Source organism: Lycium barbarum, chromosome 5 (assembly GCF_019175385.1).
Source record: "Lycium barbarum isolate Lr01 chromosome 5, ASM1917538v2, whole genome shotgun sequence".
NCBI lineage: Eukaryota > Viridiplantae > Streptophyta > Magnoliopsida > Solanales > Solanaceae > Lycium > Lycium barbarum.
The window spans coordinates 38,498,639-38,570,727 of record NC_083341.1 but is presented as its reverse complement, the minus strand read 5'-3'; the positions used below and the strand labels follow the sequence as shown (position 1 = coordinate 38,570,727).

General features: G+C 38.9%; 1 long non-coding RNA gene across 1 annotated transcript; it reads right to left on the bottom strand.

The window, feature by feature from the left end:
- Nucleotides 1-52,841: 52,841 nt before the first annotated feature.
- LOC132642444 (uncharacterized) lies at nucleotides 52,842-57,920 on the bottom strand. Its single transcript, XR_009583163.1, has 4 exons — nucleotides 57,035-57,920; nucleotides 56,120-56,172; nucleotides 55,193-55,281; nucleotides 52,842-53,177 (listed from the first exon to the last, which is right to left on the bottom strand). It is a non-coding gene; the product is annotated as an uncharacterized LOC132642444 (long non-coding RNA).
- Nucleotides 57,921-72,089: the final 14,169 nt, after the last annotated feature.

Here is a 72,089-nt window from a genome sequence, read left to right as displayed (position 1 = left end):
TGAGCTCCAGCAGTTAGCTAGTTTGGGAGTTCAAGTATTGGACTCAGGTAGCAGGGGAACTACCATTTAGAATTCAGCAGACTCGTCACTAGTAGTGGAAGTGAAGGAGCGACAATACGAAGACCCCATGCTAATGCATTACTGAGATACACTCCCTCAAAAGGAGAAGTCATCATTTGAGATTGAAGGAGACGGAGTTCTCTGATGCCGAGGTAGATTATGTGTTCCTGATGTGGTAGGGTTACGCCACCAAATATTGAGAGAAGCTCATTGTTCCCGTTATTCTGTCCACCCTGGAGCGACGAAAATGTACCATGATCTTAAATCTATATATTGGTGGAATGGGATGAAGAAAGATATAGCGGAATTTATAGCTCAATGTCCTAACTGTCAACAAGTGAAAATCGAGCACCAAAAGTCGGGCGGATTGTTGCAAGCTGTAGAAATTCCAACTTGGAAGTGGGAAGTGGTTAATATGTATTTCATTACAGGCTTACCCCGTTCTCGACGTAGACATGATTCTATATGGGTGATTGTGGATAGACTCACAAGTCAGCTCATTTCTTACCAGTCAAAACGACATATATGGCGGAAGATTATGGAAAGCTTTATGTTAAAGAAATAGTGCGACTCCATGGTGTCCCAAGATCTATTATCTCAGATAGAGGAACTCAGTTTACAACTAATTTTTGGAAGTCCTCAAAGAGGGTTTGGGGACTCAAGTGAGCCTTAGCACGACATTTCATCCGCAGACTGATGGATAAGCTGAACGTACCATTCAGACTCTTGAGGATATGCTACGGGCATGTATGATAGATTTTGGAGGTAATTGGGATGATCACTTACCCCTTATTGAAATTTCTTATAACAATAGTTATCATTCTAGCATCCAAATGACACCATATGAGGTTTATATGGGCGGAAGTGTAGATCCCCAATTGGGTGGCTCGAAGTAGGAGAGACTAAATTGATAGGGCTAGACTTGGTCCAGCAAGCCATAGAAAAAGTTAAGCTCATACAAGATCGGTTATTAGCAGCCCAAAGTCGTCAAAAGTCCTATGCGGATAATCGTCGAAGGAATTTAGAGTTTCAAGTGAAAGATTGGGTATTCTTAAAAGTGTCACCAATGAAGGGTGTAATGAGATTTGGCAAAAAGGGGAAACTTAGTCCCCGATACATTGGGCCTTATGAGATTATGCGTAAGGTAGGCAAAGTGGCCTATGAATTAGATCTACCTCCTGATTTGGAGTCAGTTCACCTAGTTTTTTATGTTTCGATGCTTCGTAAATGTGTTGGAGATCCTACTAGGATCGTGCCAGTAAATGATGTACAAGTGAAAGAAAAGTTAACTTATGAAGAGGTACCCATTGCCATATTAGATAGGCAAGTACAGAGGCTCAGAAACAAAGAAGTGGCCTCAGTTAAGGTTTTGTGGAGAAACAATAACCGAGAAGAGATGACATGCGAAGCGGAATAAAATATGAAATCTAAGTACCCGCATTTATTTCAGCCACTAGAAGAAATCCAAGACGAGACATCAAGATCATAAGGTATGTATATTTTCTTTTCATGCATTGGGTCATGTGTGACCAAACTCTATTGCCATTATGTTGTGGCCCTGTGAAGTGTTGTTATTTTGGGCTGTTGTGACAGGATGGTAGTGCCATATTACAGGGGAAACTCTAGCGAAATTTTTATAGAATCCTCGAGAATTTAACATTCGAGTACGAATGTTCTTAAGGGGGGAAGAATGTTACACCTCGAAAAATTTTCCGTTGACGCACAGTGAATAGACTAACGAAGAGCACGACTATAATGTATTTCAATAAGTAAGAAATGACATTTGATGACCCTAGTTAAGATTTCAAAGACATTCGGAGTAAGAGGAAGAAGTTTGCCAAGAGAGGGCAAGGCATATGATGTGTATCGGAAAGGATTTACGAGTAACAAGTTAACGATGATTTAATGATGCTTTGGAGAAGAGTTATGACGTCCTTTAGATTGTTAATGAGGTGATAAACAAGTGCTAAGAAGGTCCCTAAGGATTGGAGATCAAATGAAGTGACAAGAAAAAAATCAGTGAAGAGATGAGTTATACGGTCGATTATACGGTGCGTAAAATGTTATACGGACCATTATACGGTCCGCAGGATTGTCACAGTGAAGTCCCTCACTGGTAAGATTATACGGTCACTTCTACGAACCGTATAAAGTTATACGGCCCGTATAATTGTCAGAGAGGCGAGATGTTGAAGAGGTCATTTTACGGTCACTTATACGGATCGTATAAAATTATACGGCCCGTATAATGTGCCGTATAATGAGCACAGAATCGAGTGGAAAAGGGGAAAATTTTGTGGTAACTTATATGGACCGTATAAGTTTATACGGACCGTATAAGTGTCCGTATAATTTTCCCGACATATCAGATTTCACGCTATTAAAAAGGGACCAAGTCATTATTTCATTTCATTTTTCATCCAACACCTCAAGAACTCTCTAGAAACCCTCTCCACTCTTCATCTACAAGAACACAAGAGAAATTTATGATCAACTTCATCAAACTAAGCAAACCAAGTGTAAGAAACTCATTAAAGATCATCCAAGCCAAGAAATTTCTGTTATATCCCGCATTTTTCGCATTCGGATAATTTAAGGTAATTGCGGGAGATTAAGAGCAGTGGATTAGGAAACCCATGATACGGAATGAGGACTCATGTAAAGACCGAGGAGTTCGATTATAACGAAGATAGGGTGAAAGATAAAGAATGGGCATGAAGGAAAGGACAACTATAAAAGGGACCCTCCCGAAGTATTATGATACCCTATGAGGTCAGTTGAACATTCGATGATGAATGTTCTAAAGGGGGGGGGGGGGAGGATGTTATAGCCCGTATTTTGTACGTTCGGATGTTTCGGGGTGGTCGTGCTAAGTTAAGGGCAAAACCATTTTCCAAAATTATTTTAATGTGCAAGTTGTTTATGAATATTATTTATGAACATTATTAGTATGGAAATATTGAGAAAGGCAAAGGGTAAAAAGGGAAATTCGCAAGATGGCTCATAGAAATGTGGAGGAAGCCTAAGGGCAAATTTGGAATTTGGAAAAATTAAATTTTCATGAAGTGCAAAACAAAACAAAAAAAAATGGTCTTGGAATTAAAGGGGCCATTTGGGCCGTCCAATTGGAGTGGGCTTAGGCCCACCTAGAAGTTAATGGAAAAAATAAAAAGATGACTAAGTCATCTTTAGAAATTTCAAGAACCTTAAAGAACAAAAGAGAAGGAGAAAAAAACCAAAGGCCATTCGGCCATGTCCAAACCAACAAGGACCTTGGATTTTTTTTATCAAAAATTATTTTCTTCTAGCTAAACAATCCATTGAAGGGTCCTTAGCAAAGTGAAGTGATCATTGGAGCAAGAAAAACACATATTCTTACAAGTTACAAATCTTAGCCAAGTGAGAAGTTAAGGGAAAAAGGTGAGGTTTATCCTTTTCTTATATGTTATGGATGATTATGTATGTTGTAGTATGTAAAAGTGAATGAAATTCATGAAAATATGGATGTTGTGTTGTGGCCGTGTGGGTGGTGGTGTTGTGTAGGAATGATGAAATGATTTTACTTAGTATTTTAATTGTTGTGGTGGTAGATTCTATGATGTAAACAAGGATTTAATGGTTGGAAATGAAGTTGTAATCGTTTGTGGATTATGGAAGAAGTTAATGTGATATTAGTATGGTTTCTTATGGTTATAAGAATGAATGATAATGCTAAAGTATAGATTATTGATGTAGTCTATGAATTTGGAAGAAAGGAAATGTGTTGTAATTGTTCTTGTTGAATTTGGAAGAATTCGGGTAGTGTATGTGTTGGTTGGGCCGTTTGAAATGTTGTACGGGTTGTTGAAGTGTTCTTGAATATTGTTGAATGGTTTCGGATTAGTATTTGAATATGTGAACAATTATGAATTGAACATAAAGGAAATGTTATTGAATTATGTAAAAGGAGCTACTAATGTTGGAATGTATTTTGAAACAATTGTTGAAGTTGGAGATATGATTGTTGGTATTATTGTTGATAATTTGGCCGAGTTGAATTCTCTGGTTTGTTGTTGTTAAATTGGCCGAGCTAGATTCTCGGGGATGTTGTATTTTCAGGGGAGATGCTGCCGAAATTTCGGTAGAATATAAGTGAATTCATTTGAAAGACTAAGACAAGTATATGTCGATGAATCTAATGATTATGTCAATTCTCTTGAATATAGATTAGCAAGTTTGGACAAATAAGCGTAGCTAGTTGGTCGTGGGATAGGTATGTAAGGCTTACCCTTTCTTTCTTTTGGCATGTCCTAGAGCTAAGTAAGGTATGACATGACACGCACCTTGGGGTAATTCTACTCATTGATTCCGAGCTTGGTTACGATGCTTCATTTCTTTTGTCTTAAGCATGTTTCGTATGGTTGAGTCTATTGTATGATTAATAAATGAATAAGATAATTCATATGGTTTTGATATGTTTCCGAGACCGTCTATGACTCTGATTCACTTCTGATATAAGTATGTCTGATATGATCGAGCTTATTATATGATTGAACAACGGGATGAGCATAAAGAGTTTTTGTTTCTAAAAGAGTTCTATGAGTCTTAATGTCCTTAACTTTCACAAAAGATCTAAAAGAGTATGTAAGGCATGAATAATGATATAATAAGGAGATAAGGAACATGAGATAAAGAGATAACCTACACATGTGAGTGCCTCTAAAGGCAGATACCATGTATGCTAACTTTTACTTTTAAAACAACTTCATAGCACACACACACACACACACACACACACACACACACACACACACAGATATATATATATATATATATATATATATATATATATATATATATAAGTAAGCTGTCTGAGTCATATATCATCACTAGCCCGCGTCCGGGATAGTCATCTCACGCCGTCCATTAGTGGTGACTGCCTGACCAATTAGGCTCGATGTAACTATCATCATCCATAAGCTGCCCATTTACGCCCAGCGTAGTGGTGTCTGCCCGGCTAACTAGGCCCGGTATAATCGTATATAAAAATAAACATGCATGTGAGCCCAATTAAAGCTATAATCATATCAGAGTGACGTAAGGTCGGTGACCTCCGATTACCTTATGGAATAATCATCATCACTACATCTCACCATGAAGGAACAAGTAACATAAGGTGAGAGCATAGCAATGAGTGAAATCAAGAAAATCATAGGATAAACTCAATTATCTTATAACATCTTTGCAACCATAAGCTTTGGAACTTCTAGCATTAAAATCGCCATCATCATAATTATCATAGAAAACATCTCATCGCTTTTCTCATAAGAATTTCTTAAGAATCTTTAACTCTCAACTTTTGGAATGTAAGAAGGTCATAGGAGTATGTAGGAAATCGTAATATAGGAGTCATTCCTTTGAAAGAAAGATGACTAGCCTTAACATACCTTTGCGTCTCCTTAACAACTGAACGTTCTCCTTCCAAGCTCACGACTTTACATCTAGGGAATTTCGCACTAAAATTAGATAATTGAAGATACGCTTATGTTTAAGCTAAAGCCACCAAAAGCTAACGAATATTGGCAGTATTTCCTTTGTTTCAACAACTCTCTCTCCATAAATTAAAAAATTCCCAACATCAATAGCAACACCCATAATACCATAACCAATGTACTTCTTCAAGTTAAACATTGTTCAATCCTCAAAACTCCTTTTCAAAGTAATCCAAACCATAGCTACAACATAATTTTTACACCCCGTACTTTCAGAGAAGCACTTATTAAATTTGAGCATAAGTATGTCGAGCTATGGCTAAGTAAAACAACTTTGGATGATGAGCAACGAAGCATTATTAAGTATATTGTATGAGTAAAGGATGAATTACGATCTCGTAAGTCGTAACCGGGACAACCTTGGAACCAAAGGACATGATTATTATCAAGTGCGATTAATGATAAATATCATGTATGGAGAGTTTCAGAAGGTTCCGGGACCAAGCAAATCGAAGAAAATAAGTTTGTCGAAAATTCGAAAATTAGTAGAATTTTTGACAGAAGTTTGGGTCAAATTTGGAGCCGTATTTTTCCTAGTATATTAGGAGTTTTAAGGTGTTTCAATAAGCCTAAAATGAAGTTCGTCGAGTCTAGTTTCCAACTCAACAAACCGCTCGTCGATACAACATCGGAGTAGAGAATTATGGACGTTATAAGTTAGACTAACAAAGCAGAAACGCATGCTACAGTAACCGAGCTGCTATAGTACCTGCTACAGTACCCGAACCGACTTTAGAACCTTATAAAAGGGGTTTTACCCCTCATTTTTCATCCAAAAACCTCTCAAAATATCCCAAACTCTCAAGAAAATTCCCCAACTTCCGTCCATAGAATTTTAGCGCAAATTAAGTGAAATCTCCAGATTTAAGTCCGAACAGCGTATAGTTGTGATTATAAAATTGCATAGCGACGAGTTTTGGCTCGGGGGGAAAATGAAGATATCACAATATCAATGGGAGTAAGGTATGAATCTCTTCTTATTAATGTTAGTGTCGGTTTATTTACGGATATAAAGTTGTTAAATAGTCGTATAACGAGTTGGTTAGTTGTGGGACTTGGAAAACATCGTGTGGGATGTTTATGGAACGTGATGGTGTTGGAAATTATGTTGTTGATGTTGGTATTTTTATTGTTTTTGTTGGTTGCTAGATTGTGATTTCGGACTTGGCATATAAACAGGGGAGATGATGCCCGAATTTTGGCAGATTGTAAAAGTATTTTAATTAAAGGCTTGCGACAAGTGTATGATGGTGCGCCTAACAAAAGTATGAATGGTCTTATATGTAGATTACCAGACTACGAATGATCATAACTAGATTGCAAGACAGCAGGTAGGTTGGAAAGTCGGAAAGTAAGCTTCCAGGTATGTTAAGGCTAAACCTTTCTTTGTTAAGGCATGATTCCTTTGTTGTGAACCTATATATGACATCTCCAATAACCTTGTTTCGAAAAGTACCAAAGCTTACAGTTCCCAATGTTCTTGTGATATCTTTGAGCTTGTTTCATGGCTATTGATGTTATTCATTGATGTTGATCTCATCTTATGACTTTTTTCCTTCAATGTGAGATGTGTTCATGATGAAGATTCCATAACAATAATCTAATGAGTTTAGGAACAGGTTCTTAAGGAATGTTTTATAGGACATGAATATAATGCTAGTAGAGGATCTCTAATGAGGTACTTAATGTTCGAAGAGAGGTTCATGTTGTATCTTAGGATTTGGTTATAGTCTACTCAAGTGGGAAGAAGTACTAATGGCCTGAGTTGTGCTTATAAGTATTATGTGATTATGTAGACCCTACGAGTTAAGTGATGATCACGGGAAGTGTATAGAGATTACTTGTAGAAGTTTAGTTATGCTGTTGATTATAATTACCACTGGTCTACAACCAGTCGGGCAGATGTTACCACCGTGCTACGGCTGATTGGGCAGATATGTGGTTACCACTATGCTACGGCCGGTTAGGCAGTTACCACTGATCAGTCGGGCGATTGTGCTCTACCGTGGGGCGATAATCGGACGGGCAGTTATTACCATCGAGCTTCGGCCGGTCGGGCAGTTACCACTGATCAATTGGGCAGTTTGCACTAGGATAGTAAGTAAGTTAGAGATACAGTATTGTCCATAGATGCAGTTAAAAATACGAGAGTATTAAGAGATATGCGTACTAGATTCTCATCGGTAAGTCAGAAGTGCCAGGTTGATTCTTATCCTTTTTCTTTGCAGCATATGTTGATTATATTACATTTCTGCCTTACATACTCGGTACATTATTCGTACTGACATCCCTTCTTGTGGACGCTGTGTTCATGCCCGCAGGTGTAGGCAAACGGGATGAGGATCTACCGCAGTAGGCTGCTTTCAGGTACCAGTTTTGATTGGTGGCCTCCATTTCTTCCTGTAGCATTGCCGAGCCTGTGTCTCTCTATGGATATACACATAACGTATGTTAAGGGTATGTCAGGGGCCCTGTCCTGACTTGTATACTTCAGTCATGTTCATAGAGGCTTTGCAGACAGTTCATGTGTACAACTTAGTTATATTATGTCGGTTGTTATGTTGGTGTCATGGGTCCATTGCACATATATTTATTCATGATATTATGTTCATATTTAGCCGTTAGCCGTATTTTTACCATTCGAGACATGAAGGATGCAAGTTATAAGTTGGTTCGCTCGGTTCCCGTACGGTGCCGGGTGCCAGTCACGCCTTACCAAGGGTGGCGTGTGACAATAATACCATATTTATCTGCATATAATACTTCCTCAACATCATTAGTATCATCCACAACACAATTATACTCATGGCACACCAAAACCTATGACTCAATTCAAGTTACTATTCTGGAATATCATTACATCCATGTTTAAGCTTCATATTCTACTTTCTTCTCACATCCAAGCCATTCAACCACTCAAATACTCTTAATAACATGAAATAGATGTGATACTCACCTTTGATCACATAAGGATGAACTTTGTTTGCATATGCTTCACTCGAGAGAAACCCCAACTTCAATACCAAAAGATTTCTTGACTTCTACAAACCCTAGAGGGCCTCTCCACACTTAATTATCTTAATTCTTGGTAATTAATGTTTGATCCCCCTTGGGTTTATGTTAATATGACATGAGTAATGTTCTAAAGCTTTCAAGAGTTATGGAGAATGTGGGAAATGAGAAATACAAACTTGGGTCGTCTATTTATAAGTTGAGAAAAATCTGACCCGATTTAGTTATACGGACACTTATATGGTCTGTATAAGTAACCGTATAATACTACCAGGGACTGACCTTCTCTGGAACTGTTTTACGGACCCTTATACGGACCGTATAAGTGGTTGTATAACCCACTTTTTCCCGAACTTCTCTCGTTAATTCATTTGACCTCCAATACTTATGAAACATTCTTGGCACTTATATAATACTTCATTAACCATCCAAGGGGATTTATATCTCTTCTTTAAAGTGATGCTAAGCAAGGCTTAACTCAAACGATGTGAAATTCTCCCAAACAAGACTCTACCTTCACTTTCTTCGACGAGCTTTCTTCCTTTGCCTCAAATGTCTTCGGAATCTTAATTAGAATTATTGAATATACTTTCCCACCTTTAGGGACTTCATGTACATCCTAGACTCACGTTAGTCCATCTACAGCACAACGACATAAAATGTTTGAGGTGTAACATTCTCCCCCCTTAGGAGCATTCGTCCTCGAATGTTAGGTTCTTGGGGATTCTACGAAAATTTTACCAGAGTTTCCTCTGTAATATGGCATTACCATCCTGTCACAGAAACCCAAAATATATTGCCTCATAGGGCTACAACAACAACAACAGAAAGCATGGCCACCCACTGTCACACCCTAATCTTGATAGGGCATGACGGGCACCCGACTCTCATCAAAGTCGAGCGAACCCTTAAACATTCGCTCTATCCAAAACCTGTCATTTCAAAAACTTTTAAAAACATGAAACTTTTTCACATAGAGATCATTATCTTTATAATGATTATGAAAACTTTCAACCAATTAAGTACTTTAAACCAATTGAAATCGTGTAACATACATACTCTTTTAATATCTACAAATGATTAGCACTTCTCGTCGCCGTATCCACAGGACACTGTCTGCAAAGTCTCTAACATATACAAAACACCATGACATAAGTACTTTGACCCGGCAACACTCCGAACTGAGATGGAGCTCGCCAATCCAGCTGGTAGCATGGGAACATCCTATAGCCGATGTCTTCCACTCATCTGTATACACCTGCGTGGCATGAAACGCAGCCCCCGAAGAAAGGGGGTCAGTACGGAATATGTACTGAATATGTAAGGCATTACTGAATCATAAACAAGGAAAGGCATAACAGTAAACCAGTTTAAAAGCAACTCGGGAGTAACCTGGAACAACATTTTAATCCGTGCCATGTAGTACCTTACACAAATTCTAGCATACACAATGTGAATATAGTATCACAATAGTCCCTTCGGACAGCCGCTTTCGGCATAGTAACAATGATGGCCCCTTCGGGCATGCCGCTTCCGGCATAATAATATTGATGGCCCCTTCGGGCATGCCGCTTCCGGTATAATAATAATGTTGGCCCCTTCGGGCATGCCACTTCCGACATAATAATAATGATGGCCCCTTCGGGCATGCCGCTTCCGGCATAATAATAATGTTGGCCCCTTCGGGCATGCCGCTTCCGGCATAATAATAATGTTGGCCCCTTCGGGCATGCCGCTTCCGGCATAATAATAAAGTTGGCCCCTTCGGGCATGCCGCTTTCGGCATAATACTAATGATGGCCCCCTCGGGCATGCCGCTTCCGGCATAATAATAATGTTGGTGTCAACACAACTTAATCCACAAATATCAATACAAAGAAATAGTGCTATGGAGTGTAAACATAAATCGTAAATGAAACGAAATAGTAGAATCTCGCACCCCTTTCGGAGTGGTTTTGAAAATCAACTTTATGTTTCCTTTGGTACAAAACTGATTTTCTCGGAATCATTAGTAAACCATAAACACGTTTCAAGTCAATCCGAGGTAGCATAAGAAAGTTATGGACATTATTCATTATAGAAACCTCCATGAACGTTTCCAAAACAATCTGAGTTAGCATATGAAAGTTAGGAACATTATTCATTATAGAAACCTCTACGAACATTTCCCAAACAATTCGAGACCGTCTACGAAATTTAGGGACATTACTACTTACGGAACTCTTTTTAAAAAAACAAGAACTCTTTATGATTTGCTTGTTATTCAATCGTACAGTAGGCTCGACTATACTAAGTATACTCATATCAGGAAGTAAATAAGAATCATTAACAAGCTCGGAATCAAGAATAGAGTTACCCCAAGATACGTATCATAACTTACATAGCTCTAGGACATGCCAAAAGAAAGAAAAGGTAAGCCTTACATACCTGTTCCACGTCCTATTAGCTACGCTTATTTGTCCAAGCTCACTAGTCTACATTCAAGAGAATTGACACAATCATTAGACTCATCGTCATATACTTGTTTTAGTCCTTCAAATGAATTCATTTATAATCTACCGAAATTTCGACAGCATTTCCCCTGTAAATACAACCATCCCCGAGAATCTAACTCAGCCAAATTATCAATCAACAATCCCAAGAATCATGCCATCAACATCAACAATCGATTCAAGACACATTCTAACGTTAGTAACTTTCTTCTACATAATTCGACAACATCCCATTTACATTCAAATCGACAATATATAGCCAAGCTAGCAATAGTGATCTCACATTCAAGTGTTATTCCGGAATCCTTCTTACATGATTCAAGAACACTTCAAACAATTCACACAATATTCAAAACAACCCAACCAACATACCACTTCACCCAAAACCTTCCAAATTCAACAAGAACGATAACAACACATTTCTTTCTTCTAAATTCATGAACTACACCAACAATCTACACATTAACAACATTATTTTCCATAATACAAGAAGTGGTATTAATGTCGCATTAGCTTCTAAAACAACTCTCCAACCATTACAACTTCAACTAGAATTATTAAACTTTCATTTTCATCATAGAATCCATAACAACAACAACCAAAATACTAGATAAAATTAGTTCGTCTTTCCTACACAACACAACATATACACGGCCAAGCACCCACCTACACGGCTCAACCCCAACACACAAAGTTTCATGATTTTCATTCATTTCTACATACTACAACATACCCAAACAATCCATAACATATAAAAAGAAGATTAAACCTTACCTTTTCCACTTATCTTCTTGCTTGGCTAAGGTTGCTCTTTGCAAGAATGAATGGTTTACTTGCCCCAACAACTACCCCACGTTAAAGAGGACCTTCCAATTGGTTGAATTGCTAGAAGAAAATATTTTTTTGATCAAGATTTTTGGACCTCAATTTTTCTATACCATGGCCGAATAGGTCTCCTTCTTTTTCTTCTCCAAGTTTCTTGAATTTTCTAAGTGATAAGATGATAAATATGATCACTTAGTCATATTTTATTTACACATATTAAGCATCCATGTGGGCCAAGGCCCACACGACATCACACGGCCACTTGGCCCATTTTGTTCAAGAATTATAAGTTTCCATAATTCACTTTCAACCCCAAATTCTTCTTAATATTTCCATGAGCCATCTTGTGAATTTCCCTTTTTACCCCTACTCTTTCTTAATATTTCCACATCAAAATTTTCATAAACAACTTGTGTGTTAGACAAGATCAAAAATATAACCTTGCCCTTAACTTATCGCAATTATCTTGAAATATCCGAATGTGCAAAATATGGGATATAACACCCACGACCAAGAAAGCATCAAAATAAAGCATTACATACCTGAGGACAATGACGTCTCATCTTGAATCTCTCTTGGGGGTGGAAATAAATGCGGATACCCGGACTCCATATCTTCTTTTGCTTCCCAATTCATCTCTTTCTCTTTCGCGCTCTTTCACAATATCTTCATCAAGCTTGCAGTTTTAGTTCTTAATTCACCACCCTGAACTATTTGAGAGGGTAGCAAGAACTTCTCATAGAGTCTTTTAATAATCTTTGTAAATCTCTTCAAGATGAAATTTCGACATTCCAATAATTGGATACTCTCTCATTCCTACAAGCTTCATACGACCATCTGGATATATCAATTTCAAGCCACCCTAATCGGTCTCTTTATCTTCCCTAAAGGTCTAACATATGTGTTCATAGCGTGCCTTAGGAAGTTGGGAAACGAACTCTATTTGCTTACCTATCTCACAAGGGGAATTTACCAGGATGGCCTATATTTTCCAGGTCTCTCAGCAAGTATTGATCTTCAGGCACCAGTAGAGAACCTAGCCTGACAATTTCCTAGGATAACTTATATGATTCCTTACAACTACAACATCCATTCTTGATTAGTGCCACGAAATTGTCTTACACAAATTTACTTTTTATTATCTTCCTCACCATCACCTCTCACCTTCAGTTTCTCATTCGGAATACTCTAAGCTTGAAATTCTCATATCCTCCATAAATTTCTCTTCTAAATAATCGTACACGTCTACTCTTTTTCATTATAGGTTGCTGCCGTCAAGTATTCGCATGCTTCCAAATAGTTATCAATCCTTTTCTATTGTTAACTCCATATCCTTCTCTTAGTAACGACATTACTAAATTCTGACTTAGGCATGCCTTTGAGGCTTTCCATATACAATACTTCCCCAATCATTAGGCGACATCGGAACTTCGCGTCCATATAACTAGCTTGTGGTGGCTATTTCACTTGATTTCTCATCTTAGTCCATTATTCACTTCTCCCCCTAATCCTAATCTTACACTCATCGCCGATGTATCCTTACTATGAAATCTTTCTCTTGAGCCCTTGTTGTATGGAAATACCATTCATTCTTATTTGTCTCACACTTGAACAGAAGCCATAATACTCACATGATTTACCTTCTTAAGGTTAATACCGCTTTTCCCATTGTATGCCCATCCTTTAACTCTATCTTATAATCTACGTTATTGTTGTACAATTTTCACGTTGAATTTTCCGCCCCTCTTCCATTCTACGGCCCATATTTTTTTTCATCTTATTCTTACACCTCCGCTTGCCACATTGACTCAGAATGTCAAAGACTATTTCCTTGATTGTCTCTTTTGATTACCGTCTAATTGCTACAACTATTAAACCATGAGGGAATTTCCTTTATCCCTATGCTTCTTTCCTCAATTCCATCAAGACCCATAGATCGTCTTACATATTAGTCATTTCCATTGATGTAGCTCATAACCACTCTATGCTCCCTATACCATATCATCCACAAATTCTCCCTCTCTTGACTCACTTTTTCTCAATATTCTTTCCTTGGGACCTCTACCGCATAACTCACTGGGGATGCAATTTCATTTGTTGATATTTTGGCGTGTGTATAAAGTCAATCCATTGATCATTCACAATCAAACCTTGTTTCTTCTTTCGTCTCACTTCTCATCCCTCTTTCTCAAATGATTTCATTCATAGGACAATCGTCCTAAGCATATTTCAGAGTAGCATTGCCTTCTTTTTTGATAAAACTGTAACTTAAGGTTCAACGCCAATCCTTTCATACTCTTCTCTGATCAGTTCGCACTACCATAGGAGTATTGTCCCCTGCCATCTCAACATATTGATAATAGGGTAACACGTGGTCCTTTTAGAATTCTTTGGAGAGATGTTGTGTAAAGTTACTCTTCATGCCTAAAATATCTTCCTCGACAAATGTTTCCACATTGCCTGTCATCATTAAATCAGCCAAACCGTTCTTACAGCATGATTCAAAATTTCAATCACTCCATGACACATATTAACATTCCTACTTAGTGTTAGAATATCCACGTGGTTTGATTCTCTTCCACCTTCTGTTTATCGGGTTTTTGCTTTAGTAGACCTTTCTTCTATTTGCCTCGCTTTTGCTCTTCCTTCTTTATTTCCAATATGTCTTTCTCTCTTCTCTTCTCTCTCCCTTTTGTTTCTCTACTACACACATCACACATACCGAGCATTCGTCATTTATTGTTCTTTTGTTTCGTTGATCAACCTTATCTTGTTTTGGCGTCCCTTGATATCAATAATAACAAGCTCTTTTCATATAACCGTTCGAGTAGATTCCTGGATAATTAACCTGAACTATAACACAGAATACAATTGTGGTAATAAGGTTAACTAATTGCCAGGCAAGGAGCTTTCGTGAAGATATCTCTTTCCTCGATGTATTACCGAAGTCAATAAGGCTGGCTCCTAGTGACATGAATTTTTTTATCCTGCTATAATCATCGAGTGAAGTCTAAATTAGTAATCTGAGTCGGTGTTACGTTTATTGGCATATCCGTGTATATCAAGTTCATTTCATAACTCAATCTTCCTAACTATAAAAGGACTAGCCGAATTCTCCTAACTTGCAACTTCTTATAGAATGCTTATCTCTTTAATTCTCCTTAGTATATAAAACTTCTTTCTACCCCAAGCACATCATTTTCCCTTCTCATCCTTCTGATTCTATCCGGAACTGATCATCATTCCTTTTGGCTTAATACATACCTGCTACATTTATCCCGCATTTGACTACTAACTTTGTCTCCAATCACTCGTTGCTGGGCCCTTTCTATTACACCTCGGGAATTTTTTTTTGTTAATTCACAGTGAATATAATAACGGAGGGCACAAAGTATGCGATGTGTTAATAAGTAAGAAATAGCATTTGATGACCCTAATTGGGATTTCAAAGACATTCGAGGCAAGAGAAGAAAGTTTGCCAAGGAAGACAAGGTATACGTTATGTATCGGGAGAGATTTGCGAGTAACAAGTTAATGATGACTTAATGATGTTTTGTAGAAGAGTTATAGCATCCCTTTTATTATTAATGAGGTGCTAAACATGTGTTAAGAAGGTTCCATAAGGATTGGAGATCAAACGAGTCGACGAGATCGAGTTCGGAGAAACTAGGCATTATACGGCCCAACATACTGGCCGTATAAAATATACTGGCCATATATTCAGCCCAGATTGCCAGCCTCACTGGACCAAATCTACGGCTAGATATACAATCAGTATAATTTATATAGACCATAAATTGGTCCGTAGAATTTGGTCGGGACAAATTGTGTATTATTAATAAGGGGACCAAGTTCATTTCATTTCATTTCCTCTTCACTCCCCTTCTATCTAGAACTCTCTAGAACATTTATCCACACCTCTCCTAAAATAATTCAAGGGATATTAATGATCAACTTCTTCAAACCAAGAGAATCAAGTGTAAGAAACTCATTAAAGCTCATCCAAGACAAGAAATTCAAGTGGAGGTGGAACTAGGGTTTTTCTCAAGTGAAGTGTTTCCACCCAAGGTCCATTCCTACACTATCTAAGGTATGTTTTATGTTCTTTCCATGTTTTTTGAGGTATTGAGAGGTTGAAAGACTTAGATTGTAGAAGGAGATATAAAATGGGTCATGAATGTGAGAATAGTGATATTTTTGAGTAGTAGCTTGGATTGAGCCATGATTCGCTATATGTTGTGATTATGATTATGTTATAAATGACATTAAGAACATGGGATAGACATTGTATATCAGTGAATGTTATAGTGTGGTATAACTATGGATATGGATGATTTGAAGTGAATTGGGAAATATGGATAATGTAGGTGAATAATGACTATTGATTATGAGGTTGTGAATATTATTATAGATGTTTGGGAGTTGATATATGATATGGAGGAAGTTGTATAAATAAAGGAGATGCGGCACAATTTCTCTAGCCTTAGTCAAGTATGCTAAGCTATCGATTTTCTAATGTTAGTATAACTCTAATGAAGGTAGAAACGGGAGCATTGAAGGAGAACGTTCAAGCGATAGAATAGGTGAACGAAAAGGTATGTAAGGCTAACCCTTCTTTCAATAAGGCATGGTTCTTTGGCCATATATCTATTCTTTCATGAGCCTATGATGTCCTCCAAATGATTCTATCTCTACAGATACTAAAGCTCACGATTCTCGTTGTGTTACGATTCTCTGAAATTCCTTATATGATGAGTGATCATCTAAGGATAGATGTAATAAAACGATGATATTAATGATGTCAAAGATGCTTATGAGCTCTTATGTATGATTATTATGTAACCCCGAGCTTATATGGCCGGGTGTGATATGTATTGCGCGTACACCACTGAAGTCGGGTACGGATAACCCTGAGCCTTGGTAGGGCCAGGTATGTATAATCACCGAGCCTTGCCATGGCCGGGTATTTGAAACACCGATCCTTCATGGTCGGGTATGCTATGAATATGAATATGTAAATGAATATGAATATGAATATGGATATGGAATGTAAATGAGTACGGATACAAATATTGATATATGTACACAATCACGTATTAGAAATGGAAGGTCCCTATGAAAAGCAAGTAAGTGTCTATGACGATGGTTCTACTACCTCCCATCTTATGCTATTTCTTATGTTGTTTATTATGCTTCTATAATGATGTTGATCATGCTTTACATACTCAGTACATTCTTTGTACTGACGTCCTTTTGTTTATGGACGCTGCATCGTGCCCGCAGGTGGACAGGGAGACAGACTTGATCTATAGCTTTATTAATCAGGGACTACGTAGCGGAGCTCGATTTCATTCGGAGATACAACTTTTGGTATCTATTCTTTTGTGTACATACTTATGGGCATGGCGGGGTCCTGTCCCGCCCATATGATATGACATACTCTCCTTAGAGGCTCGTAGACATGTGTATATGGTTAGATGTATTTGGCCTTGTCGGCTTATATTTTGGATATCATTTTGTTAGCCTCTTCAGCTTATGCACATTGTTGTGGGCATAGTTGTTGATGGTGATATAAATGTATTGTTGCCCAATGGAATTAGCATGAATGATGGATAAAAAGTATGATTTAGCTATGTGGCTCACCTAGATGTAAATGTGAATGTATGATAAGAGGTGCCCGGGTGGGTTAGCACTGGGTACCCGTCATGGCCCTCCGGTTGGGTCGTGACAAAAGTGGTATCAGAGCAGTTCTGTCCTAGGGTGTGTCTACGATCCCTGTCCAGTAGAGTCTTGGTTATGGGTGTGTTGCGCGCCACACTTATAAACAAGAGGCTGCAGGCATTTTAGGAATGAATGGCCTTTTTTCTTCAGAAGATCGTGCGATAGAGCTATGATATAAAGACTTCTTTTTCGTTAACCGTGTGTTATGTATTTCAGAGATGCCTGTAAAGAGAAGGGCTACGGCAGCCCAAAAGGGCAAGACAGTGGCAGGAAAGCGGGCTGAAAGAGCACCGCCAACGGTTGTAGAGGAAAGTGAGTCCCAGAATGCGGCTCAATCTCAGTCCTCTCATTCAGTGCCTATTTCTGAGGAGGATGAGGGGGCCTCAACCCCAGCTCCACTACCTCTAGCACCTCCAGCTCCTCCACCGGATGCTTCAGGCCAAGATGTAAAAGAGGCCATTTATTTGCTTACTCAATTGGTTGCCGCCCAGACTCAGCGGCAAGGTACAGGGGAAGGTGATAGGGTTGTTAGTGCAAGGGCCCGTGATTTTATTAGTTTGAATCCTCTAGAATTCTTTGGATCAAAGCCGGATGACGACCCTCGGAATTTTATTAATGTAATGTTGAGGACACTTCGGTTAATGCATGCTTCGAGCATTGAATCGGTGGAATTAGCATCCGATAGATTGAGGGACATCGCGATTCATTGGTACACGGTTTGGATGGCTTCACGGGGAGCCAATGTGCCTCCCCCGGTATGGCATGAATTTGTAGATGCCTTCCTCTGAAATTTACTGCCTCCAGAGGTTCGGCGAGCTAGAGCCGATAAGTTCTTGAATTTGAGGCAACGAAGCATGAGTGCTTTAGAGTATAGTCTTCGCTTCAATTCTTTGGCTAGGTATGCTTCAACTATGGTAGCGGATATGGGTGACTGAGTCCACCGATTTGCGAGAGGCCTAGGGCCACATTTGATGGATAGGTACTTGACTGCGTCCCTTCAGGAAAATATGAATATTTCACGCATTCGAGCCCATGCTCAAAATTTAGAAGAAACCCAACAACAACAACAAAGAAGTGAGCGTGAGCATGATAGAGGGTATAACAAGAGGGCTAGATCTTCGGGTCCGATGAGTGAGTTTAGAGGCGGGCATAGACAGCAGTTTTCTAGGCGTTCAGGCCATTCTATGATTAGTGCACCTCCACGGTTTACAGGCTAGAGATTTGATAGATCTACTTATTCCGGGCCGAGTCAGAGTTTTTCGGGATCTCAGCTCAGGGGTGATTCGGGTCAGGCGAGGCCACCCGTGCCACGATGTTCCCAGTGAGGGAAGTTACATTGGGGCCAGTGCCGATGAGGTTCAGAGGTTTTCTATTCATATGGTCGGCCAAGACATATTATGCGTGATTACCCCTCGGTTGGTGGTAGAGGCAGGACCCAGACTTCAGGGTCGGTAGCCGGATCCTCATCATCTATACGCCCTATGGGGCAAGGTTCACATGCGCCAGTCGGCCATGGTAGAAGCAGCGGGAGAGTCCCCAGTTCTAGCGGTCCTCAATACCGTATTTATGCTTTGGCTAGACACCAAGATCTTGAGTCTTCTCCTGATGTTGTCACAGGTATATTATTGTTATTTTCTCATGATATATATGCTTTGATAGATCCGGGCTCCACATTTTCATATGTTACTCCATATATTGCGGGTCGGTTTAGAGTCAAACCGGAGTCGATCAAACCTTTTGAGGTGTCTACACCCGTTAGTGAATCGGTAATAGCTAGCCGAGTATATAAAAATGGTGTAGTTGTGATTTGTGACCATCGTACTATGGTTGACTTACATGAGTTAAAAATGGTGGATTTTGATGTTATAATGAGCATGGATTGGTTGTCTTCTTGCTATGCCAATGCTGATTGTAGAATGAAAATGGCTCGTTTTCAATTTTCGGGAGAACCAGTTTTAGAATGGAAAGGGAATACTGCGTCACCAAAAGGTAGGTTTATTTCCTACCTAAAGGCAAGAAAAATGATCACAAAAGGTTGCATTTATCATCTAGTTCGGGTTCAAGATGTAGAAGCTGAGCCGCCAACTCTTCAATCAGTCCCCGTGGTGAATGCGTTTCCGGATGTATTTCCAGATGAACTTCCAGGCCTTCCTCCGAAAAGAGAGATTGATTTTGCTATTGATTTGTTTCCAGACACCATGCCTATATCTATTCCACCTTACAGAATGGCTCCCGCAGAGTTGAAAGAATTAAAGTAGCAATTGAAGGACTTGCTTGAGAAAGGCTGCCTAGTTCATCCCCGTGCGGAGCACCCATGTTTTTTATTCGAAAGAAAGATGGCTCCTTGCGAATGTGCATTGACTATCGCCAACTGAATAAGGCGATGATTAAGAATAAATATCATCTTTCGAAGATTGATGACTTATTTGACCAATTACAAGGCGCCAAATAGTTTTCAAAGATAGATTTGAGATCCGGGTATCATCAAGTGAGAGTTAGGGAGAAAGATATCCCTAAGATAGCCTTCAGAACAAGATATGGCCATTTTGAGTTGCTGGTAATGTCATTTAGGCTAACTAATGCACCGGCAGTGTTTATGGATTTGATGAACGATGTGTTCAGGCCTTTTCTAGATTTATTTGTGATTGTATTCATCGATGACATCTTGGTGTATTCTAGATCCGAGGCAGAATATGCGGATCATTTGCGTACTGTCCTTAGATTTCTTCCAGCTCGAGAGTTATTCGCCAAATTTTCCAAGTGTGAGTTTTGGTTGAACTCAGTGACATTTTTGGGGCACATTATTTCAGCCGATGGTATTCGAGTAGATAGCCAAAAGATTAAGGCCGTGAAGACTTGGCCAAGGCCCACGACTCCTACGGAGGTTTGTAGTATTCTGGGCTTAGCAGGTTATTACAGGAGATTTGTAGAAGGTTTTTCTTCTATTTCTGTACCACTCACAAAGCTGACCCAGAAATCAGCAAAGTTTCAATGGACGGATGCTTATGAACGTAGTTTCCAAGAGCTAAAGTATAGATTAAATTTTTTCCCCAGTCCTGACACTTCCAAAGGGATTGGAAGGTTATGTTGTTCATTGTGATGCTTCAGGCATTGGGCTAGGTTGTGTGTTGATGCAACATGGCAAGGTGATTGCGTATGCTTCAAGGAAATTACGGAAACATGAGAGAAATTATCCAACCCATGACCTTGAATTGGCTGCAGTAATTCATGCATTAAAGATGTGGAGCATTATTTTTATGGTGTCCAAGTGGATATTTATACAAATCATAAGAGCCTTAAGTATATCTTCAAGCAAAAAGAGTTGAATTTGCGGCAACGACGATGGTTGGAATTGCTAAAAGATTATGATATTGATATCCTATATTACCCCAGAAAGTCAAATGTTGTGGCTAATGCTCTTAACCGTAGATCTATGGGATGTTTGTGTGATGTTCGGCCAGAAAAAAGAGAAATGGCTCGTAAGCTCCAGCAGTTAGCTAGCCTAGGAGTTCGAGTAGTGGACTCAGGTAGCATGGGAGCTACCATTCAGGATGCAGCAGTCTCGTTGTTAGCAGTGGAAGTGAAAGAGCGACAATATGAAGATCCCATGCTAGTTCATGACAGAGATACACTCTCTTAGAAGGAGAAGTCATCATTTGAGGTCTCAGGAGATGGAGTTCTCCGATGCCGAGGCAGATTATGTGTTCCTAATGTGGTAGGATTATGCCACCAGATATTGAGAGAAGCTCATTGTTCCCGTCATTCTGTCCACCATGGAGCAACGAAAATGTATCATGATCTTAAATCTATTTATTGGTAGAATGGGATGAAGAAGGATATAGCCAAATTTGTAGCTCAATGTCCCAACTATCAACAAGTGAAAATTGAGCACCAAAAGCCGAGCAGATTGTTGTAAGCTATAGAAATTCCAACTTAGAAGTGGGAAGTAATTAACATGGACTTCATTACAGGCTTACCCCGTTCTCGATGTAAGTATGACTCTATATGGGTGATTGTGGATAGGTTCACGAAGTCAACTCATTTCGTACCAGTTAGAACTATATATGTGGCAGGAGATTATGCAAAGCTTTATGTTAAAGAGATAGTGCGAGTTCACGGTGTTCCAGTATCTGTTATCTCTGATAGAGGAACTCAGTTTACAGCTAATTTTTGGAAGTCCTTCAAGAGGGTTTGGGGACTCAGGTGAGCCTTGGCACGGCATTTCATCCGCAGACTGACGGACTAGCTTAACGTACCATTCATAATCTCGAGGATTTGCTACGGGCATGTATGATGAATTTTGGAGGTAATTGGGACGATCACTTACCACTTATTGAATTTGCTTATAATAATAGTTATCTGTTATATCCCGTATTTTGTACTTTCGGATATTTCAAGATAATCGCGATAAGTTAAGGGCCAAGCTATACTTTCGGTTTTGTTTAACACACAAGTTGCTTACGAATATTATTGATATGGGAATATTAAGGTAGGCTATGGGTAAAAAGGGAAATTCACAAGGTGGTTTATGGTAATATTGAGGAAGGCTAGGGGTGAAAAGGGAAATTCACAAGGTGGTTCATGGAAATATTGAGGAAGTCTAAGGGCAAAAAGGGAAAGAAAATTCAAGAAGGTTCATGACAAGCCACCATGGCCGTGTGGCTCATGTGGGTCCCACCCATGGCTTGGCCAATTAACTCAAGACATGAGGTGGGGCATGTGTTCACCTTGTATGGGCTATGTATTTATATATATAGATGGGTGATGACCAAGCAAGACTCATTATTCATCTTTCCAACTCTAGAAGCTTGAAGAAAAAAAAAAAGGAAGATAAGCCATTCGGCCAAGGCCTAGCCGAACAAGGACCTTGGAAAATTGATCAAAAAAAAAATATTTTCTTCTAGTATTTCAACCAATTGGAAGACCCTTATTAACGTGGAGTAGTCGTTGGAGCAAGCAAAACACTCATTTGGGCAACTCATAAGCCCTAGCCGAGTGGAGAAGTCAAACGATAAAGGTAAGGTTTAATCTTCCCTTTCATGTGTTATGGATGATTTGTGCATGTTGTAGTATGTAGAAATGGATGAAATTCATGAAATATATGTGTATTGGTTGTGGCCTAATGGAGGCCATGTTGGTAAGATGTGATGAATTGATTTTATTTAGCATTTTAGTTGTTGTTATTGTGGATTCTATGATGCAAATGAGGGTTTAATGGTTCAAGTCGGCGTTGTAATCGTTTGTGGGTTGTTGTAGGAATTAATGTGATTCTAATATGGTTTCTTGTAATCATGAGAATGAAGTTGCTAATATGTAGATTGTTGGTGTAGTTCATGAATTTGGAAAGAAGGAATGTGTTGTTGTTGTTCTTATGGAGTTGGGAGGTTACGGATAGTGTGTATGTTAGTTGGGCCGTTTTAGATTAATTGTTGATGTTGTTAATATGATTGTTGGTATTGTTGTTGATAATTTGACCGAGTTGAATTCTCGGGGTTGGTTGAATTTATAGGAGAAATGCTGCCGAAATTTCCGTAAATGAAGTGTTAGTTTAAGGAGTTTCCAAAAGAACTCCAACGGTTCATAACGTCATCATATATGTATATTCAGATAAACTGTCTCCTGAGGAGTCACAACTGATCAAATCATAAAATGATACGCAAGCCGACAAGGCTGCCACTACACATCAATATCATGTCATATGCAACCCGACAAGGCTGCCACTAAAGACGGACATCATATCATAGGACATCGTATAGACACAGCTGAACAGAAATTATACACAACCCACACATATGTCTACAGACCTCTAAGAGTATGAACAGTGAAATATGACGGGACAGGGCCCCGTCGTACCCCAGGATAAACATATATATATATATACATCATAAGATTTGTACCAAAAGTCTAGACTCCGGAACAACGCAGCCCTCCAAGACAGCTGAATAGAAGTCCTATGCTGAAGGGTCACCAAGCCGACTATCTGTACCTGCGGGCATGAAACGCAGCCCCCCGAAGAAAGGGGGTCAGTACGGGATATATACTGAGTATATAAAGCATGAAATACAGTAAAAAGGATCATAACTGAAATAGGGAGTACAGGAGACAAGTATAATGTCCAGAATACCAAAACACTTGCCCTTTTGAAACATAAATCATGCATGTCAATATCATATCATACCCGGCCCATTATGGGACTTGGTGAAGATGGTCGCCACATACCATCCTTGGCGCCATAACACAACATAACACCATAAACACATCATAACGCCATAAACACATCATAACGCCACAACACAGCATAACACCATCACATCATCACACCATCAAGCCATAACATCATAACACCATCATATATATATATATATATACCGTACCCGGCCCTCTAGTGAGGGACTCGGTGAACAATGCAGTGAAACTGTGCACGAGAACGTATCATGGCCCGGGACTCAGTGAAGGACATATTGAGGCATGCACGAGCAGAGTAGTGAGCAACCATATGCAAATTAAAACATTATCAAAGACTCAATGGAATGATCAAAACGAACTATCATTGGAAAATCAAGACAATAGTCATATCAAATACCTTTCGAATGTCACTGTGGATTATATCAAAATAGAACTTCTGGAATCATATACACGTATCAAGACATAATAAAATAGCTTCTGGAAGTCAAGAACATTAACCATCCTAGTGGCTCTAAGAATAGAAACTCTTTGGAATCATATATACGTCGTCTGTTTGCTTCACAAAGATCATGCCAAAAAGAAAGAAAGGATAACTTTACATACCTGTTACAGGCTAACCGTAACCTCATTCGCTTCGTCGCCCCTTTAGCCTATTTAATATAAAAGTAACGCTATTGTTAGTAAACTATACTTCCTAGCTCACAAATCTACAACCAATCACCTATAGGACTCATTCTTTAACTTATACTTTCTCGATTAGGGTTTTTCATTAGTTAAGGACTTAACGGAAATCGGGCAGCATTTTCCCTATATATTCGCCTAACCCGAACTTCCAATTATCCTCCTGTTATCATAGAAATACCAACAATGACAGCAATAGCAATATTCATACAGAATCCTTACAATTCAGCCCATAAACAATTCTAACAATCCAATAACCCTTTTTAATCCTTTTCAACCCACAATTTCGTATAACAATGATTTCATGAAATTTCTTACTTCCAATTTCATCCAATCCAATTTTAATCCTTCCATTACAACATTACTAATACAATTATACCACAAAATAAGAAAATTTTACCTTAATTTTCTCGGAGGAATTTCTACACTTAATTGTTCCAATTTCACAATTTCTTCTTCCCCAATTCAATATCCAATGTTGCTATCACCTCCTTGAACTTGTAATTCACCTGGATCTTGATCAAATATGCAACAAATCATCTTTTTTCTCTCCATCCATGGCTGGCCGAGACCAGCAATGGAAATAACTCCTTTTTTTTTTTTTTTTAACTTTGAATTGCATTTTTCCAAAATGAATCATGGCTAACGTGATTCATCATATATATATATGATTTTTCACCATAGGACACGTGTCCACTCCTAGTGACTCATCAAAATTCCTTTCCCTTTTTTTTTTAATAAATCGGGTGGGGCCCACTTCTAATAATTAAATTAATTAATTTTAATAAATCATTAATCCTTACTTAATAATCTAATCATAAATAATTAGTTCCTAATCTCCAATAATATTTCTACACTAAATAAAATTTATAAACAATTTGTGTACTAATTAAAATTGAAAATTAAAAGTTCCTATTTCATGTCCGAAAATAATCCCGTCTTTAACTTGAGTCGATTTGCTTGTGAATAATTCGACGTATAAAAATGCGGGGTATAACAGCTAACTTCTTTGCGGTATAGGAAATCTTAATTGGAATGAAATGAGCGAACTTAGTCAACCGATCAACTATCACCCAAATTGAATCAAACTTGCCCAGGGTCTTCGGAAAACCCACAACGAAATCCATGGCAATCTTCTCCCACTTCCATTCAGGAATGGGCATCCTCTAAAGTATACCACTGGGTCGCTGGTGCTTACACTTAACTTGCTGACAATTATAACACTTAGCCACGAAATTGGATATATCCCTCTTCATACGACGCCCCCAATAGTGCTGCCTCAAATCACGATACATCTTAGTCGCCCCAGAAGAAAGGAATATCGAGAGCTTTGGGCCTCAATCAAAATCAAATGAATCAAGTCACCAACACGAGGAATGCACACGCGCCCCTTAATCCTCAAAGTACCCTCAGAATCAATCATGGCCTCCTTGGCCTCACCCCTCAGAACCCCATCTCGAATCTTGCTCAACTGAGCATCCTCAAATTGATGAGTCTGGATCTGATCTAGCAAGGATGATCTCACCTCTACACAAGCTAATACTTTTCGTGGGGATAAAATATCAAGACGAACAAAATTGTTGGCCAGAGTCTAAAAGTACGGATGCTCGGAAACAACCAAATGGGCTAAACTCCCCATACTCGTGGCCCTGCAACTCAAGGCATCAACAACAACATTGGCTTTCCCTGGATGATAAAGAACAGAGATTTCATATTCCTTCCGGAGCTCCATCCATCGGCACTGCATGGAATTAAGATCTCTCTAAGTAAACACGTGTTGAAGGCTGCGGTGATCGGTGAAAACCTCATAACGGACACCATACAAGTAATGCCTCCAAATATTCAAAGAGAAGACCACGGCAAATAACTCCAAATCATGGGTAAGGTAATTCCTCACATAGATCTTCAACTGACGGGAAGCACAGGCTATAACTCTACCCTCCTGCATCAAAATAGCACCCAAACCCACACGGGATGCATCACAATAAATTGAGAATCCTTACCCTCCATGGGTAATGCTAGAATCGGGCTAAAGTCAAAAAGGGTCTTGAGCTTTTAAAAGCTCTCATCACAATCATCAGACCACTGGAAGGGAACATTTTTTGAGTCAATCTGGTCAAAGATGAAGAAATAAAAGAAAAACCCTTCCCAAATCGGCAGTAGTAGCTCGCAAAACCAATGAAACATACGGATCTCGATAACAGTAGTGGGCGTCGCCCAACTCCTCACAGCCTCAATTTTCTAAGGATCAACCATGATCCCGTCCTTAGAAACAACGTTGCCTAAGAATGCCACAGACTCCAACCAAAACTCGCACTTCGAAAACTTAGCAAACAAGCTATTGTTCTTCAACAACCCACGTATAGGACACTTGTTTCGAATAGTAACCTTGTTCAGCTGGAAATAATCAATGCACATCCTCGTAGATCCATCTCTCTTCTTCATATACAACACAGGAGCACCCCAAGGGGAGACACTCGGTCTAATGAACCCCTTACATAATAAATCCTACAATTTCTCCTTAAGCTCTGTCAAATCAGCAGGTGCCATCTGATATGGCGGATTAAAATAGGCCGAGTGCCCAGATCTAAGTCAATACAGAAGTCAATATCGCGATCGGGTCGCCTACCCAACAGATAGGACGGGAATACCTCCGCGAACTCGCTCACAATAGGAATGGACTCAAGGGGTGGAGATGCAACAATAGTGTCACGCATATGAGACAAATAAGCTAAATACCCCTTGTTGACTAATTTCTTCACCCAACGAAATAAAATAATCTTCTTCGGAGTAGGGCTAGGAGTACCCCTCCACTCAAGTATAGGAATGACCGGCATGGCTAAAGTGACTGTCTTGGCATGACAGTCCAAGATCGCATGATAAGGAGAAAGCTAGGTCATACCCAAAATAATATCAAAATCCACCGTATCAAGTATCATCAAATCTACCCAAGTGTCATAACCCATAAAAGTAACCAAATACGACTGATAAACTCGATCAATCACAACCGAATCTTCGACCGAAGTAGACATATGAATAGGTACAATTATGCTATCATAAGGTAAATCCCAATCAACGGCATAATATGCAGACACATAGGAATAAGTGGATCCAGGATCAAATAATACAAATATTGCTCTATGTCGAACAGAAACGACACCTACAATGACATTATCTGAGGCATCTACCTCTGGTATACCTGGGAACCAAAAAACATTGGGCTCCATCACGTCCAGACTGTGATCCACCTCTCGAACTCTAGGGCCCACCTCTACCAGCCTGGGATCCACCTTTAGAAACCTATGAACCACCACGACCTGAGTGAGCACTGCCCCTCTGAGAAGCCCCACCCCGCCTACCTGAAGATGCCGGAGTCTTCTGGAACCGATGACCCTCCCTGGGTCGGGGACGCTCTCTATAAAAATGACCAGGCTTTCCACACAAAAAATAAGCCTTAGAAGGCGGAGACTGATAGACTAAAACTGAAGAACCAGCTGGAACAACTCTGTCTGCTGGTCGAGAGAATCAACTCTCAGAAGCTCTCTGCCTGGATGACCCACTAGAGGAAATCTGTAAGGCTGACTGCATATAGTGACCGAAATAGTGTTGATACAGCCTGGAAGATTGACCAGCACCCCTCGAGCTGGAACCCCCAAAACTCCCAAACTGTCGCTGCCTCTTCTCACTAACCCCTCAAAATGTGCAGGTCATAGCGGCCTCGACTAAAGAAGCATGCTCAACGATGGACTAGAAGGAAGGCCCCATAGCCTCAAGCTCAAGGCAAGAAATTTGAAGAGAACCAACGAGCCCACCAACAAAGTGTCAAATCCTGTCAGGCTTAATAGGAATCAAGGGTGCTGAATAACAAGACAAATGCAAGTAGGGAGTAACATAGGCATCCACAGACAATCCCCTCTGCTGTAGATGGAGAAACTCATCCGTACATGTCTCTCTCAAAGCCTTCGGCACATACTTCTCAAGGAAGGCCCGATGAAGTTGTGTCCAAGTCAGTGGGGGAGAACCCTCAGGTCTACAAGAAATGAAATACCTCCACCAAGTCTTTGCATTCTCGCGAAACTGGTAAGACACATAATTAACTCCATGGTACTCAACAATCCCCATCCTGTGTAGCAACTCATGCATGTCCAACATACGCATCCTCTCAAAAATTACCCGAGAATCTTGGCGGCTCCAACTTCTTAAACCTCTCAACTAGCTCCGGATCAATTAAAGTCATAACAGGGCCCACCACCGGTCTAAGGGCTGGCACTGCATCCATCAGTGGAGCCATAGCCGAAGCAGGATGCGCTGCACGAGTCGGTCTCTGCTCAGGGGTCTGCGCCCCAACTCTAGTCTGCGATCGTCCACCCGGAGAGGTGACAACAGCGGCAGCTTGCTGGGCATCCAAATCGAGTAGAACACGAGCCATGGTATCCGATATCATCTGCTCTGAAGTGGCCTCGAAGTGTGCCCGTGCTGGAGCCACATCATTCTCGACGGCCTAGTCTCAAACCTACTGAACCTCAGGCCCTGGAAATGGAGACCTCTCACGCCGATACCCTACTGTAGGAGCCCTTCCTCTGGCTAGGGCAGCCCCATGGCCTCTAGCTCGACCACGTCTTCTAGCTGTGGCTCGTCCTCTGGTACCAGCCATAGCTGCGGGCTCTGGCACCTGGTCTAGGGCTATCGTAGCACGAGTCCTCACCATCTGCGAAAGAAGAGATAAGAGTCAGATACTAATTTGATTGCTCCAGATACTAATTAGAATAAAGTAGGAAGAAAGAAGGAAAGAAAGTGAAGTTTCCCAAATATCCTATAGCCTCTCGTAGATAAGTACGTAGCTCATCATACCGATCCAGGAGACTCTACTAGACACGTTCTGGTATTATAGACCAGGTAACCTAGGGCTCTAATACCAACTTGTCACGATCCAATTACACAAAGTCCTGCGGGCACTTACCTATCCCACCTCGACAGGCGAATCCTTAACCTCAACGCTCACAAACACAATATAAATAGCAAAAAAAGATTAAAGTAACGTAAGTCTGACATATGAATATACAAATAATGTGAAAATACATCAAAAACCACCCTAGTATCTGGTCTGATCATACAAGAGCATCTAACTAAAATCTACAAGTCTGGAAGTAATAATAATACATCAATAGTCTTGATATGTCTCAGGATATCAAGTAAGACATAAATAAAGAGGAATCTCCGAGTGGCGAAGCATCCACGTGCTCACCCTAACAAGAATAGAATAATCAACCACGAGGGGTAGATGTCGGTCCCACCTAATACTCTGGATTCATAAAACAATGCACCAAGTACAGGTCAGTACAAGCAACATGAACTGGTAGGTATCATAGGCCGACTAAGATTAGCTAACATATATCAGGGCAATGAAGCAAGATAAATAGGTAAATCAACAAGGTATAAGTCAACACGAGCCAGTAATCAAGTACAAGTCATCACCTAGGTTATAGCATATAAACCCAATTGTGCCAAGTCTCAGTACAACCAATCCGCATATCACAATTACACCACAAGAATATCACATAGAAGCCACGGTACAATGCAATGCAATAATGTATGAACTGTGAATGCAATGCATATGCACCATACACATGTACTCCGATGATGGACATCACATCTCGACAGCACAACCCATGGGGGACCCCTAAATTTCATGTACCCTCACAATTCCGACAAAGACCTTGGCAATCGCTACCAGCACTCATACCTCGATTCCGAGATAAACATCGGACATCGGTCCTCAAGTCACTCTTATCCAAATGAGCCCAGCTCGTAACAGTGTTTCTTTGTATATCATCAATGTATCAACAGTATATCATAAAGGATGAGAATGCGTGCAATGTATGTGTTCAATGTCAATAATCAAGTCAATATCAACAGTACCACACATGGGCACACCAACAATATCAATAAAAAGGCTACACAATGAGCTGCAATTGAATCACAATCCTCATCTCAAAACAACAACATGTAAGGTGCTACAATATCATCATCAAGATATATCAATAGTCACCAATATTTAATAGCTCCACGTGGCGTCGAGCTAACAACAAATAGAACAAGATAAGTCACAGCACAATGGGGTAGCTAGCCCCAAATCATACAACAAGGCTCAACCTAAGGCAATATTCAACCCAACTTCATACTCGAAGGTTTACATGCATTCTCCGACAACATTGTCTAAATATATGCGTCGTTAATGAAGTCTCACCATACGGTAAACCGTAACCTACCTAGAAGGCCGAACAACAAAGTCTCCACAATCACACCTTAGTCTTTCCTTTCCTTTGAAGATCGAGATAATGGAAGTCTAATCATATCCGAAATACACAATTTGAATCAAGAAGAACTTCAATCATACTTCTATTCAAGACCCAAATTCCCAACCTATGGAATGGGGTTTATGAACTAGAAAGGGGAAATTAGGAATCTGTTGGCCTCAACATGAAATTAAGCTCTAAATGATCAATTCCTATCAATTACAAGATAAAAGAACCAACAATTTACTTAAATTCGGATTCTAGGCCAAACCCCCAAATTTAGGTATAGACCCTATATTCTAATCCTATAAACTAGCCACTAATTTGGAAGAATTCATGCAATAATAGATTCTAGTCATCAATTCCATGCTTAAAGAAGCTAACCCAATCTATTAATTAAGATTACAAAGCTTAGAAGAAGAACTCATTCAACCCTCTTTTAATCCTTAGACTCTTAGTGAACTAGCTTGATAACGGAATCCTAAGGTGATTAAGGAAAATGGAATAGCGGAAGAAATAGAAGAACTTACCACGGAGAGTTTCTCCCAAGAATCACCTTGAAAAGCTCTCAATAACTCTAAACTCGTACTAATAAAGAATGAACGACTTAAGGCTTTTAATACTCATTTAATGAAATAATCTGCCTGATACTGCTTCTGCGACAGCAAACCGCTGCGGCGGTCCCGCTTCGGCGGATTCTTAGACCGCTATGTCGGTCAGCCAACGTTTGCACTTGGCCACTGTTGCCACAAGTCCACCACTATCGCGGTGCCGCTGTTACTGTAATGGTGCCGCTATAGCGGGAACCAGAACCAGAAAACTATAAATAAATCATAATCTCAACCCGAATCCCGACTATCACCCGAGGTCATTTGCTCACATACCACATATGTAGACATACATAAAAACATGCTACAAACGCATTCGTGACCTCAAAATTCCCTTCGGCGGTCTCGTTGACCGAGTCAACCCCCAATACCTCAAATCAAACTTCCTAACCTAAGTTCAAAAATGCACTCGAATGCATTGGGAATCGAACCAACTATTCGCACAAGTTCTAAATGACTATTTGAACCTCTCGGAATTGACGGATTCCCAAAAAAGGCATGTTTACTCAAAAGTCAACTTTGTGTCAACTATTTTTTGCTTAAAGTTTAGATTTCCCGAAAAGTCACCCGAATCATATCCAAACACCTCAGGAAGCATGTCAATGGTTCCCTCAGGTCAAAAGTAAGCTAAACAAGCTCAGGGAAGGGTTAAAGTGCCGAAAATATTATAATGATCAAATAGGTCGTTATAGAGAAGTTCAAATAATGTAAAAGGATGGAAAAAGCAAGCATTACAGGATAGATAAAACAGGTCCACATACATGTTCCAGTGCAAAGAAGAAGCAGAGACAAATGCTGAAAAAAGAACACATATGATCAATACACGTGTGTCAAGACTAGACAAGTGCAATGATGAAAACATAGGGTGAATGGAACTCAAAAAACACATGTTCCATCATAGAGACAGATCCAGACAAGTACCAGTTCAATGAGGTGAAGATGACTCAGTCCTAGAGCAGTTCATTAAAGAATAGGACAAACATATAGACATGTTTTATCACACAGGAGTCATCAGGTGCAAGACATGAATAAATTAGGTTTGCAGAGATCATGAGGAGGAAAGGTGAAGGTGACTAAGAAGACTCAGAAGTATTATGTTCAAGTAAAAAGAGTTGCAGACAAAGCATATGAACATGGTCTGCCCATAAACTGGGCCCCTCTATCTGATATAATGGACACCGAAACATAATCTAGTCGTACTATTTCTTTTAATGTATAACTTCACATTATCCTTGGTTGTACGAGTCGTTCTATCTGGTACGAAGTGGGCTGACTTGGTGAGTCTACCAATGAGCACCCAACTGGAGTCCTACTTATAGTATGGACAAGGTAAACCTCTGCTATCTGATGCCATATAGCTGGAACGGATAATCAGCCTTGGTATCTCAATACCCTATCTCTTCTCACTTTGAAGACTGTCAGCTCATTCTACTGAACCTTCTCTTTAGGCTGAAATAGACTAGGGTCCTCGTATTGTTGCTGCTTCACCTCTATTTCTGCAAGTAATACTATTGTATATTAAATAGTAACTTCTTTTTCTTCTAAAATCAATAGTCGGACTCCCATACTAGCTAGTTGCTATAGCTCTCGAGCCTCTCTCTCTTTTCAGCACCGTAGTAAGTTAAACTGATCATAAATCTACAACTAAAGGTTTCAGTTACAACATTAGATCTTTCCTGAATGGTATAGAATCTCTACATCGAAATCTTGCTGTAACTCTACGTTCTTGCTCTTCTGCCATCCTCATTCGGTAATCTTCAATTTGAATCGTTCTATCTTCGAGGAGGATCATGCTCAACTGTCTTCTCTTAGTTCATTTTTTCTTATGCTCTAATGCCATTGTTTGTTATACTCTTATATAGGCTTGTACATTAGCATAACTCGTCCAAAAGAAAGCTTTATAATTTAATAGAGAAAATTGGTCATAAATTCAATTTATTCTATTTAAAGATGTATTGGAGATTCTTATAATCTGCAAAGGTGTCAAAATGCATGCCATATCTTAAATGTGTGAGTGCACAGCCACTGCCAACTCTAGAGCATGGGCCGATAATTATTTTCGTGCTCTTTTGACTGCCTCTAGGCATAACTATCTTCTTTCCTCTTTCATTCTTATGCATGCATCACAAATGTATTAACTTATCTCTGTTCACCAAACTCTAGAACTTCTTGTATACATACCTCGAGTATCAGTACTATCTGCTTGGATACATATGAACTCTAAAGAAATCAGCATCACAAACCGACTTTTCTGTAATCTCTACTTTAGATCTTTATACCTGGAGCAAGTTCTCCTTCTTCATCTCTTAGCTAACTTGTTTAATTAACTTCACTTGTAAAAAGAATTCATATTAGGCTAGGAAGCCATTGTCGCATATCTTTATAGGACCTTAGGTGTTTTTGAACTACTCGCATTCATCTTCAATTGCTTTCATTTTCACCCTTCTCTGTTAATGTCAATTCTAAGTACAAACCTTTAAACATTTGTTTCAAATTCTAGGTTCAATGACCCTTTTGTCTTTTGAAATACTTTATGTTAAACTTTCTCTGTCATTGCCTTTGTCTGAAATTCTTTATGAGAGTTGCGATCATGCACATGTGAAGATGAAATGTCATGCACTTGGATTCACTCTGTAATTTGTAATTTTGTATCATCTAAGAACTCGTTTGTGATCTCTTTACTAGCCATAACCAAGCCTTGTATAAATCAACTACTTGTTTCCCAAATCTACTCATCTTTCATGTCTTAGTTCTGAATAACTCCTCTCAAGGCCTATGCCCTCCTGTCTTTATTTAAACCTCATGCTGTTGACACCTAATTTTCACCTCATAAGATTCGTATTTTAATTTTCAAATTTTTCGAGTCAAAGACGGAGTAAGGATACTTCCTTTCAATTTTAAAATTTTAAAAATCCCGAGAAAATTGCAAGAACGACGTTTAATTATTATTTCCTGAAAAATTGACAAATATAAGAAATGCGAGTTATTTACATTCATCCTGTTCCGTCTAGTCCGGGAAAATTGTTAATTTAAACAACGTATTAATTATGGCTCATTTTGATTGCATTTTTTCACATTTTTATATATTACCCGGAACTATATCAATATTGGGCTTGTTTCAAAGCTAATTTTTTTAACTTTGCGAGTTTTAAATTTTAATTTGCCTAAATAATTGTTTTACTTAATGACATAAGTGTTATAATATATAGTTTATAATTATTGAAATATGATTGTGGGGGTGGGGGGGGGGGGGGGGGGGGCTATTTTGTTAAGTTTAAAACATAAGTGGGTAAAAGAATTTAAAAAAACGAGAGGTGAGAAGTTGCTAAAATAAACTTCTCGCCCCCCCCCCCCCCCCCCCCCCCCCCCCCTCTCCCTATTTCTCATTCACCTGTCACCCCTCTTCTCTATTCAGGCCACATTAGGCAATTTCTAGGGTTTATAACTACACCTTCAATTCATGGCAATTTTGAGCTTGTTTTCGCTAATCGTTTGAGGGGTTTTGACTTAACCATGTGCTTTCATGGTTTTCAGGTTCAGTTCCCTTCAAATTTCATTTTTGCTATCTAAATTAATCCTTAACCTAGGATGTTAATCGGGTTTTGATTGGGTTAAGGTTGCCATGGGCGGGTCCACAAGCCCTTAGCCATCTTGTGCACCTTAGCACCACAAAATCAAAACCTAGGGAAAATTTCCTAGCAATTCCCTAATTTGAGGTACACAAATTGGGGATTTTATCCACTGTACTAATTATTACAATTGTACCATTGGAATATAGGTTGTTTTTGTTATATCCCTCATTTTTGTACAATCGGATAATTCAAGGTAATTGCGGGAAGATGACAAGCAAGGCCCTACTTTTATTTTGTTAAGCATATGAGTTGCTATGAAGAATTTGGGAGTGGGAATATTAAGAAAGGTCAAGGGCATAAATGGAAATTCGCAATACGATTCGTGGAGAACATGGAGGAAGACGAAGGGAAAATTTGGAATTTGGAAAAATTTAATTTTTCATGAAGTGCAAAAATAGAACAAAAAAAAACGGTGGGCTTGTGGTGTTGGGCCATGCTTGGCCGTCCAACATGGTGGTGGGCTTAAGCCCACATATGAATTTAATGAAACAATTTAAAAGATGACTAAGTCATCTTATTTCATTAATTCTCTAGAAAGTTCAAGAGAAGGCAAAGAATAAAAGGAAGAGGAGAGAAACTCCTAGGCCATTTCGGCCATAGCAAGAGCAATAAGAACTTTGGGAGTTTTTTTTATCAACAATTTACCTCTGCTAGCTAAACAATTCCTTGAAGGGTTCTTAACCTAGTGAAGAGCTCTTTGGAGCAAGGGAAACATAAATCTTGGCAAGTTTGCAAGTGTAGCCAAGTGAAGATTCAAAGTAAAAGAGGTAAGATTTGAGCTTTTTCTTATATATTATAGATGCTTAAGTGTGTTGTAGAGTATAAATATGGATGAAATGTATGTGTTATGAAGGTGTGTGTGTGTGGCCGTGACTTGCACAACAAGCCGTGAGTGTGTATGTGTTGTGTGTTGTGTTGTGTTATGTTGTGTGTTTGTTATTGTTATAAAGTATAGAAAATATGGAGATTCATGAAAATATGTATATGGGGTGTGTTGGCCGAATGGTGTAGGTTATGGAAAGGTGTGGTGAATTAATTTTACTTAGTATTGTAATTGTTGTTATGGTAAGTTCCATGATGTAAAATAAGGATTTAATGGTTAAGGAGTGAAATTGTGTTGACTGTGGATTCTAGATTGCTAACGAAAAGCTTAATGATCTTAGAGAAATTATGGTAGTTGGAGACTTGCTTTAGAGATTATGTAAATTGAAAATATTGTTCTTGAATGCATGGAAGATAATGAGACTGGTATGATGTTGTTGGTGTATAAACTATTAGGTCGTTATTGTTTTATTAAAGTTGGGAGGTCTTGAAGGAAATTGTATAATGATTGAATTGTTAGAATGTACTTTGGGTCGGTTATCGAAATTGTTAGTATGGTTGTTGGCTTTGTTATTGATAATTTGGTCGGGTTGAATTCCCGGGATTGTTGATGATTGAAATTGGCCAAGTTGAACTTGGTGGGATGGAGTATTTACAGGGGAAGTGCTACCGAAATTTCGGTAGACAAATGTTACTTTAAGATTCCAATTCCAAATGCTCTAACCAAAGTTTGGTAAATGTGACCAATTTGTAGATTTTGGCGGATTTGCGACTTGAAATTGGAATAGCAAAAGGGGCGGAAAGAGGTATGTAAGGCTTCACCCTTCTTTCTATGGCATGTCTTAGACGTAATTAGTTGGGTACGAGCCTCGGGGACAACTCTATTCCCCGGAATCCGCATCTAAAGTTTTCCCTTTTTCCTTCAGTAGAATTGAACTAGAAAGTGCGCGAAATGTTGGAAAGACCTCCTAAACCCCTAGAACTTGCATAAAGAAGACCCGATTACTTTAAAACCCTCACAAGTAACGCCATGACATGTAACATATGAGAATTTAGTACGCCGCCTCATTTGACCCGAGCTGGGCCCATTGTTCCCGGATTCTTCCCTAATGTTCAGTTATTACCCGATAAGTGTTACAACTATTCTAAGGAGAGTATTTCTATGATAATAATGATAACGATGATGTTAAGGAAGAGAGTATATCTATGATGAGTATGACAAGAGCGATCCCACGACTAAGAGTCTTGAGTTAAGGACTCAATATGAGGGTGAAAGTGTCAAGCTAGTTATTGATCTTTAATGCTACTTCTTGGTTATGACCCGAGTTTTTAAAGACTTCAAGTGAGTGATTTATGATGTTGATGACCTTGTCCTATGTTTTCCCTTAACTCTATTCTTCGTTGATAGTCTCGCCTTATAATACTAGTCCCTTCAAGGCGAGGCAAAGTCATGATAATTATTCCATAACGCAATCGGAGGTTTCCGACCTTATGTCACTCCGATATAGTTGTAGCTTTCACTTGGGCTCTCATGCATGCTTTATACTTATGTATGATTTATTTTATGACACCGTGCCGTCCAACGGGCGGCCGGGCAGATATACACACCACTATAGTGGGCAGCTTATACCCCGGACGCGGGAGGCCTGGACGCGGGCTCACACACCGTTCCTAGATGGACGGGCAGTATATACACCGTTCCTACTGGGACGGGCAGCATTACACCGCACCTATACGGTCGGGCAGTTTACTTACAGATATTTATATTTTTTTTTGAAAGCTAGCATGCATGGCATCCGCCCTAAGGGGCATTCAGACGAACAGCTTATTCCTTTACCCCATGGTATGCTCAGATAAAGTTACACCGTACCTCTATGGTCGGGCAACACTACACCGTACCTATAGGGTCGGGCAGTATTACACCGTACCTACGCGATCGGGCAGTGTACTTGAGTTGTCTATATGTTACTTCAAGAGGTAAAGTTAAACTATAAAGTATCTGCCTTAAGAGGCAAACAGAGGTACAAATTATATCCCTCCTCCTCTATGCTATGTTTTATGCTTTCTAGTATGATCTTATTTTACTATTCATGCCTTACATACTCGGTACATCATTCGTACTGACGTCCCTTCTTGCGGACGCTGCGTTTCATGCCGCGCAGGTAAGCAGGTTGGCGGACATGATCCTTAGGAGCTCCACCAGCGGTACATTGAGAGTGCTCCAGTTCTTTCGGGGCTCCAGCTTATTGGTACAACTTTTGTGTACATACCCGGACTCGGCAGTATCCGGTCCTTTTTGTGATGCTATGTATTATGTTTAGAGGCTCGTAGACAGACATGTACAGTTAGATGTTTTGTACTTTTGAGGGCCTTCGTCACTGTATAAGGTGCTAGTAAAGTTTAATAGCGTACGTTTATGATTATGCTGTTAATGTTAATGTCGAGTAACAAAAAAAAATGTATGGTATAATTCATATGGCCCACTTAGTAATAAGAATATGATGCGAGATAAGGGGTGCTCGGTACAAGTATCGGGTACTCGTCACGGCCCCTAGTTGGGTCGTGACAGAAGTGGTGTCAGAGCAGTTCGGTCCTAGGGGTTTGTCTACGAGCCGTGTCCAGTAGAGTCTTGTTTATGGGTGTGTAGCGCGCCACACTTATAAACAGGAGGCTGTAGGGCATTTAGGAAATATGACCTTCTTTGTATTCTAAGATCGTGCGATAGAGCTATGCTCCCAGGTTTCCATATTCCTTTCCTAATCCTATGTTATGGTTTCAGTAATGCCGCCGAAGAAGAAAGCTAGGGAAGCCCAGAAGGGCGAGACAGTGGTTGGAAGGAGAGTTGAGCGGGAGCTAGAAGAAGGAGAATCTCATAATGAAGCTCCCCCTCAAACCTTTCCTGCTCCCCCTGCACCAGCAGAGCAGGAAAGAGTTCCAGCTCTAGCCCCCGCACCTCCAGTCCCACCGCCAGCAGCCCCGGGCCACCAGATGGCAGAGGCCATCCAGTTATTGACCCAGCTAGTTGCCGCACAGGCTCAGCGGCAAGATGTAAACCTGGGGGATAGGGCGGTGAGTGCAAGGGCCCGCGACTTTATCACCCTGAAACCTTCGGAGTTCTATGGCTCGAAACCAGAGGAAGACCCGCAGAATTTCATAGATGAGATGTTAAGGACACTGAGAATAATACATGCTTCAGATACGGAGTCAGTGGAATTGGCATCGTACAGGTTGCGGGATGTAGCAGTATTGTGGTATAACAGCTGGATATCCTCTAGGGGAGAAAATGCCCCTCCCCCAGTCTGGCAGGAGTTTACGGAGGCATTTCTACGAAATTTCTTACCGCCAGAGGTTCGACGGGCTCGAGCTGATATATTTTTGAATCTTAAACAGGGAAATATGAGTGTCCGAGAATATAGCCTTCACTTTAACTCGTTGGCCAGGTACGCCCCAACCATGATAGCTGATATGGGGGATCACGTACACCGGTTTGTGAGTGGATTGGGGCCACACTTAATTAAGGAATGTTTGACAGCTTCACTCCAGGACGGGATGACCATTGCTCGTATTCAGGCCCACGTCCAGAACCTGGAGGAACAACATCCGCTGCAGAAGAGCGAGCGTCATGTGGATAGGAGCTCCAGAAAAAGGGCTAGATCTTTTGGAGCCAGTAGTAAGTATAGAGGGGGTCAGACACAGGAGCAGTCCAGGATTTCGAGCCCCCAGTACGGCAGTGGATCTGGTCAGACGAGGCCGCCCCCACCACAGTGTAACCGGTGTGGGAGGATGCATTCGGGACAGTGTCGTCTGGGTTCGAATGCTTGTTATTCTTGGGGACAAACGGGGCATATGATGCGTGACTGCCCCTCGATGCAAGGTAGAGGTGCAAGTCAGCCCATGGAATCGGTAGCAGGTTCATCATCGTCCGTGCGCCCTCCTGGACAATCTTCCCAGGCCCCAGCAGGCCGTGGCCGAGGTAAGGGGGGACACCCAGTTCAGCCGGTCCTCCGCACCGTACATATGCATTGACAGGACGGCAGGATCCTGAACCTTCCCCAGACGCGGCTAAAGGTACACTATTGATATTTGTTTTCTATTATACGCGTGTGTAAATTGATTTAGACTCTACCTTATCATGTACCGCTCTTATATTACTGAACTTATGGGAAATTGGGAATTCGGAACGAAGAGTAGCTGTATACGTAGGAAAAAGGTGAGTAATAGTGACTATAGAGGCTAAAATAGTAATTGAAAAAGAAAAATACGTTACGAGGGCGTCTCGGAAGTTGTCAAAACCCCAAACTGCCCCTAGTGATGTGATAAGGATAGTCCGGGAGAATGGGGGTAAAATACTAATGCTAAGACACAAAAATGCGTTAAAGTTTCGATGTTAAGCGTGCTCAGGTGGGAGCAATTCCATGATGGGTGACCCCCCTGGGAAATGTGCTGAAATGTTCATAAATATGGGAACAAGAGACGAATGTGAGATTAGGTAGCCCAATGTAAATTAGAGTGTGTGGAGTGGTTAGGAACCCTACAGAAGTCCTGCAGCCAGATGTGGACTAGACTAGTAGAAGGGGAGAAAGCATGACAGAAAGGGTATCCAAGATCAGGGAAAGTTTGATTAGCTTTTGGGAATGGCTGTAAGTAAATTAGTGATGGAAATGTATATATATATATATATATATATATATATATATATATACGTGATATCTTATCGGTGGCTGAAGAGCCCTAACAAGCAGTGTCGCGATACATAGCATGCGCAAGCTGAATGAAATTCAGAGGACGCAATGAAAGGTATGAGTATGGATGTCACAGGGTAAGACCGATCCCGAACCCACAAGGCTAGAAAGGCCTAATGCGGTGCTACACGGGAACATATCTAACAAGTGAATAAATGTGACAAACTCTACGAAGAAGCAATTACAATGGTAAATGATCGCGAGAAACGATGATTACTTAGAGAGCATAGGCGTGTGCAGACCCTCTTAACAAAGGGGGGGGGGGGGGGAGGACATGTTGGACTTAAAATGGATTATGACGATTCAAGATCCAACAACAGGGACTTGTTAACGCAGAGCCAGCGTTCGGAGCTAAATCAATTGACCTACGACTTAAAGGCAACCTAAGCTCCTAAAATGGATATGTTAAGTGATATGTGAGGTATCTACAAAGGATACCTCCCCGAAGTATTACAATACACTATGAGGCTAGTTTAACATTCGAGGACGAATGTTCTAAAGGGGGGGAGGATGTTATATCCCGCATTTTTGTACAATCGGATAATTCAAGGTAATTGCGGGAAGATGACAAGCAAGGCCCTACTTTTATTTTGTTAAGCATATGAGTTGCTATGAAGAATTTGGGAGTGGGAATATTAAGAAAGGTCAAGGGCATAAATGGAAATTCGCAATACGATTCGTGGATAACATGGAGGAAGACGAAGGGAAAATTTGGAATTTGGAAAAATTTAATTTTTCATGAAGTGCAAAAATAGAACAAAAAAAAAAAGGTGGGCTTGTGGTGTTGGGCCATGCTTGGCCGTCCAACATGGTGGTGGGCTTAAGCCCACATATGAATTTAATGAAACAATTTAAAAGATGACTAAGTCATCTTATTTCATTAATTCTCTAGAAAGTTCAAGAGAAGGCAAAGAATAAAAGGAAGAGGAGAGAAACTCCTAGGCCATTTCGGCCATAGCAAGAGCAATAAGAACTTTGGGAATTTTTTTTATCAACAATTTACCTCTGCTAGATAAACAATTCCTTGAAGGGTTCTTGACCTAGTGAAGAGCTCTTTGGAGCAAGGGAAACATAAATCTTGGCAAGTTTGCAAGTGTAGCCAAGTGAAGATTCAAAGTAAAAGAGGTAAGATTTGAGCTTTTTCTTATATATTATAGATGCTTAAGTGTGTTGTAGAGTATAAAGATGGATGAAATGTATGTGTTATGAAGGTGTGTGTGTGTGGCCGTGACTTGCACAACAAGCCGTGAGTGTGTATGTGTTGTGTGTTGTGTTGTGTTATGTTGTGTGTTGGTTATTGTTATAAAGTATAGAAAATATGGAGATTCATGAAAATATGTATATGGGGTGTGTTGGCCGAATGGTGTAGGTTATGGAAAGGTGTGGTGAATTAATTTTACTTAGTATTGTAATTGTTGTTATGGTAAGTTCCATGATGTAAAATAAGGATTTAATGGTTGAGGAGTGAAATTGTGTTGATTGTGGATTCTAGATTGCTAACGAAAAGCTTAATGATCTTAGAGAAATTATGGTAGTTGGAGACTTGCTTTAGAGATTATGTAAATTGAAAATATTGTTCTTGAATGCATGGAAGATAATGAGACTGGTATGATGTTGTTGGTGTATGAACTATTAGGTCGTTATTGTTTATTAAAGTTGGGAGGTCTTGAAGGAAATTGTATATTGATTGAATTGTTTGAATGTACTTTGGGTCGGTTATCGAAATTGTTAGTATGGTTGTTGGCATTGTTATTGATAATTTGGCCGGGTTGAATTCCCGGGATTGTTGATGATTGAAATTGGTCAAGTTGAACTTGGTGGGATGGAGTATTTACAGGGGAAGTGCTGCCGAAATTTCGGTAGACAAATGTTACTTTAAGATTCCAATTCCAAATGCTCTAACCAAAGTTTGGTAAATGTGACCAATTTGTAGATTTTGGCGGATTTGCGACTTGAAATTGGAATAGCAAAAGGGGCGGAAAGAGGTATGTAAGGCTTCACCCTTCTTTCTATGGCATGTCTTAGACGTAATTAGTTGGGTACGAGCCTCGGGGACAACTCTATTCTCCGGAATCCGCATCTAAAGTTTTCCCTTTTTCCTTCAGTAGAATTGAACTAGAAAGTGCGCGAAATGTTGGAAAGACCTCCTAAACCCCTAGAACTTGCTTAAAGAAGACCCGATTACTTTAAAACCCTCACAAGTAACGCCATGACATGTAACATATGAGAATTTAGTACGCCGCCTCATTTGACCCGAGGTGGGCCCATTGTTCCCGGATTCTTCCCTAATGTTCAGTTATTACCCGATAAGTGTTACAACTATTCTAAGGAGAGTATTTCTATGATAATAATGATAACGATGATGTTAAAGAAGAGAGTATATCTATGATGAGTATGACAAGAGCGATCCCACAACTAAGGGTCTTGAGTTAAGGACTCAATATGAGGGTGAAAGTGTCAAGCTAGTTATTGATCTTTAATGCTACTTCTTGGTTATGACCCGAGTTTTTAAAGACTTCAAGTGAGTGATTTATGATGTTGATGACCTTGTCCTATGTTTTCCCTTAACGCTATTCTTCGTTGATAGTCTCGCCTTATAATACTAGTCCCTTCAAGGCGAGGCAAAGTCATGATGATTATTCCATAATGCAATCGGAGGTTTCCGACCTTATGTCACTCCGATAGAGTTGTAGCTTTCACTTGGGCTCTCATGCATGCTTTATACTTACGTATGATTTATTTTATGACACCGTGCCGTCCAACGGGCGGCCGGGCAGATATACACACCACTATAGTGGGCAACTTATACCCCGGACGCGGGAGGCCTGGACGCGGGCTCACACACCGTTCCTACATGGACGGGCAGTATATATACCGTTCCTATTGGGACGGGCAGCATTACACCGCACCTATACGGTCGGGCAGTTTACTTACAAATATTTATATTTTTTTTTGAAAGCTAGCATGCATGGCATCCGCCCTAAGGGGCATTCAGACGAACAACTTATTCCTTTACCCCATGGTATGCTCAGATAAAGTTACACCGTACCTCTATGGTCGGGCAGCACTACACCGTACCTATAGGGTCGGGCAGTATTACGCCGTACCTACGCGGTCGGGCAGTGTACTTGAGTTGTCTATATGTTACTTCAAGAGGTAAGGTTAAACTGTAAAAGTATCTGCCTTAAGAGGCAAACAGAGGTACAAATTATATCCCTCCTCCTCTATGCATTGTTTTATGCTTTCTAGTATGATCTTATTTTACTATTCATGCCTTACATACTCGGTACATCATTCGTACTGACGTCCCTTCTTGTGGACGCTGCGTTTCATGCCGCGCAGGTAAGCAGGTTGGCGGACTTGATCCTTAGGAGCTCCACCAGCGGTACATTGAGAGTGCTCCAGTTCTTTCGGGGCTCCAGCTTATTGGTACTACTTTTGTGTACATACCCGGACTCGGCAGTATCCGGTCCTTTTTGTGATGCTATGTATTATGTTTAGAGGCTCGTAGACAGACATGTACAGTTAGATGTTTTGTACTTTTGAGGGCCTTCGTCACTGTATAAGGTGCTAGTAAAGTTTAATAGCGTACATTTATGATTATGCTGTTAATGTTAATGTCGAGTAACAAAAAAAAATGTATGGTATAGTTCATATGGCCCACTTAGTAATAAGAATATGATGCGAGATAAGGGGTGCTCGGTACAAGTATCGGGTACTCGTCACGGCCCCTAGTTGGGTCGTGACAGTTTTGTACTATTTTTATTTTTTAGATTTTTATTTGATTATTTGATAGATTTTACAGTACAAAATTAGTTGGATTTTGTTGTCCTATGTGGAGAATTTCGAATTATCTGTTATAGGGAACCATTTTATGATTTATTTTGGTGGGGGGGGGGGGGGGGGGGGGGGAAATTAGGATGAGGTGTCCATTTTATCCTAGGATTCCCTAATTTGAAAAAGTCTATAAATAGCAAGTTTAGCAGTTGGATAAGGACCTTTTTCCGAAAATCTAAAAGTATAGGCTAAAAATATAAGAGATATACAAGAAATATACACCATCTACATATATATGTACAAAACAGTTTTATAAAAAATACTATAGATATACAAAAATATTCACACAATATACAAACCTATATATAGGAAGAAGAAGAAAAATATAAGAAAGAGGTTTTGGAAGACAAAGAGGGTTTTTGATTACTTGAAGTTGATTTCAACCCCTTTTCGGTCCTTAGGTTGCCTCTACAAAAGGTAATCCCTTCTTCAAACTACTTTACTTTCAATTTTGAATACTTACTATTTTATTGCTTAATCATTATGCAAATGTTATGAACTATTGTTTCTTACTTTGTTATAATAAGATTCTGTTTTAGTTTGAATGTCTAAAGTTATAGAAAAATAAGTTAAACATCTGGAATATGATAGTATTAAGTAAGTTTATAACTTGTTAGGTTCATAAAATGAGAAAAGAAGTTAAAGGGGGGGGGGGGGGGGAGGGGGGTATAGTCTTAAGTTCTATATTGTGGTTTCAAATCCGGACATTTGGACTGTTTCGTTAAAACAGTGTTATGCAGTTATTAGTTTTAGTTTAAATGAGACTATTTTGAAGTCTGGAAGTAGTTTGTGTAGTATTAGGCTCAGTTATGTTTAAGCTGGTTGAATGCAATCATTAGTTGCTATTTGGATTCTTTCTAGAGTAATATACTTGTTTGAGGTATGAAAACTGTTTTGAATTAATAACTTCCCTCCTAAAAATGAATTAGAGAATCACTTCTTTACTTTGAATGCATTTTTGTGAAAAACTGGCTACTTGAAGTTGTTTGTATTGTTGATCATATTCTGTTCCTATTTTACTATTCTAAAACTGTTAAAACATGACCCCCTAAAAGGTTAAGAGGTAAAAATGAACCTATTTGGACCTTAAAATATTAACTGTAGTAATATGTTGTTGTAATTTGCTACCTGTTTGTATCCATCGAATCTAAAATTCCAAAAACAGAGTGGGAACCTCATTTTTCAGTGACAAAACTACTTGAACTTTGCTGTTTTGTAAATTGTGATAGACTGTGTGATTGACAATATTGAACCATGTCTTGTTTGGCCTTATCTGTGCTTATGGCTTAATGTTATGTTGAGTTGAATATACTGCTTTGCTAAAATAAGATCATTAAAGGTAAAAGTCAATAAATGTGAATCTGTCTTCATCTAGAATTTGAACTGTGACCATTTGTTATCCTATAACTTGCAACTTGTTGGATTCTCGAATCTGGATCTTCAAAAATGAATGAAGAACCTTTCTGTGTCCTGATTGCCTTATATGATCCTTGTATTTGTTGCTTTGCAACATAGAATAGGAGCTTGAAAATGAAATACTAAATCTAATTTATCTTGTTTATATGCTAAGCTGAGAATATAGGTTGTTGAACTACTAAAAATAGGATTTGTGAATCTTTTGTGAAAACTGATAAAAAACCAGAACTTGCTTTTTCTTAAAAACTTGACCCTGCACTTAGGTAGAGGCCATCACATGCATACTTAGTCTAAAAACTAGATCTTGATCAACTTGACACTTCATTGATATTTTGGGACACTGTTTAAAGATATAACTTATCATTCATTTAGAATTCCACACCTTAAGTTGTTGTTGATGTGGAAGGTACATTATGTTACAGTTCACTTTTACATGGGTGAGGCATAAAAGTTACTACGAGTTTGTTGGTGCTCTAATTAGATTTTTAGTATTTTAGAGTTGCCACCTAATTTATTATGAAAAACTAGGAAAATCAGGTTTAGAGATATTTCCAAAATAAGTAAAAATCTTTTGGACCAAAGTTCGAGGTAAGTGTTCTGGTGATCCCCTAGGAAAGGTTTTACGCACCCTAGTATTAAAGATCCGTATAATTCAGTTGACCTACGAGCTTCAATGTGTGATTAATGTACTTATTTGTTTGAAAGTGTTTAATTTTCCACAAAAGAAATGTCATTTCATTTCATTGATATCATGGTTTCAAGGAATAATTCGGCAAAAAATCCCTTTATAAAAAGGGGTTTTTGGTTTTAAAAATCCTCATAAGTGTTCAACTCACTTTATTGCCGGACTAGGACACACTCGGGATCGCTCCCGAGTAGAGTCGCTACTATTCTAGTCCTAACGAAATGAGTTTAGTACTTACGGTTTATATATATATATATATATATATATATATATATATATATATATATATATATATGAAAATAGGTTTTGTATACATACATAATCATAAGTATATTTTTTATTTATTAAGTCCATTTTAGTGAAGCTCATAAGTCCATTTTATATTCCAAATCCCAAATCCATCAATACCTCAAATCCAGGCCCAATATCAAATATTCCTTGGCTCCAGATGTTTTAGCCCAAAAAGTGTCGCACATTTGGCCCAAAATATGAAACGAGTCAATCCCAAAAGATGTCCTTATTTTCATATTAAGCTTAAGTAACACACTTATTGGCTCTCAGTTTTAAGTCTAAGTGATATGGTCAAGAAATGTATCTAATATTTTTAGTCCAAATCGAAATGGTACAATTTCAAAAATTTCACATTTTAATCTCATTCTCAAGTGGACTTCCAAGCCCAAAATTGATATAATAAAATTACATTCTGGCCCCAAATTTTCCATAAAAAATGTCATTTCCAACCCACATCACACTAATTCCAGATCCTCTTAACCCTTTCAATTTTATACCATTTGGAAAAGAAATGTAATCAGCCTCGTAAAATTTAGGAAATTTAACATAGCCCAGTGTTACAAGTTAACACGACTTTAGCTTTAAAATCCAATTTACCTTTTGTCTTGAAAATCACTTTGTTTAAATCCAAAGAAACTCGTTTTAAGTCAGTTTATCATAAGCTAAAATTTAAAAGGGATTTGTGCCTGTTTAGCTTAATTACCCTATTTAGCTAAGTGTTTACATTCATAAGGGTTTCACTAATAATGGGGTTTAATTACATTTTGTACATGAAATAAACAAATAATAAATGAGAGAAGGAAAAGGAAGTCTTTTACTAATGGGCTACCAAAGACCCATTAGGCTATTTTCACCCATAGCTGGGCCTTCAACACAATATTTGCTTCCCTTTCGATTTCAAGCTGGACTCGATTTGAATGTGGGAATGGGCCTCTGTTACGCCCCAGAAAATTTCATGTTACTAAGGCTGCAGACGGCTTAATGTGAGCTCAAGGAGGAGAAAATATTACAACTATAAATGATGAAATTCTACTGTATTAGCATGAGGATAGCATGAGTATGATATTTGGAATTCGTACAATATGATTAGATGATACGTTAGAAGATATATAGCCCTCGTAACCGTAAGCTGAGGTGGGGTCCACATGTTGGGATTTTATAAAGGGCATATGACAAGTTATATGAATAGTACATGGGAAGTTGATCAATTCTCAAGAAGGACCCTTGAGCCAAATCAAAGTGAAAGCCCTCCAAAAAGATGTTTTTAAGTTATGTTTTAGGGTGATCTGACTTCGGGAGGCCATAACCCCATCATTATTTGGTAATTTGGGAAAACTCCTAAAATTAAAGTTGTATATAATTGAAATACCTTTCCAACCATAGGTCGTGGGCCTGCATGTGACATTGGGATAAAAAGTTATGGACGTTTTAAGGCAGAAAGGTCAAGCTGGGCAGTGGGCTCGGCCCAACCCGATTCCAAGTCGGGTCAGGCCCACTTCCCTTGCTATTTATGGAAAATTTTCAGCCTTATCTGCCTCATTTTCATACAAAAGGTCCAGAATATTTTAGATAGAGAGAGAGGAGAGTTAGAGAGAGAAAGTGGAGAATTGATCATTTTCGAGGTCCCGAATTCCGAGGCTAGTGAAGAGTAAAGTGTAGTACAAGTTGTTGCCGTTGTTTTAAGCTAAAAATTGAACTTGGGGGATGTTGTTTTCGTGGTGGCTGCTCATATAAGGTATGTTTAAGATTTTAATGATGTTCTTACCCTGATCATTGATAGATTTGACGGGTTAAAATAGAGAAAATGACATTGAAAGTTCGGTTATAATTTTTGGATATCAAATGACTTGGGGGCTATTTTGGTATGATTAAATGGATAGGATTAGTTGGATATTGATATAAAATAATTATTGATATTGTTGTTGATGTTGTTGATAAGTTGTTGTTCTTGAATTTGGGAGAATAAAGTGTATGAAGATATCGTATACAAAGCGTATACCGGGCCGTTTTGGTGTATATCCTTGGGAGTTGATACTTTGAGTTTAAAAAGGCTTATATGAGATGGTTCTTTTTGTTGTTAATTTAGCTGAATTGGATTCTTAGGGTTGTCGAGTTTATAAAGGAAATACTATCGAAATTCCGTTAGAAATAAAGATAAGTTTAAGGGATTGATTATAAGGATATATATTGGATTGATTGTTGTTAATTGGTATTGTTGATAGATTAGCATGACTTGAAGATGGGCTGTGGTTAGCTGGAAAGCGGCAAAGGTATGTAAGGCAAACCTTTCTTCCTTTGGCATGATTCTTGTTGTTATTCATTCTATATGTACTCCATATGATTCCATTCTTAGACGAATAAGGTCTAAATGTTTCTTGTGATGACTTATTGATATTGTACTCCTATTCTGTTCCAAAGGGAACACCCATAAGGTGCCAAGTTGAGTTGTGTATATGGTTTTACTAATGATTTAGAAGAAATGAGTTTTATACTATAGGAAACATAAAGTTTGATTTTCAAAACCACTCCGAAAGGGGTGTGAGATTTTACTACTTCATTTCATTTACGATTTCTGCTTACATTCCATAGTATCATTCCTTTATATTGATATGATCATTTATTCTTTGGGTAGGGCAATAAGATGAAATTGATTAGAATATAAGTAGTAAGAATTTCATAACAATTCTACCCTTAAACCTGGAAGTATGTCCTCCTAAGTCTAGTGAGATACAAATTTGATAACTTCTTATGAAAGACTAAGGATAATAATTGGATTGTGATGACTTGATTAGTGACTTATGATATGAATTGAAATTGATATTTGTGTATTGAGTTTGAGTTGATATTAAGCCGGAAGCGGCTGCCCAAAGGGGACATCATTATTATGCCGGAAGCGGCTGTCTGAAGGGACTATTGTGGTACTAGCCGGAAGCGACTGTCCGAAGGGACCATTCGGTTAACATGTCGGAAGCAACATGTGTGTTGGATTGCATTATTTACTTAAAGATTGTTTTGAGACTTCGTGTGCACATTTATGTTTCTTCCAGCGAAGGCTGTAAGTATTGAGTTAGATTGTGATTTCTTCTCTCCTAAATCAAATTATGATTATGATTTGTTACCACCTTACATACTCAATACATTGTCCGTACTGACGTCCTTTTGCCTAGGGAAGATGCGTACATGCCCGCAGCCCCAGTTTGTTTGGCAGGTTAAGTGTATAGCTAGAATGCTTGAACGTCAGCTGGGATTGGCAAGTTCCACCTCATTCTGGAGTTGTGCTGAGTCATGTATAGATATGCATGATTATGGGTATGTCAAGGCCCTGTCCTGACTCATAATATTCAGTTCACTTCTTAGAGACTTCTGCAGACAGTGTCCTGTGGTATATTTGTCGAGATGTCGACAAAGTGATGTCAGTTGAGTCATTTGTGGATTTTAAAAGAGTATGTATTTTAGATGATTTCAATTGGTTTAAAGTACTTATTTGATTGAAAGTTTTCATAATCATTATAAAGATAATGATTTCTATTTGGAAAAGTTTCATGTTTTTAAAAGTTTTCGGAAAGACAGGTTTTGATAGAGCAAATGTCTAAGGGTTCGCTCGACTCTGATGAGAGTCGGGTGCCCGTCATGCCCAACCATTGTTAAGGTGTGACAGCCTCGGCCCAATCCCTATTTTGGATGACCCAAGAAGATGCAAGGGGAGATTTTTGCACACACAACACAAGAGGTACAAAATAAATATAAAAAATTTAAGCAAGTATATATTAATGCGCAAATAAATAAAATGGGAAGAACATAGACTTAACTACATACATAACTGAATCAAAATGTAGGAATGTGGACAAAACCTTGTAAGGCAGGCCCAACTTGTTTAAAACAGAACAACATTATAAGGATATACTTGCATATACTGTCCATATATACATGCTTATACACCTATAGGGATGTGGAGTAGTCAACAATGGAAAACTTTTATCCTCATATTCCCGATGTCGCACAAGATTCAAGGGGTTTCATGAACCCCAAACATGGCCGACACCGGGTAGAACTTAAGCTTAATCCTTAATGGCTACCTAAGCGTCCCTACTAATGTATTGTGAGTATAAAATGGAGGTATATGTGCATATATCAACATTTTGCTTTATCTAAATTGAATGCAAGTAACAGAAATAGCAATACTTAATCATCTATAGTCATTCAAATTATTTAAAACTAGACAGTCAACACACAATGTCTTATGAGATACAAAGAACAAAGATAAATGACCCAAAACAGTCCCTTTACTCAAGTCATATGCAAATTGATCAAGGCAATGCCTTGTTGGGTTTAAATCAAAATTAGATAACACACAGATGAGCCCAAACATCCCAAATACTAGCATGGATCATGCTACAACTAGATATTAATTGGATTCAAATTCATTCACCAGACACAGATACAATAATAAGTCAATTACTCCAATATTGAAGCCCCAGTTCAAGGTTTTCTTTAATTAAAAATCCAGTCAGGTTTCACCACACTGTGTGTCAAAATAAACTGGACAGATTTCCAAGTCTTTAAATCAGGTGAAATCCAGACAACTATATCAGGAGAAAATTGTTTGTACTAAAATAAAGTAGGTGAATGCTTGTGCAGGTTCAACACAGATGAAAAAGACAACATAAAGGCCTGTTTTTATGACAGATTCAAAGTTTAAAACAATACACAACACATATTGTGTCAAATTAAATCAACTAATGCAAGGGGTTTGAACCAAACTTAATTCACAGTCTTATTGAATACCTATTTTAAGTATACTTAGATTGACTCAAAAAGCTTTTCTTTAGTTGAATTTTAGACTAAACCAACAAGTAAACTCAATCCCATTTTAAAGCTAATCATGTGAATTTCCTATCTTAACATAAGTTAGAGTATTAACCACATTGCAACCTATGACACTATTAACATCAAGTGAAATGCCCATATTTTGAAATCAAATTGTTTTGGAACTAAGCTCATCCTGCCTTAGAGCAGTAGGTAACAGCTCAAACTAATCACCTTAAATCCTAAACAAACTTACACATATTGCAGTGCACATCAAGATCAAAGACAGGAAACAACTTCACACATATAGGTAAGGTCTCTCCTAATCACTTAGTGACATAATTTCAAGTGAAGAAAGTAATTCATGGGCAGGCTGCTTTTTTTAGGCTCAGAACCAAATATTTTATTAGACAAGACAAACAGAGAATTCGGACTTCATTTTTCTAATATAGCTACAACAACAACTTCTCAATTAATTGGGAAGACCTCTCTTTTAAAAATAAAAGTTTACAGAATCCATTTTAAGTTTGCAAGGTTACTCAGATATAGCCAAGGTGCTTAGTTTCTCCTAATGGAGCAGATAATTATCTCTTAGTTGTAAAAGTAACAAATGATCCTCCACAAAAAAGTCAAATTCATAAGTAAAACTCATCCATAATTCAACTCATCTAAAATAGTTTCCTCAAAATTATATTTAGTTAAGCAGGTTCATAAGCCAAATCCAGATGTGCCAACAGCTTCACACAGTATCCCTTTAAGTCCAGTTTTAATCTCAACTCAAATACTCATTCTCATATCAAAAGATACAAAATTCTTCAATTATATAATCACACATAAACTAATCAACCAAACTTAACTAATTAGCAAACTAGGATTCTTTTTATTAATTCAGACCTTACACATAATACTTAAATAGCAAGTTAACCACTTAAGCCTAATTAAATGAACCGATTATCTCAACTAACACTTCATTAAACAAAACATGACTTAATCTAAACAAGTATATCAAACTCACATTTTGATCAAACTTAAACAGACCCATAATGACATACTAAACTACATTAGCAGACAAATATTAAGCAAACAAACTGTCACGACCCAACCAGAGGGCCATGACGGGCACCCGGTGGTATCAACCCGGCACCACTTATCGTACCATCAACTTCATATCTAGGAGAGCCACATGGCCTACTTATGATTCCAATACATCAACAATACTAATCATATCAGGAAATGACACATTTATATCATCATCAACAACAATGCCCATATCCATATACACAAGCCGACGAGGCTAACAAAATAATATACTAAATGTGAATCGACAAGGCTACAAGACATCTAACCACACACAAATGTCTACGAGCCTCTAAGAAGAATATGTAACATCATATAGATAGGATAGGACCCCGCCATGCCCATATTTATGTACACAAAAGAATAATACCAACAGCTGTAGCTCTAGATGAAATGGAGCTCCTCTATGCAGTCCCTGAACAAGGAATCTGAGGATCAAGCCTGTATCCCTGCCCAGCTGCGGGCATGATGCAGCGTCCACAAACAAAAGGACGTCAGTACGAGGAATGTACTGAGTATGTAAAGCATAGTCAATAACATAATGAAAGCATAAGAAATAACATAAGATAGACGAGTCATGAAATGAAAGAGCTAGGTATACCTCTAGCGATGTTCGTCATATTTACTTACCCTATTTCTAATGGGAAACTTCTATTTCATACATTCATACATTGAGAAGCATCATACCCGACCATGATAGGTTCGGTGTCTTACATACCTGACCATGATAAGGTTCGGTGTTATACATACCTGACCCTACAAAGGCTCAATGTTATTCGTACCCAACTGCAGTGGTGTGCGCGCGATAAATATCATACCCGTCCATATAAGCTCGGTGTTACATAATAGCCATTCATAATTATACACATATACATAAGATTCTATAAGTCTCGTCAACATCATTATCATCATCATTTTCGTTACATCTATCCTTAGAGGATAAACTATCATATAAGGGAAGCAATAGAATCGTGAAAGTATCGAGGATCATGAGCTTTAGTAACTTTAGAGATAGAGTCATTTGGAAGACATTATGGAACTCATGAAAGGATATATAGCAACTGAACCATGCCATAATGAAAGAAGGGTTAGCCTTACATACCTCTTTGTCTTCTTAACTACTTAACGTTCACTATCGAAGCTTGAACAATCTACGTTTAGAAGGATTCATACCATAGTTAAGCCTTAATTATACTCTTAAATTCAAACTAGAATAATTCATGATCTAATAAAAATTGAGCAGCATTTCCCCTATTTCGTCAACTTCCACCATATTACAAAACAACTCCCAACAACCACAATAACATCCATAATATCATAATCAAGTAATCACATTCCATTAAGCCTTCAAAATTCATCCTCATGCTCAACTTATACTAGCAACTTCACACCCATTCTTAGCACATTTTCATACAATACTTCCTCATCACCATTACTACCTTCCATAACAAGATTATATCCATATTATACTAAGAATCATGACTCAAGTTAGCTTACTACTCAAAAACATCATAAAAGTTACATTTAGCCCTCATTTTCTACTTCTTCTGCCCAAGTTCTTCAACAACCAAGCATTCATGATAACATGAAATAAGCTTAAAAACTAACCTTTCATCTCGTGGGAATGAGCTTTGGAGCAGCTATCAACTTATGTAAAAACTCTAGCTTCAATGCCCAAGTATATCTTGAAATCTACCAACCCTAGGAAGCCTTCTAACACATGAACACTTTGATTCTTGCTATTTAATCTTTGAAATCTCTTGGGTTTGAGTGAAATATGTTGGGAAAATGGTTTTGGAGCTTTGGAGAGCTTGGAAGAAATGTGGGAAATGAAAATAAAGTGAGGGTCGTCCATGATTATAAAAAGAAAATTCTGACCCGACCCGATTATATGGCCAATTATACGTGTCACGACCCAACCCCGTAGGCCGTGACTAGTGCCCGAGCTGGACACTCGTATGCATACCTGTTAGCTATAATCAACCCGAAACTAAACATAATATGGAAACTTGTGAAACAAAACGTCATCTCAGAACTGTCACATATGTATACATCAAGGTAACCTGTCTCCTAAGGAGTCACAATCAATCAAGCATGACATAATACGCAAGCCGGCAAGGCTGCCACTACATACGGGAACATCCCAAAATATATATGCAAGCCGACAAGGCTGCTACTACATACAACAACACATATATATATATATATATATATATATATATATATATATATATATATATATATATATATATATATATATATATATATATATATATATATGCAAGCCGACAAGGCTGCCATTACGTATGGGAACGTCCCAAATATAAGTCATGCTAACACAGCCGAACAACACCTGTACAAAACCCACACATATGTCTACAAACCTCTAAGAGTATCAACAGTGACATAGGACGGGACAGGGCCCCGCCGTATCCCTGGATAAACATATATATACATCAAAAGAATCCGTACCAAAAGTCTAGGCTCCGAAACAATGGAGCACTCCAAGACAGTTGAGTAGAATTCCTAAGCTGGAGGATCACCAAAGCGAGTATCTGCACCTGCTGGCATGAAACGCAGCCCCCCGAAGAAAGGGGGTCAGTACGAGATATGTACTGAGTATATAAAGTATGAAATGCATTAAGGAAGATCATAACTGAAGTAGAGATTCCAGGAGACAAGTATGATAATCACGAAATCACTGTACCTGTGCCTTACGAAACAAAATCATGGATATCATTATCATATACCATACCCGGCCCATTATGGGACTCGGTGAATAAAGTCGTGTACACGTATACCATACCCGGACCATCATGGGACTCAGTGCCATGATCATATCATCATATACATATACCGTACACGGCCCTCTAGTGAAGGACTCGGTGAACAATGCAGTGAAACAGTGCACGAATACATACCCGACCCGGGACTCGGTGAATGATACAATAACAGCATGCACGAGTAGAATATCATGAACAACCATATGCAGCTAAATCATCATCTGAGACTCAATAGAATAAGTAGAATAAACTAACACTCGAGTATCAAAGGCGATAGTCATGCTAAGTACCCTTTGGATGTCACCATGGACTATATCAAATAGAACCTTAGGAATCATAGACATGTATCAAGATAATATGAAATAGCTTATGGAAATCAAGGACATTAGTCATCGTAAAGTTTCTAAGAATGGGAGCTTTTACATACCGACTACTATCCAACGTATAGAAGACTTGAGAGGCAATAGCTCAATTACTTTAAGAGTTCTAACATCAAGGAGTGAATAAGGATCATGAATCACACTCGGAACTTATGAATAGAATTATCCCAAAGTTCATATCATACGTCACTTATATCTAAGACATGCCAAAAGAAAGAAGGGATAGCTTTACATACCTTCAACGCTTATCCGTTATACAATACGTATACGCTGCCCGAAGTGTCTCAACCTATATTAAGATTTTAAGAACTATAGTTAAGCTATGGAAAGGTTCAAAACGTATTCCAACGTTAGTAGTTCGTTTCTCGAAGATTAGGCGGCATTTCCCTTATATTCAAGCCAACTATAAAACAACCAAATCAACATCCATAACCACACGTTTAAGTACTATATCAAGGCTAATCAAGACAAGATTCGAGAGTACTCCGAACAACCCGCATGACATTCCAATCAGCCCACATATTACAACATTCGATAATAATCTACATACGATTACGACATATTCAAGTCATTCTTAATGATCCATAGTCATAACATTTTCATCGAAATGACCTTATAACATCCCAACCAATATAACAACACAATGTATAATCTTAACTACACTTAATCTTATAATTCAACGAGAACAACAACACGTCCCAAAACAGCCCCTAATTAACAACATAAAGATGTCCGATAATCTCACGAACGTCTACAATTACAGAAAGCAAACCACATACGCTTCTTATACATTATATACTCTTTTCATCCAAATTTGCGAATCATATCAACAGACACACGGCTACAACATCAATTATTCATATGTGAGAGAATTACCTTAACATCACAATAAGTCCTTAAAACAGCCCACAAAACACATACAACTTCAACTTTAACCATCAAATTCCTTTACTTTCATCATATAATCCATGACAACAACAACCACAACGCTAATTAAAATTAATTCACCATTACTAATTAAAACAGCCACCAACACGGCTCAAACAATACCTCAATATCAACATACATATTTCTTATATACAATTCACATTTACCAAATTATAACAAGTCCAAACCACTTCTAAAATATGTAGAGAAGGCTTAAATCTTACCTTAACAATTTGGCTCCTTAATTTGCTGAAATTTGGTGAATTTAATTGACTAGTATTCTCGCTGCCCCCAATAATCAATCTCACGTTACTATGACCTTCACTTGATTGGAACACCTTGAAAAATGAATTTTTGGATCAAGATTATCAACCACTTCAAGAGCAGCCATGGTCGTGAGCTGCCATGGCCATGAGCTCTTCTCTCTCTAGCTCTCTAATTCACAATATGGAAAAGATGGAAATGAATGAATGCCTTAGTCCCTTAGTCATCAATTCATTTTATATATGCTGTCCAAAGAGCTTACACGTGCCCCACTTATGGCATGGGCCAATCAGATTTGGCCATGCCATAGTGGGGTCCACTTGGCATACTAATGACATGATTTAATAATAATTTAATCACTAATCCCCTCTTAATAATCTAATCATGGTTAATTAATCCCTAATCTCCACTAATATTTCTATACCAAATAAAATTTATAAGCAATTCGTGCATTAATTAAAAATCGTGGATTAAAAGTCTCTATCTCATATCCCAAAATGATCTTGTCCTTAAACTTATCTCGATTCGCTTAAAAATATTCCAATGTACAAAAATACGGGATATAACAATACGGGCCGTATAATTTATACGATCTGTATAATTAGACCGTATAATCTTACCAGGTTGCACCCTTCTTTGGAAGTAATCTACGGACCATTATACGGGCCGTATAATTTATACGGTCCGTACAAATGGCCGTACAACTGGGAATTTCCGAATTTCATTCTCGCCGATTCGTTTGATTTCCAATCCTCGTGGAACCTTCTTGACACTTATATAAAACTTCATTAACCATACAATAGGCCCTATAACAGCCCCTCAAGATATTTCTAAATAAATATTAGCTCAATTATAGCAGAAACTGTTACACCTTGGAAATTTCCCCGTGAACGTACAACGAATAGACTAACGAAGACTACAGGTATATGATGTTTGAATAAGAAGGGAATGATGTTTGACGACCCTAAGTAAGATCTCAAAGGCAATTGTAATAAGAGATAGGTTATGCTCCACAATGACTAATCATAAGTTTTGAAAATGTGAAAAAAAAAGAGTTGCAGATTTGCATTTTGGACAATCAGTCGTAAAATGAAATACGGACCGTAAAGTGGTATACGACCCGTAAACTGCCAGGTCGTATTCCAACTTACAAAACTTCAACTTTCTGCTAAATGTTCAAATGGTTAAATACGACTTGGAATACGGACCGTAAATTGAAATACGGCCCGTAAACTGCGACCGTAAATCACCATGATCCTCAGCATACCTTTCTGGTTTTGATATGCTTAAATACGACCACGAAATACGGCCTGTAAACTGGAATACGGACCGTAAACTGGGTTTACGAACACTGTACACTTCAGCTACTGTTCATTCCGAATCAGATTTTAAGTCATTAAAAGGAGACCCAAGCTCATAAAATTCATTTCATCTCCAAGACATTTCTCTCTAGAAACCTCTAGAATACTCTCCACTCTTCACTTACAAGAAAACAAAGGAAATCAAGGATCAATATAAAAAATCTAAGTGAATCAAGTGTATGAGACCCATCAAGGTTCATCCAAGTTAAGAGATTTCAAGAGAAGCAAACTAGGGTTTTGGGTGCAAGAAGAACAATACCACTCAAGGCTTGTTCGTACAACATCTAAGGTAAGTTTTATGGCCTTTACATGTTATTTAGGGTATAGAAGAGTTGAAACACTTGGATTATAGAAGGATGTAAGAAATGGGTCATTAATGAGTGAATAGTGTCATAGTTGGATGATAGTTAAATTGAGCCATTATCATTGATAAATTGTGATTATAAAAATGCAATGAATGACATTTAGAACATGGAATAAGTGTCCTATGCGAGAAAAATGCAACAATGGACCATGGCCATGATTATGGAGAAATTGAAGACAAATTATGAAATACGGATATTGTAAACGAATGATGAGTGTTGTCTATCATACTGAGAATGTTGTTATGAATATTTGAGAGCTGATATAGAATATGGGAAGAGTTGTATAAACGAAGGAAATGCTGCCCAATTTTCCCTAGAAATAGTCACGCGTTCTTTTAGTCGATTAACTGACATTGATGCGAATTCTCTTGAAGGTAAAGACGCGAATATTGAAGAGGAACGATCAAGCGGTAGAATAGCTAAAGGAAAAGGTATGTAAGGCTAGTCCTTTCTTTCCAAGGCATGAATCCTATGATATGATATTATTTCCCTACATTCCATGGCTTCCTCATATTCCGGAACCAAGAGCCTATGTTCACGGATAGCCACGTGAGATAAGAATAAGAGACATGTTATGAGCACGATAACGGAGATGATAAGCTTAAAACTAAAGATTCTAGAGTTCATGGTATAATGTTTAAACAAAGCTAAAGACATTAACTACGATCTATTGGTAATGCTTGATGTATACACTCACCTTATATACTAATTCCTTCAAGGTGCGGCGGAATACCTATGAATGCTCCATAATGTAAGCGGGGGCTCTCGACCTTACATCACCCCGACATTGTTATAGATTGTTCATAAGCCTCAATGCATGTCCTATGACCAATGTTTCGAGAAACTACGAGTCTATGTTCATAAAGGATTTCATGTGAGATAAAGGTAAGAGATACGCTATAGAAATGATAATAGAAATGATGAGCTTAAGCCCAAAGATTATAAAGACTATCATACGATATTTATACGAAATTCGTGCTACGAATATGATGTGATTTTCATAGATTGTCTTTAAATTTAAATGTGTGCATTAATGAAAGGTTACGATAAGCTTATGAGATGTATGCGATGGCAATGATAATGATGAGATATATTGATCCTTGTATGATGCATGTGATATGGTCGAGCCACTACATGGCCGAATACGGAAGATATGTATGTGATATTGTCGAGCCACTACGTGGCCGAATACGGATACTGTCGAGCCACCACGTGGCCGAATACGGATACTGTCGAGCCCTACGTGGCCGAATACGGATAATGTTTTATGTGTATGAGAAGCTACGGTACTACGATGATGAATTATATGACATGATGATGTATACGCTATGATGATTCATGTACGACGATTATGTATATGTGATATATGTATGAAATGTATTCATCCTTAAAGGTCGTGCAGGTTTTGCCTTCACCTCATGACTTATGATTTCTCTATTATGTTTGTTTCGTTCATGCCTTACATACTCAGTACAATATTCGTACTGACGTCCGTTTTCTTTGGACGTTATGTTCATGCCCACAGGTAGACAGGGAGACGGCGCAGACCTTTAGGAGCTATCAGCAGATTTGCAGAAGCACTCCATTATTTCGGAGGTGCTAATCGGGTTTATACTTTTGTGTATATATATATATATATATATATATATATATATATATGTATAAGTATTTTGGGCACGACGGGGTCTTTTCCCGTCCATATGTCTAGTACTCTAGTAGAGGCTCGTAGATACGTATGTGTGGGTTATATGGTCTCACAAGGTCACTACTGTATATATGTAGATATGTGTACATTATCTTTTGATAGACAAAGGGCTTATGTATATAAAAGTATTTATGTTCTTTAATGAAAATGATTTTCTTATGATTATGAGTTTATGAACAAAAAAGGAGGCTTAATGAGTATGATGAGTAGTAGAACGAGCGGTGCTCGGTGGTCAGCCCCGGGTACCCGTCACGGCCCCTAGCTGGATCGTGACAGAAACCTTCTGAACACGATTTACATTTCACTTCCTTCAACAAACTAAACTTCTCATATTCGTATGACTCAAAATCTTATAGTATGCACCTTAAGCTATCTAATACTTTTCTTAATGTCGTAAGGGTTTCATAATCACCTTGAGCTCATGTTAGCCTACTCACAAGGCAACAAATTTGAAATTTTCAAGATGTAACATTCTTCCCCCCTTTGGAACATTCGTCCTCGAATGTTAGGTTCTTGGGAATTCTATCAAAAATTTGCCAAAGTTTCCCCTATAATATGGTACTACCATCCTGCAACAGCAACCCAAAATACACCGCCTCACAGGGGTACCGCAACAACATCAATAACCATGGCCACACACGACCAGGAAACATCAAAGAAAGCACTACATACCTGATGATAACGGCATCTCTACCTGACTCTTCTCGAAATGGCCATATCTGGTTCTGAAGGCCGTCTTAGGAATATCTTTCTCCTTAACTCTCACCTGATGATACCCGGATCTCAAATCTATTTTTGAAAATCATTTGGCGCCTTGTAATTAGTCAAATAAATCATCAATCCTTGGAAGCGGATATTTATTCTCAATCGTCACTTTATTCAGTTGCCGACAGTCAAATCACATTCGTAAGGAGCCATCTTTCTTTCGTACAAACGACACGGGTGCTCCCCACAGGGAAGAACTAGGCCTAATAAAACATTTCTTAAGAAATTCCTTCAATTTCTCCTTCAACTCTGCGGGAGCCATCCTATAAGGAGGAATGGATATGGGTTTGGTATCCGGTAGCACATCAATAGCGAAATCAATCTCCCGCTCAAGAGGGAGGCCTGGAAGCTTATCCGGGAATACATCCGGAAACTCATTCACCACAGGGACAGACTGAAGAGTTGGATACAAGAGTTGCTAAACATAAGGTGTATCACTAGACAAGGTACAATCATCTTGATGGATCAGTATGCAGGAGGAATTTTTAGCAGTCTATGCAAACCTGTGCTGATCTGTGAGCTTGGTTTATATGGTGAAGCTATGCAAGTCCTATAAAAATTCTACTAGAAGAGGCTTATTATAACCAAAAGCCTGAAGTTCTACTTCATGAGTTCTTGATTCATTCCTTCTGTGAGACTTGTAGATGTGAAAAATGGATGCAAGACAAGGCCTTGGAACTAGTTGGTTTTCTTCATATGGTGTTATTAGGATTAGCATACTTTTGGCATTTCTTTTTTCTTAGATTTTTTTCTTCTTTCTTGTACATTTTGATTTTTTAATAAATTTCCACCTTTTATGGTGGCTTAAAAAAAAGAGTTGGCGTTTCGGCTCCTACATCTTGCACCCGAACTAGATGGTAAATACACCCTTTAGCAATCATTTTTCTTGCCTTGAGATAGGAAATAAACCTACCTCTCGGGGATGCTGTATTTCCTTTCTATTCTAAAACTGGCTCTCCCGGAAACTGGAAGCGAACCATTTTCATTCTACAATCAACATTGGCATAACAAGAAGCCAACCAATCCATGCCCATGATAACATCAAAGTCCACCATTTTTAACTCATGTAAATCAACCATAGTACGATGGTCACAAATCATAACTACACAATTTCTATATACTCGACTAGTTATTATCGGTTGACCAACGAGTGTAGATGCCTCAAAAGGTTTGATCGACTCCGATTTGACCCCAAACCGACTCGCAATATATGAAGTAACATATGACAATGTGGAGCCCCGATTCTATCAAAGCATAAACATCATGAGAGAATACTGATAATATACCTGTGATGACATCGGGAGAAGACTCAAGATCCTGGCATCCCACCAAAGCATAAATACGGTGCTGAGGACTACTAGAACTGGGAGCTCTCCCCCTGCCTCTACCATGGCCGACTAGCGTATGTGAACCTTGCCCCAGAGGGCGTATCGATGATGAAGACCCGACAATCTATGCTGAAGGCTGGACTCTACCCCTCCCACCACTCTAGGGGAAATCACGCATGATATGGCCTGGCCAACCGCATGCATAGCAAACCTCTAAACCTAATCGACACTGGCCCCAATGTAACTTCCCGCACTGCGAACATCGTGGCACGGGTGGCCTTGCCTGACCCGAATCACCTCTAAACTGAGAACCTGAAGCCCTGAAACTCTGACTCATCCCGGAATAAGTGGATCTATCAAATCTCTGGCCTGTAAACCGTAGAGGCACACTAGTCATAGAATGGCCTGAATGCCTAGAAAACTGCTGTCTTTGCCCGCCTCTAAACTCACTTGTCAGACCCGAAGATCTAGCCCTTTTGCTATACCATCTATCATGCTCACGCTCACTTCTTTGTTGTTGTTGGCTTTCCTCCAAATTATAGGCATGGGCTTGAATGCGTGAAATATCCATATTGTCCTGAAGGGATGCAATCAAGCACCTATCCATCAAATGTGGCCCGAAGTCTCTCACAAATCAGTGCACTCGGTCACCCATATCCGCTACCATGGCCAGAGCATACCTAGCCAAAGAATTAAAGCGGAAACTATACTCTAAGGCACTCATGCTTCCTTGCCTAAAATTCAAGAATTTATCGGCTCTAGCCCGCCGAACCTCTGGGGCAAGTAATGTCGGAGGAAGGCATCTAGAAATTCTTGCCATACCGGGGGAGGTGCATTGACTCCCCTTGAAGCCATCCAAACCGTATACCAATGAACCGCGACATCCCACAATCTATAGGATGCTAACTCTACCGATTCAATATCTGAAGCATGCATTAACCGAAGTTTCATCAACATCCCATCAATAAAGTTTTGAGGGTTGGTCCTCATCCGATTTTGACCCGAATAATCCGGAGGGTTCAAGCTAATAAAATCACGGGCCCTTGCACTAACAGCCCTATCACCTTGCCCTGTACCTTGTCGTTGAGTCTGAGCGGCAACCAACTGAGTAAGTAAATGAATGGCCTCTTTTACATCTTGACCTAAAGCATCTAGGGGAGGAGCTGGGGGTGCTAGAGCTAGGGCTGAGGCTCCCTAATGCTCTCAGAAATGGGCACTGAGTAGGAGGACTGAGATTGAGCCGCATTCTGGGACTCACCCTCTTCTACAACCGTTGGCGGTGCTTCTTTAGCCCGTTTTTCTGCCACTGTCTTGCCCTTTTGGGCTGCTGTAGCTTTTCTCTTTATAGGCAATTCTGCAATACATAATACACAGTTAAGGAAAGAGAAATACTTATATCATGGCTCTATCGTACGATATTATGAAGAAAGAAGGTCATTCATTCCTAAAATGTCTGCAGCCTTCTGTTTATAAGTGTGGCGTCCAACACACCCATAAACAAGACTCTACTGGTCACGGCTCGTAGACACTCCCCAGGACAGAACTGCTCTGATACCACTTTTATCACGACCCAACTAGAGGGCCATGACGGGCACCCGGTGCTATCCAATCGGCACCTCTTATCGTACCATCAACTCCACATCTAGGTGAGCCACATGGCCTACTAATGATTCCAATACATCAACAATACTAATCACATCGGCAACGACACATTTATATCATCATCAACAACAATGCCCATATCTATATACACAAGCCAACGAGGCTAACAAAATAATATACTATATGTGAATCGACAAGGCTACAAGACATCTAACCACGCACAACTGTCTACGAGCCTCTAAGAAGAGTATGTAACATCATACAGACGGGACAGGACCTCGGCCATATAAGCTCGGTGTTACATAATAGCCATTCATACTTATACACGTATACATAAGAGTATATAAGTCTCATCAAAACTATTTTATCATCATTTTCGTTACATCTATCCTTAGAGGATCAACTATCATATAAGGGAAGCAATAGGATCGTGAAAGTATCGAGGATCATGAACTTTAATAACTTTAGAGATAGAGTCATTTGGAAGACATTATGGAACTCATGAAAGGGTATATAGCAATTGAATCATGCCTTAAAGAAAGAAGGGTTAGCCTTACATACCTCTTTCTCTTCTTAACTACTTAACATTCACTGTGGAAGCTTGAACAATCTACGTTTAGAAGGATTCATACCATAGTTAAGCCTTAATGATAGTCTTAAAATTCAAACTAGAGTAATTCATGATCTAATAAAAATTGAGCAGCATTTCCCCTATTTCGTCAACTTCCCCCATATTACAAAAAAACTCCCAACAACCACAATAACATCCATAATATCATAATCAAGCAATCACATTCCATTAAGCCTTCAAAATTCATCCTCATGCTCAACTTATACTAGAAACTTCACACCCATTCTTAGAACATTTTCATACAATACTTCCTCATCACCATTACTACCTTCCATAACAAGATTATATCCATATTATACTATGAATCATGACTCAAGTTAGCTTACTACTCAAAAACATCATAAAAGTTACATTTAGTCCTCATTTTCTACTTTCTTCTTCTACCCAAGTTCTGCAACAACCAAGCATTCATGATAACATGAAATAAGCTTAAAAACTAACCTTTAATCTCATGGGAATGAGCTTTGGAGCAGCTATCAACTTATGTAAAAACCCTAGCTTCAATGCCCAAGTATATCTTGAAATCTACCAACCCTAGGAAGTCTTCTAACACATGAACACTTTGATTCTTGCTATTTGATCTTTGAAATCTCTTGGGTTTGAGTGAAATATGTTGGGACAAGGGTTTTGGAGCTTTGGAGAGCTTGGAAGAAATGTGGGAAATGAAAATAAAGTGAGGGTCGTCCATGCTTATAAAAAGAAAATTCTGACCCGACCCGATTATACGGCCAATTATACGGGTCGTATAATTTATACGGTCCGTATAATTAGACCGTATAATCTTACCAGGTTGCACCCTTCTCTGGAAGCAATCTTCGGACCATTATACGGGCCTTATAATTTATACGGTCAGTACAAATGGCCGTACAACTGGGAATTTCCGAATTTCATTCTCGTCGACTCGTTTGACTTCCTCGTGGAACCTTCTTGGCACTTATATAACACTTAATTAACCATACAATAGGCCCTATAGCAGGCCCTCAAGATATTTCTAAAAAACTATTAGCTCAATCATAGCGGAAACCTTCCGAACACGACTTACATTTCACTTCCTTCAACAAACTAAACTTCTCATATTCGTATGACTCTAAATCTTATAGTATGCACCTTAAGCTGTCTAATACTTTTCTTAATCTCGTAAGGGTTTCATATTCACCTTAAGGTCACGTTAGCCTACTCAAAAGGCAACAAATCTGAAATTTCCGAGATGTAACACAAACATCTAACTGAAACAAAATTGCAAAAAGATTAAATAAAATAAGAAGAAAGGTTACCTTGTGGATGTGCAGCCTTTGAAGAGAATTGAATTAGAAGCCCCTTTTCTTCACACTTAACCACACAAGCACTTATAAAAATTTGAAAATTTTAAACTAAATCCAAAAAAAATTTAAAGGTTTTTAAGCTGTAAGCTAGAAAACCCTAGGTATTTTGGATTCTTCAAACAAAATAATTTCTTTTCGTCTGAAACTTGTTTGAATCAACAATATTGGGGTTCTATAACCCCTAATTTTGAAAAACCCTACACTGAGTCGATGTGGGACAAATATATTCACAAAGCTTTCTCAAGCAACAAATGGTCCAGATTTGGCCAAATTAAAACGAATGGTCTAGATTCAATTATAGTACTCAAAGAAAACACATTTTCGTCCTTAATCCGAGAGGTTCGTTGTGAAAAAATGAAAAACTTTCACATGCAAACAAGACTAATTAAAAATTTGCTGTGTATACTCGCAAAATGGAGAAAAAGTAAAGAAAACTTACTTTTATGCTTCGTTCGTTATAAAATTGGATGAAAGAGGAAGATGTAATTAATGCCTTTCCTCAAAATAGCGATACACCCCTGTCAACCCCTTGTACACTCTGAATTTTTGCCAAAAATGGCGAAAATTTCACAGAAAAGAGAGAATCACATGGCGGCGCTAAGGGTTTTGAGAAACCCTATCGAACGAAGACCCAAATGCCCTTCTAGGGCCGGCTTTGCCTGAAGGCATTTCCTTATATATTTTTTAGCTTGGGCCGGGTCGGTCCTTAATGGGCTGGACTCGGTCCATAAAAAAATGGGGAGGGCCCGATTTCACACACAGACACACACATACGTATATATATATAAAGGACAAAAAAAAATTAATGAGCAGGTAAGAATATTTAAAGGGATTAGTCCATTTTAATTAAAATTAAACAATTAAAAAACAAAACTGATTTTCACAAAATATTGGATTTACAAGTATGGCCTTGATTGAATTAAAACATGTATTTTTGTTAAGGCCCTATTTGACTAACTAATTGATTATTTCAATTGTAGCCATAATTAAACATATAATAAGAAATTTACAAATATAACAATAATTAATCATCCAAATTAATTATAATTAATTTGAGAGTTGTTCATGTAAGGGGAGTATGCAGAAATAAAATTTTGGGGGTAAAAATGATTATTCAATCAAATCAATTCCCTTGAATTAAATGGGGTAAATATTTCCTGATTAATTCCTGATAATTGCACAATTAAATAAATCGCTATTTTATACTATTTTCTGGTTGAAAATGAGTAAAATGCATGATTAATTGCTGTGAAATAATTTCTACATGATTTATTATAGATATTATTTTACCAAAAAATAAGGCAAAATATTGTCTGCATAGTTTATAAAATCATTCTGATTTTCTAAAACAAAACATATATTACCCAATTTAATATTCAAGTCTTTTGAGCAATTAGAATAAGTTATGGGAGGTCAAAAATTAGGTGTCAATACATTATATTGGGATTTTGGAAACTTGTTTGGTTTTAAAAAAAAAAAGTTTGGAATTTTGTGTGTGTAAATGTGCTTAACTGTGTATGTGCTAGTTTCTGTGACTCCTACTTAATTGCTTGTGCCTTATTTAAGTCTTTGAACCTGCATTATTAAGCAAAGATGACTGAAATTGATAGAACAATGTTGAAACTTAGTATTTGAACTGGAAAGGTAAACTGCAAAATTTGAAAAAAATGGAAACTGCCTACTTATTTTGTTGATTGACTTGACACTGCTGCATTCCACCTAGTGTGATCAACTAGCTTTGAATCTCTTTGAGAGGTCACGCATTATTGGACTACATTTTAACTTGATAAGATCATGCTATTAAGAAAACTTGCAAGAACACACTATATCCCTGTTTCTTTCTTGAGTACTGATAGAGCATTCACCATGATTGAAGTTTATTGTTAATTTTCCTACATGATACTTGTCCAAAACTATTTGAAATTGCAACATGATTCACTTGTGACCCTTGGGAGACTGTAAATATTTGAATTTCGAAAACAGCTTGGGAATTTGCAGTTTTGAAAACAAAAAGCCTTTGTGCCTGTTTTGTCTTTGAATTTTCCTAAACTAATTGAGTTTGAATTGAAGACCTGGCTTGTGAATTACATTTGCCTAACCTGTGCCTCTACTTCTTTAAAATCTAGAAATTTGAAAACCTTTGTTAAGTGAGAATTACTCTCATTCTAGACTGATAGATCATGAACCTTAAGTGTTTATTTGGCTTCAAAACTTGCTTGGTATGCTATATTTGGGTGCTGATTTTGCTTTTCCTAGACTCTAGATCTTTGGCTATCTGTTTTCACCGGAATGTACTTAAACTACTTGCCTAAAACTCTCTATGTGAGAAGGAATACTTGCCTATCTACTTGCTTGAGTCATTGTTAAGTTCTAAGTATTTTTTTGAAAATTTGATGCTACTTGTAGGTAGTTTTGAGGAGTTTCTTGAAAGAGAAACATGGGAATACATAGTATACAATAAGTATATGTGGAGGGTATGCCCCCCCCCCCCTCTCCTAAGGGGTTTTTCTCTCCATATATGGGTATATCACTTAGTATATTTGGTATATTGGGGCTTCAACACTTAGAAAAATTCAGGCTTATGTGACTGTTTGGGCCAGTTGGGCCTGGGAGATCGATTCAGCTGAGATTCTTTAAATTTTGTCCCTTTTTGCATAAAATGATCCCTCCCCTTCATATTTAGAAATTATGGGCTTGGCCCAATTGTCTTGTAATTAAATTTTGCCTATGTAATTAAATTTATGTCCCTAGATTAAGTACTAATATGTTATATACCTCTTATTTTGTAAAAAACCCTGTCCAACGAGGCCCACCAACTCCATTTAGATCGAGTCGACCTCAACCATGGACGAGCTAAGCATAGGAGAAAAATCGGAGCGGAATAAGTGAAATTTTCAAGATGTAACATTCTTCCCCCCTTTGGAACATTCGTCCTCGAATGTTAGGTTCTTGGGAATTCTATCAAAAATTTGCCAAAGTTTCCCCTATAATATGGTACTACCATCCTGCAACAGCAACCCAAAATACACCGCCTCACAGGGGTACCGCAACAACATCAATAACCATGGCCACACACGACCAGGAAAACATCAAAGAAAGCACTACATACCTGATGATAACGGCATCTCTACCTGACTCTTCTATATCTGGTTCTGAAGGCCGTCTTAGGAATATCTTTCTCCTTAACTCTCACCTGATGATACCCGGATCTCAAATCTATTTTTGAAAATCATTTGGCGCCTTGTAATTAGTCAAATAAATCATCAATCCTTGGAAGCGGATATTTATTCTCAATCGTCACTTTATTCAGTTGCCGACAGTCAAATCACATTCGTAAGGAGCCATCTTTCTTTCGTACAAACGACACGGGTGCTCCCCACAGGGAAGAACTAGGCCTAATAAAACATTTCTTAAGAAATTCCTTCAATTTCTCCTTCAACTCTGCGGGAGCCATCCTATAAGGAGGAATGGATATGGGTTTGGTATCCGGTAGCACATCAATAGCGAAATCAATCTCCCGCTCAAGAGGGAGGCCTGGAAGCTTATCCGGGAATACATCCGGAAACTCATTCACCACAGGGACAGACTGAAGAGTTGGATACAAGAGTTGCTAAACATAAGGTGTATCACTAGACAAGGTACAATCATCTTGATGGATCAGTATGCAGGAGGAATTTTCAGCAGTCTATGCAAACCTGTGCTGATCTGTGAGCTTGGTTTATATGGTGAAGCTATGCAAGTCCTATAAAAATTCTACTAGAAGAGGCTTATTATAACCAAAAGCCTGAAGTTCTACTTCATGAGTTCTTGATTCATTCCTTCTGTGAGACTTGTAGATGTGAAAAATGGATGCAAGACAAGGCCTTGGAACTAGTTGGTTTTCTTCATATGGTGTTATTAGGATTAGCATACTTTTGGCATTTCTTTTTTCTTAGATTTTTTTCTTCTTTCTTGTACATTTTGATTTTTTAATAAATTTCCACCTTTTATGGTGGCTTAAAAAAAAGAGTTGGCGTTTCGGCTCCTACATCTTGCACCCGAACTAGATGGTAAATACACCATTTAGCAATCATTTTTCTTGCCTTGAGATAGGAAATAAACCTACCTCTCGGGGATGCTGTATTTCCTTTCTATTCTAAAACTGGCTCTCCCGGAAACTGGAAGCGAACCATTTTCATTCTACAATCAACATTGGCATAACAAGAAGCCAACCAATCCATGCCCATGATAACATCAAAGTCCACCATTTTTAACTCATGTAAATCAACCATAGTACGATGGTCACAAATCATAACTACACAATTTCTATATACTCGACTAGTTATTATCGGTTGACCAACGAGTGTAGATGCCTCAAAAGGTTTGATCGACTCCGATTTGACCCCAAACCGACTCGCAATATATGAAGTAACATATGACAATGTGGAGCCCCGATTCTATCAAAGCATAAACATCATGAGAGAATACTGATAATATACCTGTGATGACATCGGGAGAAGACTCAAGATCCTGGCATCCCACCAAAGCATAAATACGGTGCTGAGGACTACTAGAACTGGGAGCTCTCCCCCTGCCTCTACCATGGCCGACTAGCGTATGTGAACCTTGCCCCAGAGGGCGTATCGATGATGAAGACCCGACAATCTATGCTGAAGGCTGGACTCTACCCCTCCCACCACTCTAGGGGAAATCACGCATGATATGGCCTGGCCAACCGCATGCATAGCAAACCTCTAAACCTAATCGACACTGGCCCCAATGTAACTTCCCGCACTGCGAACATCGTGGCACGGGTGGCCTTGCCTGACCCGAATCACCTCTAAACTGAGAACCTGAAGCCCTGAAACTCTGACTCATCCCGGAATAAGTGGATCTATCAAATCTCTGGCCTGTAAACCGTAGAGGCACACTAGTCATAGAATGGCCTGAATGCCTAGAAAACTGCTGTCTTTGCCCGCCTCTAAACTCACTTGTCAGACCCGAAGATCTAGCCCTTTTGCTATACCATCTATCATGCTCACGCTCACTTCTTTGTTGTTGTTGGCTTTCCTCTAAATTATAGGCATGGGCTTGAATGCGTGAAATATCCATATTGTCCTGAAGGGATGCAATCAAGCACCTATCCATCAAATGTGGCCCTAAGTCTCTCACAAATCAGTGCACTCGGTCACCCATATCCGCTACCATGGCCAGAGCATACCTAGCCAAAGAATTGAAGCGGAAACTATACTCTAAGGCACTCATGCTTCCTTGCCTAAAATTCAAGAATTTATCGGCTCTAGCCCGCCGAACATCTGGGGCAAGTAATGTCGGAGGAAGGCATCTAGAAATTCTTGCCATACCGGGGGAGGTGCATTGACTCCCCTTGAAGCCATCCAAACCGTATACCAATGAACCGCGACATCCCACAATCTATAAGATGCTAACTCTACCGATTCAATATCTGAAGCATGCATTAACCGAAGTTTCATCAACATCCCATCAATAAAGTTTTGAGGGTCCTCATCCGATTTTGACCCGAATAATCCGGAGGGTTCAAGCTAATAAAATCACGGGCCCTTGCACTAACAGCCCTATCACCTTGCCCTGTACCTTGTCGTTGAGTCTGAGCGGCAACCAACTGAGTAAGTAAATGAATGGCCTCTTTTACATCTTGACCTAAAGCATCTAGGGGAGGAGCTGGGGGTGCTAGAGCTAGGGCTGAGGCTCCCTAATGCTCTCAGAAATGGGCACTGAGTAGGAGGACTGAGATTGAGCCGCATTCTGGGACTCACCCTCTTCTACAACCGTTGGCGGTGCTTCTTTAGCCCGTTTTTCTGCCACTGTCTTGCCCTTTTGGGCTGCTGTAGCTTTTCTCTTTATAGGCAATTCTGCAATACATAATACACAGTTAAGGAAAGAGAAATACTTATATCATGGCTCTATCGCACGATATT